Genomic DNA, 63,713 nt, shown 5'->3' with positions numbered 1-63,713 from the left:
ACTCCGGCTATCCCAAAGCTTAGAAAATGAAGTATTATGCAGCGCAGTCACTTTAATGTAGGAAATGTAACAGCCAATTTGCATTCAGCAAGTTCCACAAAAAAGAAACAAGATGACCATGACCAGATCACCTGTTGTTAGCAATGTTGGTTAAGGAGTAAATATCAGCCAAGACACCAGGGAGAACTCCCCTGCTCCTCTTGGAAATAGTGTCATGGGATATTCTATGTCCAAATGGGAGGGGCAAACAGGGTTTAATACCTCGTCGAAAAGATGGCACCTCTGACTGTGCAGCACTCCGGCACCAAGAGCTGAGATTCTTATGCTCAAGACCCCAGAGCGGGATTTCAACCCACAACCTCCTGACTCGGATAACAACTGAGCCACAGCTGGCACAAAAAAATGAGTGTGTCGCTGCAATAATTCAGCACAACAAAAGGCTGCAGGAAATGAATAGCGCTCTATATTTGTCATGTGGGCAATGTGCAATGCTTGTCTGCAGCATTACAGTGCAACACAGCCAAACAAAGCCAGCAAAGTTTATACAGTGCATGCTGCTTGCATTAGGCTGAGTGTCAGGCAGCTTGGGACTTGGGTCCATGTGCCCACGAGATTGGCCTCCTTGAACACTCTGTACTTCTGACTTTCACGATTTTTTTTAAACGTGATGGACAGTTAACAAAAACATGAACATATTTCATCTGTAGAGCACTTTAAATATAGTGAAAATGTCCCAAAGGGTTTCCCAGGAGCGTTATCAATCAGAATTTGACACTGAGCCATAAGGAGATATTAAGACAGGTAACCAAAAGCTCAGTGAAAGGAGTACGTTTTCAGGAGCATCTTAAAGGGGAGAAAAAGGTGGAAAGGCCTAGGGAGGGAACTCCACGGTTGGGGCCCAGGTAGCTGAAAGCACGGCTGCCAATGGTGAAGTGATTTTTAAAAAATTCATTCATGGGATGTGGGCTTCGCTGGCTGGGCCAGCATTTATTGCCCATCCCTAATTGCCCTTGAGAAGGTGGTGGTGAGCTGCCTTCTTGAACCGCTGCAGTCCATGTGGTGTAGCTACACCCAAGGTGCTGTTAGGGAGGGAGTTCCAGGATTTTGACCCAGTGACAGTGAAGGAACGGTGATATATTTCCAAGTCAGGATGGTGAGTGACTTGGAGATAGAGTTCCTATCTATCTGTTGCCCTTGTCCTTCTAGATGGTAGTGGTCGTGGGTTTGGAAGGTGCTGTCTAAGCAGCCTTGGTGAATTCCTGCAGTGCATCTTGTAGATGGTACACACTGCTGCTACCGTGCGTCAGGGTGGAGGGAGTGGATGTTTGTGGACGTATTGCCAACCAAGTGGGCTGCTTTGTCCTGGATGGTGTTGAGCTTCTTGAGTGTTGTGGGAGCTGCACTCACCCAGGCATGTGGAGTATTCCATCACACTCCTGACTCGTGCCTTGTAGATGGTGGACAGGCTTTGGGGAGGCAGAAGGTGAGTTACTCGTCGTAGGATTCCTACCGTGAGTGTTGTCGCAGCCACAGCATTTATATGGTTAGTCCAGTTCAGTTTCTGGTTAGTGGTAACCCCCAGGATGTTGATAGTGGGGGATTCAGTGGTGGTAATGCCTCTGAATATCAAGGGGCGATGGTTGGAATCTCTCTTGTTGAAGATGGTCATTGCCTGGCACTTGTGTGGCGCGAATGTTAATTGCCACTTGTCAGCCGAAGCCTGGATATCGTCTAGGTCTTGCTGCTCTTGGACATGGACTGCTTCAGTATCTGAGGAGTCACAAATGGTGCTGAACATTGTGCAATCATCAGTGAACATCCCCACTTCTGACCTTATGATGGGAGGAAGGTCATTGATGAAGCAACTGAAGATGGTTGGGTCGAGGACACTACTCTGAGGAACTCCTGCAGTGATGTCCTGGAGCTGAGATGACTGACCTCCAACAACCACAATCTTCTTCCTTTATGCTAGGCATGACTCCAACCAACTGATTTCCCCCTGATTCCCATTGACTCCAGTTTTGTTAGGGCTCCTTGATGCCACACTCGGTCAAATGCGACCTTGATGTCAAGGGCAGTCAATCTCACCTCACCTGGGGAGTTCAGCTCTTTTGTCCATGTTTGAACCAAGGCTGTAATGAGGTCAGGAGCTGAGTGTCCCTGGTGGAACCCAAACTGGGTGCCAGTGAGCAGGTTATTGCTAAGCATTTGCTGCTTGATAGCACTGTTGATGACCCTTTCCATTCCTTTAGTGATGATCGAGAGTAGACTGATGGGGCGGTAATTGGCTGGGTTGGATGTGTCCTTCTTTGTGTACAGGACATACCTGGGCAATTTTCCACATTGCCAGGTAGATTAAAATCAGGGATGTACAAGGGGCCAGAATTGGTATTTCAGAGGGTTACAGGAGGAGCACCAAGTTTGGGATTGAGAATCATTTCCAAGGAAACATGGAAGAAACTCTTCTCTGCACCTGTCCCATGATTACTAAACTAATTGAACGCACTCCCAGATTCTTCCAATTATCACTGACTGCTGTCCTCACGACTTCCTACGTCTCACGCAGTATTTTTATTAACTTCTTTTTGTGCTCCGGGTTGTCTCTGTTTGCTGATGTTTGATTAGCATGAACAATCAATTCCTCAGTCCTTTTGTCATTCTTCTTCCCAGCCAAGCTGTACAAACACAAGCAAAGGACATCCAGTTTAATTAAGGGCCAAAAGGATTAAATTATAAAGACAGGTTGCATAGACTGAGGGCGGAATTTCAGGGCACCGTCGCGGTGGGTGGGAGGGGGGCGGGGCCATAAAATGTGGCGGGACGTTCAAAAGTCCATTGACTTTGGCGGGACCGTAAAATCCGGCCGGTGTAAAATTCCGCCCTAGGTTTGTATTCCCTTGAAGAGGCAAGATGAAAGGGTGGTCTAATGTGGAGGAGATGAAAGGATTTGATAAGATAAGTGAGATTTCCTCAGATGACAGGGTCCAGAAGCAGGGGACTGAACCTTAAAATTACAGCCAGGCTGTACACGACTGTGATGATGTGGAGAATGGCACAGAGCGAGTTGTTCATCCAGAGAGTGCAGACACAATGAGCCGAATGGCTTCCTTCTGCTCTGTAACATTTCTGTGCTACTGAGCGTGGGTTACATCAGGAAGTATTGCTTCACATGAAGGGGAATGGAAGTCTGGAACTGTCTCCCCTAAAAGGCTGTTGACGCTGGATGTGAATTCAAAATTTCAAATGGTATGTTTTTGTTCGGTTAAGGGTTACGAATCCAGGGCGGGTAGATGGAGTTCAGAGACAGATCAGCCACAATCTAACTGATCGGCAGAATAGCCTCGAGAGGGGTAAGTGACCTCCTCCTGTTCCCACGTTCCTGGTGACAGATTCTTTGGATAACCAAATCTATATGACTCGCACAGTCATTGTTGTTTTCTGGGACTTTGCCGTATACAAATTGGTTTTCCTGCCACTTGCATCCCACCACCACTCCCCCCACCCTCCTTATACAATAACTGTACTTCGAAAGCAACCGATTGATTGGCTATGGGGTGTTTTGAGAGGAGGACATGGAAAGTTGTGACATAAGTGAAAAACACCTCTTGAAACTAAAAGCAAACACAGGTAGCGGCATCCGAAGTGGAGGAGGAGTGGGCACCATTAAAAAAAAACGACGGGAAAAAGGTTTCAAGTCGCATTTCACAATTTCCTCACAAAATGATCTACAAGCATCAGTGTGGCTTTAAGGAGTGTTTCGATTTCATCGCCTGTGGGAGGGAACAGAAATGCTGATCTCACACCGACTAAGTGGACCGTGCAGTAAGAGCAGAAACTACAAGTGCAACTGAACTAAAGTACACATATTTAAAAAAAGAACAGTTTTGAAAATGATGAAGAAACAGTTTAATCGGATGTTACAGTTGGCAAACCATGCTGCTGCCAGGTAAGAATCAAGCAGGAGGTTAGTGTTAAGATTTTTCAAGTGCATTTGTCTGTTGGTTTTACAACACTCAAATTAGGAAGTAACAGGCTCACCGATATCTTTAACTCAAGTTGAGCTCTTTAGTCAGATTAAAAGAGAGGCATTGACTGCTGTCAGACCATAATAACTGCAATAATAAATTGTATGACTATGCACAGCTGGAGGGGTTGGACAATGGGACTGAGTCCTTTTGCTGTTTTTGTTTTTGTCAATACCTTAACTGTAGGAATGGGTTCATAGCTGCAGTATGTACAAACCTAACCCTCCTTCCTCCCCAACCACCCCCTGCTTTGCACCATCTTTAATAAACGGATCAGGTTAGGCTTGTATCCACTGCAGTTTAGAAGAGTGAGAGGTGACTTGATCGGAACCTTTAAGGTCCTGTGGTGTCTGGGACAGGGTGGATGTGGAGAGGATGTTTCCTCTTGTGGGAGAATCTAAAACTAGGCGTCACGGTTTAAAAATAAGACGGAGACGAGGAGAAATTTTTTCTGTCAGAGGGTCATGAGTCTTTAGAACTCTCTTCCTCAAAAGGCGGTGGGAGCAGAGTCTTTGGATATTTTTAAGGCAGAGGTAGATAGATTCTTTATTAACAAGGGAGTGAAATGTTATGGGAGGGTAGGCGGGAGGTTACAGTCAGATCAGCCATGATCTTACTGAATGGCAGAACGGGCTTGAAAGAGCCGGGTGGCCTACTCCCTGCTCATGGTTCATATGTTTGTGTGCCCCAGGGGTTGAAATAACAGTGTGGATTCAGCAAGGTTTGAGGGGAGCGGATCCGTGGTGATGAGATTGGCCGAAACGCCCATCGCAGAACTGACTGTTGAGTTAGCGCACCCAATGTTCCGGCGGTTAGGAGTTAAAAATGCCTGACTGGATCAGGGAATGCCAATCTCCGCGCCTGATTCCTTCAATCCGTGTTCCAGATTTGGGAAAGCTTCGCGCACTCGGCCTTGTTTGCCAGCACGGACACGATGGGCCGACTGGCCTCCTTCTCTGCAGTTAATCTTTCCACGTTTCTATGTGATCCTCACTTGTTCAAACTAATTTTGGCAAAGTTGTAAAACCCCCTTCTGTTTGAATAACGGGATTAGCCCTTTTATTCTTTAGCAGCTTCGTTTAAAAAAAAAACTAAGGATCTACAATGGAATGTGTTGGTGTATTTGTTCCGAATATTGTGATTCCAGTCCCTTTGGGATCCATCTTCAGAGAATGGTACAGCATATCCGTGTGTGCGATGTGATTTTTTTTTTAATATTCGAAAGGAATGTTGTATTCTTCAAGCGCTCTTGGGCCCCAAGACTGATAAGGCTTTTGCCCATCGGTCTGCGGGCTACAAGTGTCCTTTATAAAATGAAACTGGGGATGTCTCAATCCAGCCTCAAGGATGTAAAGGGGCTTAGGATGAGACCTTAAACCAAGGCCCTGTCTGCCCTCTCGCATGGATGGAAAATAGGATTGCCAGCTCCGGCTGGCCATATCGCAGGAGACTTTGGTGGAAGTGACATCACAGAATCCGGGTAATGTGTCAGAAGCGGGTGAGCCCATCCAGTGTGGGCGGGGGTGGGGGGAGCAAAATCCAAAGCCCAGGACGCTAGTGGGAGCAGTTGGGTTTCTTTGACACAAATAAATGAACAAAAGTACTTTGTATCCTTGTTTAGAATTGGCTAGCTCAGGGACTACTGCACCCAAGTGTCCACCGGAATTGCGGTCAGGTGCCCTTTAGGGCACTCGCTGCCCCCTCTGGCTCAGACTCCCATCTTTCCATTTGCCCCTCAGTCCCGAGGGCTTCTGAAGGACAGTCCCATGAGCACAAGACCCACAGCCACCTCGGGTTCTGCTGTCCGGCCAGCGGCCTGCTCCCTCCCGATGGTTACATTGGCAGACCCACCTCGCTCCAACCCCCGGGACCATGGCCTCCAGCAGGAGGTGCCGGTTTCCCCGCCAGCTCACACGGCATTCACCTCAGCAACAGCGGGAAAGAAAACAGGCAGAGCAGCTAGCAGTGATGCTCACGAGCTCGGTACACCCGCGCAGCCATGACATAACGTGCTATGTTATCACGCTGGCTGTGCCTGTGTGGGAGTGCGGCCTAGCCTGCCTGTGAAATGTGGTTCAGTGAAATAGACTCTGTGGCTGCTGAGATGTGAGTCGATTAATTAACGGGGGATCCCATCATTTTAAAACCTCCCGGACTGCTTTTAATAGCCGCTGGGAGACTGGGGCGATTCTGGGAGCCTCCTGGCTGCTCCGGGGGGTTGGAAACCTTAATGTAAAAGGCCCCACTGCCACTATTTCAAAGGAGAGCAGGGGAGTTCACCTTGTTATCCCTCAACCAATGGCCCTAAAACTGATCATCTTGTTATTTATCTCATCGCTCTTTGTGAACTCTCAGTGTGCGCTGATTGGTTGCCTCATTTCTTACATTACAACTGTAATGTAACACTTCACACAAAATATATTTACCTTATTAGCTGTTTAAACGCTGTGGGACGTCCTGTGGTTGTGGAGGACTCTATAGAAATGCGAGTTCTTCCTTTCAAAGTCTTTCACTTCTAGCTGCACCCCGTTGCTCCTTTTGCCATTGAGGAGGCCACAAGATGTTTGCTGCGCGGAGAAATAGAAAAAAGCCTCCTTGGTGCAGTGGGGGTGTTCTCTACTGCTGTTGGGGAGGCTGAACAGGTGCAATTATCCATCATTCTCTGCCTTGTGAGCGCTGCATCCTGCTGGGGACAACAGATTGCGGAATCACCCCATTGCATCTTAGTCTGGCATGGCGGGCAACTTGCACATGGTCATTCTGAGCTGGACATGCAGCGCCTGCCATATTGGTTAGAGCTCTCCCGTAGTGGTTCAGTTGTTTTCAGAGCAGAGTGCTGCACTGTTAACCTTTTAGGCAATCCGTCTGGCCTATGACGACTCCAGTGTTACCGAGGCCCTAAATTCCTCCCCCCTCCCCTCAGAATTTCCCCATCGCAAAAAGCTCCTGCTAATTTCCCTGCCATTGCTTTCAGGGGCCTTCTCCCTCACAGCCCCACTGAGCCGTCGAAATAAATTCAAAACCACCGATACCAGAGAGTCGCTCTCAAAGGCCACCTGCACCAGCAGAAGAACTCTGTACACCCACAGGCCAGCCTCCGCGCCATGGTCTGCTTCTTGGTACCCATCCCTCTCTCCACCCCCCAATGAAACTGTCCCGGCTTTGATCACCTGTTGCAACAGAGTCGGAGGATTGTGCAGTGCGAGTGACTCTCTCGATTTCAATCACAATTCGTTGACTTTGCATTGCTATTTTAGCACATGTGGTTTGTAAAGACAGAGTAAATTTTCTATTCCCTCCCGACTGGCAAATCCTGCAAAATTATTGTGCAAAACTGATGAATTGTTAAAATCAACGTTGACGTATTTCCAATTGAATACTCTCCCTCACCCCCCCTAATTCAACCACAGTGGCAAAGGAGGCCATTCAAACCATCGCACCCCTGCCAGATCTCCCTGCCCCTTTTGCAACAACTTTCATATTCTCCCTTTACAAACATCTATCCAAGACCCTGTTACAGTCACAATGCCTTGGCAAAGCACTCTGTGCGAAAAGAATTCCTTCAAATATCCGCCTTTATTCTCAGTGTTAATTCCCAATCAGGTTCCCTTAGTATCAAATTATTAAGAAATAGAATCAATCTTTCACTTTCACACTCCACGAAGAGACCATCTTCATTTTAAAAACATCTATTATCCTCTAACGTAGCTCAGCTTCAGAGCGAAAAATTTTCAACACTTTGAGCTTTTCCTGATGGCTACAATCTTCATTCCTGGCCTCATTCTGCTGAACTTTCACCTCCTCTTTTCTCTGGCTCCAATATCCTTCCTACGGAGAGGTGCCCACAACAAGCACCAAGTACAGCACTTTGATCCAGCCAATGCCTTTAACCAATTCAGCCTTAATCCCTAAGACTGAAGCCTAGAAATTGCATCATGCTGTGCTTGTTTGACAGGCGTAAAGCCAGCAATTTAGCTTCCAGTATGGGTGACATGCACAGCAGAAGTGTGCTGTGTGTCCTATTGGTTAGGGCTCCTCTGTAAGTGCAAATTATCTTATCGTTGTTTTACGCCCCTTTGCAAAAGTGGACTGGGGCCAAACCAAACGTCGTTTCAGAGGCTACTGGGAGCTGTCCCCCCCCAAAGAAAAGTAAGCTTTAAGCCTTTCACAAAGCAGGTGTGAAGCCAGGATTGCTTCATAGTAAAGCCATTGTGGTTGCCAGCCCGCACTCCGATACCTTGCTGTCTGATTGCCTCGCCTCTCATTCAGACTCCGTTGAGGCCCTTGGCCTAGTGGCAAATTTGCCATGAAACAAACCAAGTGCTGGCACGGGGGCCCCCAAATGACAGTGGGGGCCCCAAAATGCAGGAGAAATCTGACAAGTGAATTGCAACCGGTCACCGCAAAAGCAAAAATCGCCTTTGTCTGCTGCGTAATGCATGCGCAAGGGAGTGAGGGTCTAAATCAAGATGACATTTACTGGTATCCTTTGCAAAGATAGACAGTAGAATGTCAGTTGCGCATGGTCTAAGGTTGCCACTTCTTGTGTTGCAAAAAGTTTCTAGGTGCGTATTTGTGCATACGCGTGGGTCGGATCCTCCCGGGTGCAGCACGTGGTCTGGGGTTGGGGGTGGGGGAAAGAGGAGCAAGGTCATGGGGTGAGAAGGGGCACGAGTGCCCCAGACGTTGGCGTTCGCTGAGCGCGAGTGGGAAATGGTTGCCATCTGCTCCTCTCAGCTTCAGAACAACACCTTGCCACACTCGGTCATGTATCCCCTCCCCCCCGCCTACCCCCAAGACCCCGGGAACCCCCATCTCCCCAAGACCCCAGGAACCCCCTTTCCTGTCCCTCAAGGCCCCGAAACAACCTCCTCAAGGCCCCAGGAGTCTCTTCCCCGCTCAAGGCCCTGGGGCCCCACTCCCCTGAGGTCAACGTGGGCGTGGGCCAGCGCTGACAGAAAGCTCCCTGAAAGCAGAGAGCGGCCTCAGGGAGCTAAAGACCCGAAAAATCAAAAGTGAAGTTTGGAAATGCAGAAATGAAAATGTCCAAGCATCCCAATCAGGCAGGTGAAAATACACATGATGAAAATGCTGTCCACCGATTTTTATTTCATCATGGAAACCTCATCCTGCACCTTGGTTGAGGTTTCATGAAAAATGTAAAGGCCGCCCGGCCGATTCGCCCGTCCGCCAACCGTAGGGTTGGACGGGCAACGTAAAATTAAAGACGGTTGCGCCGTTAATGACCTTAATTGGCCTCTTAATTGTCGGCGGGCACGCGCAAAAGCCGGAAACGCGCCCGCCGACCGGAATATCGTGTAAGCACGGAATGACGTCAGGCACACGCCCGCCCAATCAGCCTTAAACTCTGCCCAATGTGTGTTTATTAAAAGTGTTTTTTATAAAATGCCGATGAATGGTGCGCACGGAAGTGACGGTGGGAATCCCAACAACTCAATTGTGCTTTCGGAGGGCAGCACTAGCAGGACGGGCCAAATGGCCTCCTCCAGTGCTCCGTGACCACCATTAACCAGGCAATGTCCTGGGCTTTCTGTATCTTTAGAGACAGCCCCACTATATGCAAGCAAAATGGATTGAATCTTCTTTCCCTGACGGCTCACACATGTGATATGTTAAAATATCGCAGCCCTTAGCTTCTCCTTAATGTAATGCTGAGTTATCGAGGTTAATGCACTGTAACATTTGCAAAAAATGAAAAGCGGGGCCGGAAGATAGAATGTTCTTTTTCTTGGCTGGGTCCCAAGGTGGGTGCTGGGTGGGTGCCAAAAATGAAGCTGCGCATAGGGTGCCACTAACTTTAAATCCACCACTGCTTTAGCCAGTATCTAGGATCTTGGTGCCCACCCAGCATCCTGAGCCTACATTCGCCTCCAGCCCCACACTAATATAGGTGGCTTTAAGCAGCCCTCTGAAATGCCCTAATCGACCCCGATCTGGAGTCTTGGCTCTAGCCTGCTTATGGAGTTAAAACGAGGTGAGATTCCCTGGAGGATGTTGTCTCGCATTTCTGTTTGATACCACATGGTGCCAACTCTACAATCATCAAATTATTCAGCACAGGAGAAGGCCATTTGACCCATTGTGCCTGTGCTATCTCTTTGCATGAGCTATTTAATTAGCCCCACACACCACCCCACCCCATCACCCCCAACTCTATCCCCATATAGCCCTGCAAATTTTCTCCCTTTAAGTATCTATCCAATTCCCTTTTGAAAGTTGCTATTGAGCCAGCTTCCTATGTTTTCATGCAGTGTGTTCCAGGTCACAACTCACTGCATAAAATAAAATCCTTCGTCAAGCCGATTTATTGTCAACCTGTAATTCCTTCCAATGGGCCTATGGCAGGCAGTAAGAGCGGAGGAGTTTCCTGGACAGCCTAGTATCTGCAGTGCAACAGCCTCCCCGTGTTAAAAGACTCCAGGGGCTCCGTGGCAAGTTTCCTCCTCACTTTGAGGGATTGCTGGAGAGAGAAAGAGAGAGAAAGAGAGAGAGAGAAAAAATTCCCCTACCTTTGAATAATTTGATGATTGTAGAGTTGGCACCATGTGGTATCAAACAGAAATGTGAGACAACATCCTCCAGGGAATCTCACCTTGTTTTAACTCCATAAGCAGGCTAGAGCCAAGACTCCAGATTGGGGTCGATTAGGGCATTTCAGAGGGCTGCTTAAAGCCACCTATATTAGTGTGGGGGCTGGAGGTGAATGTAGGCTCAGGATGCTGGGTGGGCACCAAGATCCTAGAGACTGGCTAAAGAAGTGGTGGATTTAGAGTTAGTGGCGCCTTTGGGCATCTTTGGGTTTTCTTGATTTTACCTGCCAATATTCCTTCATATCCTCTCTTTCTTTCCTAATTTCATTTTTCAGAAGAGGAAAATTGTAGGCAAATTTGTGAGTGCAGAAACAATAGGGCAGTAATAGTTGGGGACTTCAACTGCCCAAATATCAACTGGGACATAAATAGTGTGAAGGGTACAGAGGGCACAAAATTGTTAAACTGTATCCAAGAAACCTTTTTTAGCCAGCATGTAACAAGCCCATTGAGAGGTGGAGCAATTCTAGATTTAGTCTTAGGAAATGAAGCTGGGCAAGCGGATGAAGTAGCAGTGGGGGACCATTTTGGAGATGGTGACCATGATACGGTTAGATTTAGCATACTTATGGCAAAGGATTAAGATAGAACAGGAATAAAAGTTCTAAATTGGGGAAAGACAAATTTTACAGAGCTGAGAGGTGATGTGGCGAAAGCGGACTGGATACAGCTACTTGAAGGGAAATCAGTGACAGTGCATTGGGAGGCATTCAAAAGTGAGATTCTACGGGCACAGTGTATTCATGTCTCCACAAAGACACTGCCAAATCTAGAGTCCCCTGGTAAAGAGGGGTAAACGGGAGGATATTGAGAGGGGTAGAGGAAGTGAGAGGCCTTAGAGTGCATGTCCACAGGTCCCTGAAGGTTGCAGGACAGGTGGGTAAAGTGGTAAAAAAGTCATATGGAATACTTTCCTTTATTGGATGAGGTATTGAATACAAAAGCAGGGATGTAATGATGGAACTGTATAAAATACTGGTTAGGCCACAGCTGGATTTTTGTGTACAGTTCTGGTCACCACCTTACAGGGAGGACATAATGACTCTGGAGAGAGTACAAAGGAGATTTACAAGAATGTTGCCTGGGCTGGAAAATTGCAGCTATGAGGAGAGATTGGATGGGCTGGGATTGTTTTCCTTGGAACAGAGGAGGCTGAGGGGTGACTTGATTGAGGTGTACAAAATTGAGGGGCCTAGGTAGAGTAGACAGTGAAGAACCGTTTCCTCTAGTGGCGGGGTCGATTACCAGGTTTAAGGTGATTGGAAGAAGGATTAGAGGGGACATGAGGAGAAGCTTTTTCACCCAGAGGGTGCTGGGTGTCTGGAATTCGCTGCCCAGGTTGGTGGTTGAGGCAGAAACCCTCAACTCATTTAAAAGGTACCTGGAACTGCACCTGAAGTGCTGTAACCTGCAAGGCCACGGACCGGAAGGTGGGATTAGAATGGGCGGCTAGTTTTTTTTCCAGCTGGCGCAGACATGATGGGCTGAATGGCCTCTTTCTGTGTCATAACTTTTCTATGGTTCTTTTACCAATCACCTGGTGCCCTCTGAATGTAAATCTTCAACACCCTCTCTGAGGCCCTGACATTCTCCCTAAAGTCCAGTGCCCAGAACTGGTCACAGCTGAACTCTAGCCAGTGTTTTATAAAGGTTTGACATAACCTCCTTGATTTTGTTCTCTGTGCCCCTATTAATAAAGCCAAGAATCTGATCTGCTTTTTAACAGCCTTCTCAACTTGTCCTGCCATCTTCAAAGAGTTGTGTATGTGCACCCCTGAGTTCTCCCTATTTCTTTACCCTTCTTTAAAATTGAGGCCCTTGTTTTAAGTTGCCTTTCCTCATTCTCCCAGCAAACTGTCTTAATTCATACTTTCTCTGTGTTAAATGTCATTGTGTCTACCCATTGCACCAGTTTGTTTCCTGTCTTCCTGAAGTCTGTCACTATCCTCCTCATTGTTTACTACATTTCCAAGTTTTGTGTCAGCTGCAAACATGGTTTGTAAAGTTTAATACTTATTAAACCTGCATGAGCTGAATTTAAATAATTGGAGAGTAAAGATTCCCCTTTCCCCCGACTGTAACTGTTTGGGGGATGGGTCTCCCCAAGCTGGAAGTCAGGTTTCTCTCGGAGATGGAACTGCTAGTACTCCAGCCATGCAGCAAGAAATATCAGGGTGATGCTGCATATGTAAATATGCCATTAAATCACAATTAGTTTCATAGTTGCTGCCGGAATCCTCATCCACGCTTTGGTGACCCCCAGACTTGACTTAGTCCACTGCTCTCCCAGCCAGTCTCCCAACATCGACCCTCCGTAAACTTCAGCTCATCCAAAACATTCCTGGCTGTATCCTAACTCGCACTAAGTCTGATTCCTCCATTGCCCTGTGCTTGTCCACCTATAATGGCTCTCGGTCCATCAATATCACAAATTTAAAACCTTGTGTTCAAACCCCTCCATGGTCTAGCCACCTCCCTCTCTGGGCAGGATTTTACACACCGGCGAGTGGGGGCGGGGCCCACTCGCTGACACGTAAAATGACGTGCGGTGACTTCGGGGGGAACTCCTGACATCACCGCGCCCCATCTAAATTTTCAGGAAGGCGGGGGCGCAGCAAAATCAGCTGTGCGCCCGCCGACCTGTCAATGGCCAATTGAGGCCATTGACAGAGTCATTAAACTAATTAGTGGACCTGCCCATCCAACATTAAGGCTGGCGGGCAGGCCAGGAGCCCCAGCGGGAATTAGAAAAAACATGAAACCTCATGCACAGGGTTTTAAAAAATTTTAATAAAGGTTTTGTAAAAATTATGGACATGTCCCAACTCATGTGGCAGTGTCACATGAGGTGACATGTTGGGGAAATTTTTTTTTCTCTATTTTTAGGTTTTTTACATTTAGAGCTAATCTCCCTGAGGCTGCACTTAGCTTCAGGGAGATGAATGCGCTCTATCGTGTGCAAGTGCGAAAGAGAGCACTCTCGATTTTGGGATTCCCACCCCCCTCCGCCCGCACAGGGAGCGCATAGCGCTTCTGTGCAGACGTCACGATGGGCGGGCCTTAATTGGCCCGCCCACGTAAAATGGCACCGCGCCTCCGATCGGGGGCGCCAATCGGAAGCGCGCCTGTATGTGCCCGCCCTTCAACTTCCTCCCCAACGGGGGGAAAATTCAGCCCTCTATCTGTGCAACCTCCTGCAGCCCCATGAACCTCCAGGATCTCTATGCTCCTCCAATTCTTGCTTCTTTTGCATCTCTAGTTTTAACCACCCGCCATTGGCGGCCATGCTTTCAACTGCCCAGACCCTTAGCTCTGAAATTCCCTCTCTAAATCTCTCCAACCCTCTACCTCTCTTCTTCTTTAAGATGCTCCTTAAACCTACCTCTTTGACCAAGCTTTTGGTCACCTGTTCTTATATCTCATTGTCTAGCTGAGTGTTAAATTTTGTTTGATAACATTACTCTGAAGCACCTTAGAACCATAGAACCATAGAAAAGTTACAGCACAGAAGGAGGCCATTCAGCCCATCTTGTCCATGCCAGCCCGAGGACACCCAGGTGCCCTTTCTAATCCCACCTTCCTGCACCCGGCCCATAGCCCTGCAGCTTACAGCACTTAAGGTGCAGATCCAGGTACTTTTTAAAAGAGTTTAGAGTTTCTGCCTCTACCACCAACTTGGGCAGCGAATTCCAGACACCCACTACCCTCTGCGTAAAAAGCTCTTCCTCCTGTCCCCCCTACACCTTCTGCCACTTATCTTGAATCTATATCCCCTGGTTTTAGAATTCTCCACCAAGGGAAGCAATTTTATCCTGTCCACTCTATCTATTCCCCTCATAATTTTGTACACCTCAATCAAGTCACCTCTCAGCCTTCTTTGTTCTAAGGAAAACCCCAACCTATCCAATCTCTCCTCGTAGCTACACTTTTCTAACTCTGGCAGCATTCTTGTAAACCTCCTCTGCACTCTCTCCAGAGCTATTACGTCCTTTCTGTAATGTGGTGACCAGAACTGCACATAATACTCCAGTTGTGGTCTCACCAGTGTTTTATACAATTCCAACATTATATCCTTACTTTTATATTCTAAATCTCTGCCAATGTAGGAGAGCGTTCCATATGCCTTCTTTACAACCTTGTCTACTTGAACTGCTGCCTTCAGGGACCTGTGCACTTGTACGCCAAGATCTTTCACTTCATCTACCCCTTTTAGTATATTCCCATTTATTGTGTAATCCCTGTAACTGTTTGACTTCCCTAAATGTATGACCTCACACTTCTCTATGTTAAAATCCATCTGCCACTTTACCGCCCACTCCACCGACCCAACTGTCTTACTACATTAAAGGTGCTATATAAATGCAGGCTTTTTGCTGTCTTTAATGCTATGTGTAGGGGAGTGATAAAATGTTCTGTACAGTGGCTATTTCCTCCTCTCAGTTCTGTTTGTAGTATCTCTCAAGTCATCTCTAGACAGAGCCTCTCAGTTCTTCCAGAAACCTAACCAAAAAAAGGGACGTTTCATGATAGCGTGGGAACTGCAACGTCTAGAACTGAAACCTCACCAATGAGCATGCCACAGCAATCAGTGACTGCATTTCACTCAGTCCAAGAGGAACAGGAGGAGGCCATTCAGCCCCTCAAGTCCACTCCGCCATTCAATTCGATCATGGCTGATTTGTATTTTAATTTCATCTATTCACCTTGGCTCTATTTCCTTGACCAAAAGAAATCTTCCAATCTCAATTTTGAAGTTTCCAATTAACCCCCAGCCTTGACAACCCTTTGGGAAGGAGAGTTCCAGATTTTCACATCCCTTTATGCAAAGAAGTGCTTTCTGACATCATCCCTAATTTTAAGTTTATGCCTCCTTGATATGGACTCCCCACCAGAGGAAATAGTTTCATTCTATTTCATCTATCAAATCCTTTAAGCATGCATAGGTGATTTTACTTCTTTCTTAAGTTCAGTGACTGAGAATTACAATTGATACAACCTCATACTAAATCTAACACCTTTTTTGAGAATTTTAAACAAAACAGTTTCAATTAAATCATACAGTTACCCCTCAGGTGGTCAATCTGAGATGACTGTAGGTCGCTCTGGAGTGATCTTTGACCCAGACCCTGCTTGGTTCACTGGGACTCTTCCTGCTGATACATATCTGTCTTCCTTCTTGAGCACTGTCTGTCCATACATATCTTTTGACTTCTTTCTTGAGCGCTCCTGTGCGTGTCCCTTTTGGGGGTTTACATACAGAATACAATTCCCAAGTTGTCTTCCTTTGGCTTAGCCATATGAGGATTCTCATCTTACTGTGATTACCTGCTTGGTTTCAATCAATTTGCTTCAATTAACTGAATGTAAATTTTCCTATTCAGTGTAAAGTGCTCTCTTCATTATACAGTATTTCTGCAATTAACAAATATCAATGTAATTAGCAAGTGTTGCACCCATCCAGTTTCCACACAACAAACGCTGCTCTGAACTTGTAGCCAGTCCATTAATCCTTTCCTACACATGTGAATTGACTCATCTTTTAATCTCCTATAATTGAGGAAATTAGAATTGAAACATGAAATAGAGGTTGAAAATGTTCACTCTCAGCATGTTAACACTGGATGATTTCACACTCCAGTGTGTGGTGATGGAGGGGAAAGGAGACAGAATCGGGTCTATTGAGCTCAGTATCGAGAATGGATGCATGATAAGAGGGCTTGGGTAATACAATGGATCACATTAGAGTGAATTTGCATTTCACAACCTCAGGATGCCCTAAAGTACTTGACAACCAATGAAGTACTTTGGAAGTATAGTCACTATTATAATATAGGAAACACAAAGACAAATTGTGCACAGCAAGCTCCCACAAACAGCCATATGAAAAAAATACCAGATAATCTGTTTTCAAGATGTTGGTTGACATTGGTCAGGACACCAAGGAGAACTCGCCAGCTTTTCTTCAAAATAATGCCATAGGATCTTTAACATTTAGGGCAGGTGGGGTTTAACATCTCATCCAAAAGATGGCATCTTTGACAATGCAGCACTCCCTCAGTACTGCATTGGGAGTGTCAGTCTTGATTATGTGCTCAAGTCTCTGGAGTGGGAACAATTATTGAGCCAAAGTTGACACATGTAATAACATATTCATGTTTTCGGCTGAAGCTCACTTTTATTGTATCTAAGCTCCTTTCCAAACACCCACCTAGTTCCTTATAGTGATTTTAAACCAAGGTGTTTCATTTATGGAACATTGGTTTAAATCCGGTCCAGGTAAATAGGCCTGAAAGTTTTCTCAGTCTGCTGTGTGTTAGGGTGTTATATCAAATGAGTCTGGAGGGTCCCAAAGGAAGATCTGAGCAACCATGAGGCCAAAGGATGGCTGGTTTGGGATAATGTTATTCTTGGGCAGCAGGGCTGGTCTCCTGATGTTGGGGTTAAGGAAAATCCAAATTGTGGGATACAGTTTAGATGGCAATAGATGGAATGGACATGGTACGAGTGAATGTTCTTGGAAACCCTTCCAATGCCTGGAGGCGCTTATCCAAATATTTATCACTCTTTCTGGATTAAAGCTGCAAAAATATAAAGCCAGCATCTAACTCACTGTGACCTCCAAGGGCCTGTTTCGGTGTTCATTTCTGACATTAGGCTAACGCCTTGACTCTATTTACGTTCACTTCCATCTTTGAACAGGATAGTGCCTAGGTCCGCACAAAGGAATGTAGAGGAGATTTAATGGGCATTTAATGGTGGCTCGGGGTGGTGACTCTTGTCCAATGGGAGCAGCTCCTGTAATGTTGGGCACCTGCTTCCCTCAGTGAAAAATGCATGACCTGCACCCAAAATTTGCCAATGGGCAAGATTACAATATGTTCCAAATATAAGAGTCCTGTGACAAGATGAGAATTCAATGTACCTGATTCCTTGCAATCTCAGAAATTTTGGAGGGCGGTTAATCCCAGTGCTGATCTTGTGTTTTTTCTTCTTTTCTTCCAGAAGTGAGAATTCGGAACTTCTCAGTGAAGATCTCATCCAGGTACAGCCAAAGTGGGGAGCTCCCAGTTTAATCAGCCCCATAATGAAATGTTATTGAGACTCTCTGGAAAATGAGCAGATTTACCAGGAAATCAGTGAGGGATGGAGGCAGCTTAGCCAAGCGAGAATTTGTTTCTCCAGCCTTCCTTTTCAGCACTCCGCCCAGAAAAAAAAAGCATATCGTTATAATTTTGAGATTTCGAATCCTTTCTCCATCATGACTATCAACTCTCAATTGACTGAACTTCTGTTCATCTGAGTCACTGAATGGGGTGTGGGGTAAAATATACTGCAAACAAGGCATTACTCTCATGCATCTCATAAACTGCAGTCATGTCACACTGCATCACAGCTAGTAGCATTTGTTCCTCTGAACTAGAAATACTGATGAGGGAGTACTGATATTCCAATGTAGTACTCAGGCAGCACTGATATTCCAGTGTAGTACTGAGGGAGCACTGACACTCCGGTGTAGTACTGAGGTAATACTACCACTCCAATGTAGCACTAAGGGCGCACTGGCACTCCAGTGTAGTACTGAGGGAATACTGCCACTCCAGTGTAGTTTTGAGAGGGCACTGGCACTCCAGTGTAGCACTGAGGGTGCACTGGCATTCCAGTGTAGCACTGAGGGTGCACTGGCACTCCAGTGTAGTACTGTGAGAGCACTGGTGCTCCAGTGAGATACTGAGAGAGCACTGATACTCCAGTGTAGTACGGGGGGATTGCTGACACTCCAGTGTAGTATTGAGGGAGCACTGATACCCCAGTGTAGCGCTGATGTCCTAATACAGCACTGAGGAAGTTCTATATTGAATGAGATGCTATCCTTTTGGTGAGTCTTTAAGCTGAAGTTATGTCCCTCCTAAGGTGACGTTGTGCAGGGTAGGCTTGGTTTTCCAGAAGGATGAGATCCAGTGGGCCAAAGGCCTTTTCTCATTTGGACTTTGACCTTTACCTGTTTCTATGGCTACCTTCCCATTAATTAAGCGAGTTGACCTTTCACTCCTTTTGTCTCTACTTTGTTCAGTTTGAAAACCGGATTGAACCCACCAGACGAGCGACCTCCACCACACACAAGAGGCTATTGTCCTGTCTTCAGAGTCAACCAGGGTCCGATTTTGAGAAGCGTCTGGTGAGTAAGGAAACTCATTGAAGTCAAGTGGTCATGATTGGTGGATAAACATCTCTTTGTGAGTATATTCAAGACAGAGATCAATAGAGTTTGAGCACTAAGGGATATGGGGATCAGCCGGAAAAGTGGAATTGAGTTAGAAGATCTTAGTGAATGGTGAAACCGGCTTGAGGGGCCGAATGGCCTACTCTTGCTCCTGTTTCTTACGTTCTTATATTACTTGGTACCTACCTCTTGTATTATGTGAGATACCTACCCTTTCCCCCATCCCCCAAGCTCCCTACATCCGATGTATCTTGTAAAGATACATAGTGAATCAGCACAAGTTATACCATGACATTAGAAATTAAATGAGGCTTTAGTCACCCCCACTGTTCTTCGGTATGGAGGGTTCTACTTGAGTAATGTGAATGGGAAGGGGTGCTAAGATAGTTAATAATTTAGTAACATGGGAAAATAGGAATAGAAATAGGCCATTCAGGCCCTCGGGCACATCCTGTCATTCAATCCAACAGGGAATCAGGAGAAAAATCTTGAAAATTCCATAGAATGTGAAACTCACTGCCGCAAGGGGGGAAATAGCAAAGATTCTTTCAAGGGGAAGCTAGATAAATACATGAGGGAGAAAGGAATAGAAAGATATGGGGCCGAATGGCCTCTTTCTGTGCCGTAGATACCGGGCGGAATTTTCTAGCCTCACCACGGTGGGGGTAAATGTGGCGAGGCATTCGAAAGTCCATTGACCTCAGCAGAACCAGAAAATCCCACCGGTGGAAGGGGCCGGAAAATTCCATTCACTGTCTAATGCTATATAAGCTGGAAATTTGTTCCATGGTGTTGTAGGGTGGCTGAGTTGTGCTATTAATGATAGAGTTGATCTGCAGGCAATTCTTGGGGTGGAAACTTTAAGTTTATTTACAATATACTCAGCAGCAACTACACGTGTGCTTTCAACTCCAACTCTATCTCTCCACTGACTGCTGAGCTACTCTCCTATTGGTTACTACAGATCATGTGATCTTGCCTAACAAGCATTATTCTTAAAGATACATTGCACACTAAATAAAACCATAATTACTACAGATGGTCTCCTATACGTCAGGTTAAATAAGACTACCTGACTTAATTTTGCTTTGTGTAATTTATTGGATTGGCAGCAGATTCTCCCCAGGCTCTCTAATTAAAATAATTTGTCAGCACGCACACAATCTAGTCAGTTCATTATTTTATAGACGTCCATCAAACTGCTATTGGACTTCTCTTTAGTATACGGACCCAGAAGTTTAAGCCTATTTGGGTAGCTAAGATATTTTAAATCCATGGCTCTCCTTTCAATATCACCCAGCATGTGAGAGGGACCAGTATTCAAATGCCTGAGCAGGACATTATTTAATTCCTGCTATCTCTTGCTATAGAGGGAGCACAGCGAAGGTTTACCAGACTGATTCCTGGGATGGTGGGACTGACATATGAGGAGAGATTGAGTCGGTTAGGATTATATTCACTGGAGTTCAAAAGAATGAGGGGGGATCTCATAGAAACCGATAAAATTCTAACAGGACTAGACAGGGTAGATGCAGGAAGGATGTTCCCGATGGTGGGGGAGTCCATAACCAGGGGTCACAGTCTGAGGATACGGGGTAGACCATTTAGGACTGAGATGAGGAGAAATTTCTTCACCCAGAGATTGATGAGCCTGTGGAATTTGCTACCACAGAAAGTAGTTGAGGCCAAAACATTGTATGTTTTCAAGAAGGAGTTAGATATAGCTCTTGGGGCAAAAGGGATCAAAGGATATGGGGAGAAAGTGGGAGCAGGCTATTGAGTTGGATGATCAGCCATGATCACAATGAATGGCGGAGCAGGCTCGAAGGGCCGAATGGCCTACTCCTGCTCCTATTTTCTATGTATGTTTCTCAACTATTTCTCCCTTTCCACTCACTGTCTGACTCGTGCGCACACTCCCAGGTCCCATGTGACCCAGGTTGGCTCACACTCTCTTCCTTTGGCCTCACACTGGGCATGGACTCAATCAAAATCCTATTTTGAAGGCAAGGCTACCCACATCTTTCCTGCTGCCTGCTCATCATGCCCTCGTCCCCACACTCCCACATCCAATGGCAACCTCCATCTTAATTGTTTCTTCTTTGTTTCACAGAAAAAGATGGCCCTAATGTCCCTGTCACAGAGCATGTTGGAGAGCTGCAGAGAACTGGATGGTGAATCCCCCATTAGGTGGGTAAGAAGCCATTGATTAGCATTGCAGGCCAAGACAAGACCAGAATGATGGTCAATGTGTAAAGATGTCGCACAAGTGTGCACAGGGATGAGGAAAAGAGGTACAAAAAAAATCACGAGGCTCCATTTATTTGAATTGTAGACAATCCCAAATTCAACCTGTCAGAGCTGATGCTGAAATTTAAGGGCCACATCAACGAGACCAACTTTGACCCAGGAAGTAAATTCCCTGCCTGTGTGCAACTGAGCCACACAAGACCATAAGCATCCATCACTGGGCAGTTACCTTACTCCCCTAAGTGAGGGATAGGGAAGCAAGCCAGTCTTGCTCCTGACTAAGTTCCAGTGATCCCTTGCCAGGACCTCTGTGTGCATACAGATGCCAGGCGATGCCCCCTGTGGTGAAATATCCTGATAATATCTGTTATGTAGGTTTACGTGACATTGCTCAAAGTTAGGCTGGGCTTTGAGAAACAGTTTGGACAGTTCGCTTCTTGATTGACCTGTCCCTCTAAGGCCACTGTTGCCTATCAGATGGATTAACTAGAGCCTAATTGCTCAGGAAGAGGGGAGGTTCTGTAGAATTGCAGACGACAGTAAATTCATGGTTCTACTCTTTGCAAAGAGGCCATATTCTAAAAATACTTATACTTTCAAAACTCTGAGGAATGAGAGCTAGGGGGTCAGTAAGCTCAATTGGCTAGATGGCTAGAATGTGGCGCAGTATAATGCTTACAGCGTGGGTTCAATTGCTGTACTGCCTGAGGTAATTCTCGGGGCCTACCTCCTCACCTTGCCCCTGTAGTGATGTCACCATGATTAGCAACCTTTGGACAGCACGAATGCAGTATGAGAGACATACTTTGGGTCAAGACCTTTCTTTCTATGGGGAGAGAGACTTGGATCCATAATTCAGAGTTGATTCTCTACGCAGAAAGTTCAGGTCTACAAAGGAGTTGATGGGAGTTTGAACCCGAGAATCAAAAGACGAGGCAGAAGGTGGACTGACTGGGGAATGCTGACTTAGGTGAGGACATGCACAGAGTTGCAGGCTATACCTGGGGACTGAAACAAAATATTAGATGGTCCTCTTAAAGCCAGCATTGGCCAACTTCAAAATTTTTGCATTAGGGGTGTTCTTGACCTCCCCTGATCCACCCCATTGATTCTATACACTGCACCCTGGAGATTTTGACAGCACCATTTTACAGAAGGGCATAGGAGTATAAAAAACTTACTGAGTTGTCGATGAAGGAAGTTTCTCGACCATAAGAGGCGATATCTATCTCCACAAGTGAGATTGACTGGATAGCTCAACAGAGAAGGAAGTTGCAGTCAGGCTGAGGGGGTGAATGTTTGGAGCAAAGGAGGTAAGAGGGCGAACACTCTCTGACCTTTGAGTCAAGAAGTTGTGGTTTCAAGCCCCACTCCAGAGATTTGAGTGCATAATCCAGGTTTGTGGTTTGTTCTCCCTGGTGTCCTGGGGCCAATATTTATTCCTCAACCAATATCACGAGAAAAACAAATTATCTGGTCATTATCACATTGCTGTTTGTGGGAGCTAGCTGTGCTGTGTTTCCTACATTACAGCAATGACCACATTTCAAAAGCACTTCATTGGCTACAGAGCGCTTTGGGATGTCCTGAAGTCACGAAAGGCACTATATAAATAAAAGTCTTTCTTCTTCTTGGCATCTTTATACCTTTCCTATCTCTGATACTCCTAGCTAAATACAAATCTGACAGGTGGAGGCCATTCATCCCCTTGAGTATCCTGCACCATTCAATTGGCTCACAGCTGACCTGTACCTCAACTCCACTTACTGACCATTACCCCAGATCCCTCGACTCTCTTACCCTCCAAAATCTATCAGTCTCAGTCCTGAAAGCCCAAAACACCCACAACCTTTTGGGGGAGAGCGTTCTGGATTATTCTTTGTGTGAAGAAGTGCCCCCTGAACAGCCTAGCTCAACGTTTAAGATTCTGTCCTCTTTCTTTTCCCCCACCAGAGAAGATTGTTTCTTTCTCCCTAACCTATCGAATTGAACACCTCAATTTGATTAACCTTCTAAACTCAAGGGAATGCAAGCCAAGTTTATGCAACCTGACCTGATGATGTAACCCTGAGTCCAGTGTTTAATCCATTTACCACCCAGCGACCCCTCTTCAGAAAAAGGCACATAACATTTCAGTTTGGGGAATCAAGTTTCAAAGTTGAAATGCCCTTGTGTGGCCCAATGTGTCACTCAGTCTCCCCTTCTGATGGAGTCAAGTCTTGTTTATCATATCTTAAACATTCCTCCCACAGGAAAATCATGGAACTTTGCTCTTCGGTCGAAAATAGTTTAGCAAAAGCCTTAGTTGAACATGAACTTCAATTGGAGAAGGAAGTCCTGGACCCGCTCTTCAAACTATCTGAGGTGAGGAAAGAGGCGGAAGTACATATAAAGGCTCTGTGTACACAGCAAGAGTCCATTCTAAACCAGCAGGCAATTTGCACAGAAGGACAGTTCCTGCATGATTTAGCGTTTGACACAGGCTTCTATTTATATCAGGTCTGCTTGCAGTCACATTCTGGAACTATTTTAATTCCCCTTCCTGTTTATAAAGCTGTACATTGTGCAGTCTGAAGCTAAAGAGGGAGAGGTTGTATGTGCTGTGGAATCATACCCTACTTCTTCCAAACCTCAATTGGCCTGAGGCTGTAACGATAAATCTCAGATCAGCTCCCTGGTCATTATGAAGGCAATTGTATGGTGTGTGGTCACTCCATGCCAAGTTGGGTGGGGGGTGGGGATTGCAGCCAGTCCATGCCAAGTGTGGTGGTGGGGGTGGCGGGGAAGGTGGTGGTGGAGGTGGGGGGGGACATTGTGGTCGCTCCATGCCACAAACGAGTTGGCTATTCATGCCAGAGATCACGGCAGGAACCCACCATGCATACCAAACATGGAAGGCAGGACATGGTGGGGGGTATGAATGGGACATGCTCATGGTGAGAAAGGTCAGAGTTTCCATGCATGTGGCTCCCTCTTAAATGGAACTGGAGGCAAGGCAGCTTCCTGCTCAGATAGAAACGAAGCTGTAGTCCTCAGGCCTCAGTGACTCGCAGGAGTGTAATGGTGTCTTAAATAGGCCTTGAGTAGGTTGATTTGGTTGTGTGAGTATGTGGTTAGGCAGTGTGGGTGTAATACGAGACTGAGCTGCAGAATTGACTGTGCACTGGCACCCAGACAACAACTTCCATTAATATTGCACCTTTAATATAGTCAAACTACCTAAGGCGGTTCACAAGAGGTGATAAAAATTGACTCTGAGACACTAAAGGAGATATTTGAACAATTGGCTAAAAACTTGGTCCAAGAGATAGGTTTTAAGGAGGGTTTTTAAGGAGGAGAGAGAGGTAGAGAGATTTAGGGATGGCATTCCAGAGCTTAGGACCCAGGCAACTGAAGGCATGGCCGCCATTGGCAGAGCAGAAGTTCTAACATGTAGTCAGCAAGATCGGGTTTGACCATCACACCCTCTCCAGGCAAAGGCCTGTGAACGTTCAGCAGTGAGTTCCTGCTAGGAACCTCCCATGGACCCACATATGACACCTTCCAGATCCTTCCGATGCTCAATCTCTAGCGGATACAATAAGGAGAGCCCCTGCGGAAGTTCCTCTCCTCGTGGTCTAAATTCATGTGGGAGGACGCCTGTCTGATTGAGGTACCAGAGACTGGCACTGACCCGGTGACCAGGTCGCTGGTGAGGGTTGCCATTATCACTGAGGCAGAGGAACCAACGCAATAGGCCACTTCCTGTAAATATCCAGAACTGAAGTAACAGTTTTTTTTTTATTCTTTATGAACAGGAGGAACTGCCAAATACTCTCAAACACAAGAAGCAGTTGGCCAAACTGACACTGGACTGGACAGCTGCCAAGAATCGGTATAAGTACAACGGTTACCAACTCGTTACATATTTAGTCAGCCCACATACACGGACTGAGAGCCAGAGGTTAACTATAGTGACATTCCACACACTTACACACACACACATACACACATTGAAACACAGAAGGAAAAGGGAGCAGTTATTGTCGAATCCCTGGTTTGAAGCTTTATTCATGTTCAGATGTAACTGAGCACCGACAAGGGGCTCTGTGCTCTCTCAGACTGAGGCCCAAGCCTGAAGGTTGTCTTCTCGCACTGGCTCACTGTCACGTCTTCTCTTCTAGACTAAGCCAAGCAACAAAGTCAGGCAATACAGGAGCTGCCGTTCAATCTGCGACAGCTAAAGTGGACCTTCTCAAGGACGAGGTGGACGAGATCTGGAGGAGAGTAGAACAGTCCAAGGTACACGGGGAAGGTAGTGCGGGTCAAGGGTTTTGAGTGAACAATGTTCTTTTAGAGTTAGCTCACACAAAGACCAGATTTTCCACCTCAATCAGATCAACCTTCAAAGTTTAATATCAAAGGAATACAAACCAAGTATAAGTCCCCTTACCTCTTAATTTAATCCTTATAGCCCTGGTACCAAAATGTGAATGTGCGCTACGCCCCTTCAAGGCCAATAAATCCCTCCTAAGTTGTGGAGCCAACAATTAAATGGAATACGCCAAGCCTCTGTACAACTGAAGGATCACTTCCTCCTCTTTGTATTCCAATCTCCCCATGATAAAGGATATCAGATTTTTAAAAAATTATCTTTTGCACCCAAATCCCTTTGCTTCTCACTAGCTCCTGGTCTCTCACCGCTAAGGAAACATTCTGATCTTTCTGAGATCCAAAATGGCTGACCTCACACTTCCCCACATTGAACTTAATTAGTCTGTCTAAAACTGGGACTTGCCCCTGATGCCTACACATTCCATCAGACAAGGGCAAAAATAAAAGAAAATGAAACAGGGACTCAATTTTCTTTAGAATTCATGGTTTTATTGAGGAAGAACAGAGCACCTAACGGCTGTTCATCTTATTACAGGATGAATATGCTGCTGACCTTTACCACTTTGCCAGCAAAGAAGAGGAATACTCTAATTACTTCTGCTCAGTAAGTAATTAAACCTCATAGACAAGACAGGCGAATCTTCACCTTTTCACCTTGAGAGGAAGAAGCTGAAAGGAAGGTTGCCAATAGAATAATATAAAACCGTCAATGATAAACCTGGAACATGATTACAAGGTGAACTGTGACTGCAGGACAAGCAAGGGTCAAGCTGGGGAGAAGGAAATTTAGGACCAATGTTAGGAAAACCTTCACATAAAGAGAGACCCATTCATGGAGGCGACTCGGGATCGAGTGGTAAAGTTGAAGAGCTTAGAATCACCAGTTGGATGGTTTGTCTGGAAGGACTTGGATCTGAATGGTGAAGCCAAGATGGACCAAATGGCATTAACCTCATGGCTAGAAATGTAGTGTTTTTACACGATAATCTTGGATCAATTATATTTTGTGTATCCAGAGTATTTGGAGACACAATCAGCTGGTGTCACTCAGTCACTCTCAGCCACGATTTGAGCAAGTCCTTTTTATGAGATCTCCCCTCAGAGATGGTAAACCAAAGAGTGACAGGCTGCGCTCTGTGCTCTAGTTAAACTTCTAACAGCCATTTGGTGAAAGAAAAGACCGGAAGTCGATCTTTACTCAGTTTAGATTTATTCACAAAGTGAAACATTAAAAGTATATAGCTCCTAACCCTATTCACCACCCCAGTGTCAATAAGTGTCTCTTTATAGGTGCTCAAATAATGAATGCCCTCCACCTGTTTATCTATATCCTCCATTTGTACAATTAATGCTGGTTAGACCGCACCTTGAGTACAGTATTCATTTTTGGTCACCAAGGCACCAGGGAGGTTTACAAGCACTGGAGTTAGCACAGACTTGAGGCTGATTGCCTGTTTCAATGGTCTAAGTTTTGAGGAGGCACTTGGGCTTTTGAGCTTTAAGAGGGGGTGTTTGAGAAGTGATCTTCCAGAGTTAAGGAAGAGTCATTCTAGAAGTCAGAGATCTTGTGGCACAATGAGTCATGTCCCTACCTCTGAGCCAGAAGCTCTGTGTTCAAGTGCCACCCTAGACAGGACTTGATGGAAGGTGTGTTCATAATAATGTTAAACAGGTTGAATATCAACCTGTAAATCCTTCCAATACATCTACGGCAGATAAGAGGTTCCTGGTCAGACAGAGCCTGTAGAAGGCAACACCAGTGCAGTACCTTGTCAAACATAACCATGGACCAACACATGGAAGCCCATGGTCACCAATGCTGTCATAGGGCATGATGCCTGAAGAGGGAGAGAAGTCTAGAAGATGGGGTAGAAATTGGGCCTGTTTGCTAGCTTGCAAGCCAATTTCAAGGAACAACATCTTTAGATTAGAGCTGTGCCTTCAACTGCCTTGGCCCTAAGCTCTGGAATTCTCTCCTTAAAACTCTCTGGCGCTCTCTCTCCTCCTTTAAGATGCCCCTTAAAACCTATCTCTTTGACCAAGCTTTTGGTTGTGTGTTCTGATATCTCTTTACGTGTCTTGGTGTCAACTTTTGTCTAATAATTCTCCTGTGAAGGCGCCTTGGAATATTTTAACTAGGTTAAAGACACTATGTAAATGTAAGTTGTTATCATGTTCCAGAGAAAATGAATGGTGCATCCAGAAGTATAAAATACTTTAGATGTAATTTCATTTTCTTTGTTTTCGAAGTTATTGGAAGCACAGGCTGATTATCACAGAAAATCACTCGATGCGTTAGATGCCTTACTGCCTGTACTGAAGAGCAGCAACAACACATCAGGTGAGCATCTGAACTGGGAGCAGAATGTTGTCTCTCTGTACAATCTGCTTACCAACCCAGCTCAAACTGAGAAACATAGACATTTTCCTTTTTCATCTTCACTCTTTCTCTCACATACACACGTACGTACGTACACACACACACACACACACACATGCACACACACATACACGCATGCACACAAACACATACATTCATACCCATGCGCACACACGCGCACACACGAACACACACGCACAAACACATGCACTCACATATATACACACACACGCATTCACACCCATGCACACACATGAACACACACGCACAAACACATGCACTCACATATATACACACACACGCATTCACACCCATGCACACACATGAACACACACGCACAAACACATGCTTTCACATACATACACACACACGAACACACACGCACAAACACATGCATTCACATACATACACACATACACATTTACACACTCACATGCACGCACACACACACATGCACACACATTCACACACACGCAACCACACATGGCAAAGCCACCCACATAACCTCACTCACACACCTTCACCCACACATCGTAACCTCGCTCATTATTATTCTGAGTTTTATGGTGGTTTTAATTACCTGAGTTCTTGGTTACCTGTTTGCCTTTCACTGGTTTATATTGGTCCCTCCCACTCTCCCTTGTCGTTCACGCTCTGTCCATTCTCTGTATGGAAAGGTGACAACACAGGGAATCCTGCCTTTGGACAGCCACTGGAGGAGCACCTGAAAACCTATGGACGGGAAATTGCTCTTCCCATCGAGGCGTGCGTCATGATGTTGCTGGAAAAAGGAATGACGGAAGAGGTAAGGTCTATGTGTGAACTGAGAGAGAGTGTGAGAAAGGGGAGAGTGAGAGAGGGGATAGCAGGAACCTCCTCACATCTCCAAGGGGTCAGCGGGGCGAAAAGCTCCACCTGATATGCCCCTGAACTGTACACACTGAGACGCTGTGGGGTTTGATCCCAGTTCAGAGCTGAATTAGTGTATTATCAGCTTGGGCAGAAGTTGGGGACAGGACACTGGCTTCCCACATGAGGGAAGGAACTAACTGCATTCCTCCCCTTAATCATGATAAAGTGACGAATGCTGGAAAGTTTGTTGTGTGTGGATCAAAGTGGGGACATAGACCAGCCCAACTGGAACAGGAAATACCATAGTCATTTGTATGAGGTGTTTCCTTTCAGGTTGATTTTATTAGGAGAGTATCTAGAGAGATTTACTCTGCATCAAACCCTGTGCTGTCCCTGCCCTGGGAGTGTTTGATGGGGACAGTGTAGAGGGAGCTTTACTCTGTATCTAACCCCATGCTGTACCTGTCCTGGGAGTGTTTGATGGGGACAGTGTAGAGAGAGCTTTACTCTGTATCTAACCCTGTGTTGAACCAGACCTGGGAGTGTTTGATGGGGATAGTGTAGAAGGAGATTAACTCTGTATCTAACCCCGTGCCGTACCTGTCCTGGGAGTGTTTGATGGGGACAGTGTAGAGGGAGCTTTACTCTGTATCTAACTCCATACTGTACTTGTTCTAGGATTGTTTGATTGGACAGTGTAGAGGGAGCTTTACTCTGTATCTAGCCCTGTGCTGTCCCTACACTGGGAGTGTTTGATGGGACAGTGTAGGTGGTGTTTTACCCTGTATCGAACCCTGTGCTTTGCCTGTCCTGGGACAGTGGAGAGGTTAGGGTTAGAGTAGAGTTGTGACTCCCTCATCATATCTAGCTGTTTCTCCTGGTAGGAGGCTGTGAATTAAGTAATGTCCTGGCAACCTAAAATGGCCTTCAATATACAAGCAACCCAGAGCTTGATCTGCTAGATGTAAAGCAGGGAAAGGAATTGGTTCCTTTGAGTGTTTGCAATGGAGGGGAAGAAATATAACTATCTGTTTCAAGTGCAGGATTTCTTCAGGGTAGTGTCCTAGGCCCAACCAACTTCAGCTACCTCATTAATGACCATCCCTCCATCATAAGGGCAGAAGTGGGATGTTTCTAGATGATTACAGCACTTTCAATACCATTTGCAACTTCTCAGATATCAAAGCAATCTGTGCCCACATGCAGCAAGGCCTGGACAACATTAAGTTTGGGGCTGCTAAATCATATAACATTTGTGCCACACAAGTGCCAGGCAATGGCCATCTCCAACAAGAGAGAGTTTTACCACCTCCCCTTAATATTCAACAGCAATACCATTGCAGAAACTCCCACCATTGGGAACTTGGCATCATCATTAACCAAAAACTGAACTGGGTCAGCCATATAAATACTGTGGCTACAAGAGTGGGTCAGAGGCTGGGAATTCTGCAGAGAGTAACTCACCTCTTGACTCTGTCCACCATCTACAAGGAACAAGTCAGGAGTGTGATGGAATACTCTCCACTTGCCTGGATGAGTGCAGTCCCAACAATGCTCAAGAAGGTTGACACCATCAAAGATAAAGTAGCCGCTTGATTGGCACCACATCCACCACCTTAAACATTCACTCCCACCACCACCGACGGACAGTAGCAGCAGTGTGTACCATTTACAAGATGCACTGCAGGAACTCACCAAAGCTCCTTCGACAGCACCTTCCAAACCTGCGACCCCTAACACCTAGAAGGACAGGGGCAGCAGATGCATGGGAACACCACCAATTGCAAGTTCCCCTCCTAGTCACACGCCATCCTGACTTGGAACAATATCGCCGTTCCTTCACTGTCACTGGGTCAAAATCCTGGAACTCCCTCCCTAACAGTGCTGTGTGTACACCTTTGGACAGCAGATGTTTAAAACAATAACTCACCGGCACTCTCAATTAGGCAGAGCTAGCAAAATACTGGCCTTGCCAGTGACACCCACATCCCATGAATGATTTAAAAAAGAGCCCTAGATCATTTCTGGGAAGGTGACACAGCCAGTAATTTAAATCATACTGCTCGGGCAATAGGTCTTCCTAGGGAAAGGTCACATTTGCATGTGGTACTCCCTATAAGCAATGCATATGAGAACAGGAAATCCCACGCAGTTTATACTACAACATCTGAAGACTTTGTTAAAATAATCAATTTGCCACCTCTCTCAGGGACTGTTCAGATTAGCAGCTGCTGCTTCAGTACTGAAACGGTTAAAATCTGCTCTGGATAGCGGCTCCTTTGACCCTATGGAGTTCAACTTAGACTCACACGCTGTGGCAGGTAAGATTTTTCAGCAAAGATGGTACAAGTCACATTATTAACACATACAGAATAAGTAACTGGTTAATAATTGTATTGAAGCACCTCAGAGTGCAACATGATGTATGTCAATAACTCCAATCCCATTGCACTGTCTGACTGTAATGACCATATTGAAATGACTGTAATATTCATTGATTGTATTGAAGCACCTCGTGATCCATGTGTAAACGTTGAATATGATTACCCCTTTTGTGATGGCCATTTAGGAATGTTTTGTAATGTTCTTTCAGATATTTTATGAATAAAGTATATATATTTTTAAAATAAGTAACTGGTTAATGTCTCGTGCTATATCTGCTCTGGGAGTGTTTGATGGGGACAGTGTAGAGGGAGCTTTACTCTGTATCTAACCCCGTGCTGTACCTGCCCTGGGAGTGTTTGATGGGGACAGTGTAGAGGGAGCTTTACTCTGTATCTAACCCCGTGCTGTACCTGTCCTGGGTGTGTTTGATGGGGACAGTGTAGAGGGAGCTTTACTCTGTATCTAACCCCGTGCTGTACCTGTCCTGGGAGTGTTTGATGGGGACAGTGTAGAGGGAGCTTTACTCTGTATCTAACCCCATGCTGTACCTGTCCTGGGAGTGTTTGATGGGGACAGTGGAGAGGGAGCTTTACTCTGTATCTAACCCCGTGCTGTACCTGTCCTGGGAGTGTTTGATGGGGACAGTGTAGAGGGAGCTTTACTCTGTATCTAACCCCGTGCTGTACCTGTCCTGGGAGTGTTTGATGGGAACAGTGAAGAGGGAGCTTTACTCTGTATCTAACCCCGTGCTGTACCTGCCCTGGGAGTGTTTGATGGGGACGGTGTAGAGGGAGCTTTACTCTGTATCTAACCCCGTACTGTACCTGTCCTGGGAGTGTTTGATGGGGACGGTGTAGAGGGAGCTTTACTCTGTATCTAACCCCGTGCTGTACCTGTCCTGGGAGTGTTTGATGGGGACGGTGTAGAGGGAGCTATACTCTGTATCTAACCCCGTGCTGTACCTGCCCTGGGAGTGTTTGATGGGGACAGTGTAGAGGGAGCTTTACTCTGTATCTAACCCCGTGCTGTACCTGCCCTGGGAGTGTTTGATGGGGACAGTGTAGAGGGAGCTTTACTCTGTATCTAACCCCGTGCTGTACCTGTCCTGGGAGTGTTTGATGGGGACAGTGTAGAGGGAGCTTTACTCTGTATCTAACCCCGTGCTATATCTGCTCTGGGAGTGTTTGATGGGGACAGTGTAGAGGGAGCTTTACTCTGTATCTAACCCTGTGCTGTACCTGTCCTGGGAGTGTTTGATGGGGACAGTGTAGAGGGAGCTTTACTCTGTAACTAACCCCGTGCTGTACCTGTCCTGGGAGTGTTTGATGGGGACAGTGTAGAGGGAGCTTTACTTGTATCTAACCCCGTGCTATATCTGCTCTGGGAGTGTTTGATGGGGATGGTGTAGAGGGAGCTTTACTCTGCATCTAACCCCGTGCTGTATCTGTCCTGGGAGTGTTTGATGGGGACAGTGTAGAGCGAGCTTTACTCTGTATCTAACCCCATGCTGTACCTGTCCTGGGAGTGTTTAATGGGGACAGTGTAGAGGAAGCTTTACTCTGTATCTAACCCCGTGCTGTACCTGCCCTGGGAGTGTTTGATGGGGACAGTGTAGAGGGAGCTTTACTCTGTATCTAACCCCGTGCTGTACCTGTCCTGGGAGTGTTTGATGGGGACAGTGTAGAGGGAGATTTACTCTGTATCTAACCCCGTGCTGTACCTGTCCTGGGAGTGTTTGATGGGGACAGTGTAGAGGGAGCTTTACTCTGTATCTAACCCCGTGCTGTACCTGCCCTGGGAGTGTTTGATGGGGACAGTGTAGAGGGAGCTATACTCTGTATCTAACCCCGTGCTGTACCTGCCCTGGGAGTGTTTGATGGGGACAGTGTAGAGGGAGCTTTACTCTGTATCTAACCCCGTGCTGTACCTGTCCTGGGAGTGTTTGATGCTGACACCTCCTTTGTCCTGATAACTTTTTAAAATTCATTTACGGGATGTGGGTGTCGCTGGCTAGGCCAGCATTTATTGCCCATCTCCAACTGCCCTTGTTCCCAGGGTATTTAAGAGTCAACCACATTGCTGTGCGTCTGGAGTCACATGTAGGCCAGACCAGGTAAGGACAGCAGGTTTCCTTCCCTAAAGGACATTAGTGCAGCGAGATTATTGGTTAAATTCAGATGCTCACCCCTGATACTCTTTGCATTCTGCTGGGACAAATATTAATGCAATAAACTTTTTTTTAAATCTTGATTATCGTCACAAGTAGTGAGAAAATAAATAAATACAAAATAGTGCCTTCATTTCATCAGAATATCACGTGTCCAGTCACATCTTTTTAACACAGTTGAAAAGTTGCATCATCAGCATGATGTGAACAGTCCTCTCGAGCAGCCTTGAGAGTTAGCTAATTGTGGGAGTGGACCTTGCCAGTGACATATTCAAACCAAGAATTCATTCCAAAAGTTAAGACAATATATCTGGTTAAAAAAAAAAATCTTGCTCAGGATTTTTCAATGAGGAAGTTGTCTCTTTAATTCCGGAATGAGTTGGTTGTTGTTTAAGGTGGCATGAACTACTGCAGAAATAATCTTCCCCGTTCTCTCTCTGTGATAGGTGCACTGAAGTCCTACCTTCGTGAATTACCACAGCCCCTCATGACATTTGACCTTTACGATGAGTGGTTCCAAGCTGCCAGGTACGTGATTGGCACGTTTGTTCATCTTGTCCTTTGTGACACAGTATCTCTGGAGTTATTTTCACTCCCTTCCCTGGTCCTCTTGTCCCACACCAAGTTCCCCAGGCCTGGCGGTGAGACCAGTGCCCTGCAGCCTCCCCTGTTATCAGCTTTAGGAGGTAGTCGAGGGTGGGTGCTGGGTAGCACAGCCTCCGCTTAGCTCTCTTGACCCATCAGTGATTTGCCCCGTGTTCTACTTACAGATGACCCACGAGGGCGAGGCTAAGACTTCTCACCTCAGAACCCAACCTAACAAGAAGCTGGGAGACCCCCCCCACTGCAGGCTGCAGTCGCTCCCTTAGCATTACATAGATTTACAGCACAAAAACAGGCCATTCTGCCCATCTAGTCTAAGCCAGTGTTTACGCTCCATCAAACCTCCTCCCAACCAGAATGCCAGCTGTGATGTCAGGCCAGCATCCCCACGGGAGAGATGAGCACTGCCAAGGCCGATGACCGAGCCCAGGGGCACCTCAGCATGGTTGCCTGCATAGAAATCATCAGATAAAGCGGCCTTAAACCAATAGCAAGGTGACCAACTCCTGCAGAGAAAATTAAGGGACATTCTGTCATGGGGGGTCCATTAAAGCGGGGTGTGGGGCGGCGGGCGCTATAGCGGAGGTGCTGCTGCCAGGGTTGCGAGAGCGGGGCGAGGGAGGGAGGAGGGGGGTTCCTGTCAAATCTCCGGGGAAGTGGTGGGGGGGGCATGCTGCCAGAGCTTTAGAAGTGAGAGCTGGTGGGGGAGGTGGGGCTGTTGGTACCAGAGTTGTGATAGTGGGTGGGGTACGTATTAGAGGTTAAGAGCAAGCAGGGGTTGCTGTTAGAGCTGTGAGAGTTTGTGGGGGTTGAGAGGGGACCTGATAGAGGTGTATAAGACTATGTGGGTAGGAAGGCACTTTTTCCATTAGTAGAGGGGTCAATAACCAGGGGGCATCGATTTAAGATGAGAGGTAGAAGGCTAAGAAAGGAGTTGAGGAGAAATTTGTGCTGTCAGAGCTGGGAGAGTGGATTAGGGTGGCTGTCAGAGGTTATGAGTGGGTGGGTGCTGTCAGAGCTGTGAGAGTAGCTGTCAAAGATGAAGAGCGGGTGGGTGGGGAGTGCTATAAAGCTGTGAGTGGGCACTAACAGGAGCAGAGCAGAGACTTGCTCTTGTGTGAGATTTAAAGGTCCGAATTATGAGAAAAACAAACTTCCAGATGCATGCGACCCAGGACACGGGACGATGGGCTCAATTATGGGGCAATCCCGTAAAATAAGGGATGGTTGGTCACCCTGGCCAATAGGGCCATCAGGATGAGTAGTGATGGACATGTTTGCGGCCTTTCACTGGAGTATAGAGCCTCTGACTCCAATGGACACCCCAACTGTCACCTTGAGCGCATCTCAATTGTGCTGGTGGCCTCCGAACATGGTGGGATTCCAATCTGATGGCGGGAAAATACTCACTGTCACAAAATGGCTGCCTGCCTCTGTGGACCAGGCAGCTGGCCCAGTATCTCTTAAGTGATAGGTATCGTCCTGGTATCATCTTTGTAAATCTTTTTTGCACATTTTCAAGTGTCTCTATATATTTTTTGTTATAATATGGCAGCCAGAATTTTACACAGTACTCCAGGTGTGGTCTAACCAAGGTTCACTACCTATGAGGAAAGATTGGACAGGCTGGGATTGTTTTCCTTGGAGCAGCGAAGGTTTGAGAGGGGACCTGATAGAGGTGTATAAGACTTTGAGGGGCATAGATAGGGTGGATAGGAAGGCACTATTTCCATTAGTAGAGGGGTCAATAACCAGGGGGCATAGATTTAAGGTGAGAGGTAGAAGGCTAAGAGAGGAGTTGAGGAGAAATTTGTTTTCACCCAGAGGGTGCTGGGAGTCTGGAACTCACTGCCTGAAAGGGTGGTTGAGTCAGAAACTCTCGTAATACTTAAGACGCATTTAGATATTCACTTGTATTGCCAAAGCCTCCAGGGCTATGGGCCAAGCGCTGGAAAATGGGATTAGTGTAGTGAGATCTTTGTTGACTGGCGTGGACACGATGGGCTGAATGGCCTCCTTCTATGCTGTAAACGTCTATGAGTCCATGAGCTCAATGCAAGTTTAGCATAACTTCTTCAATTCTATCCATGTAGAAATGAACATTAGCGCTTGGTTTGCTTTTTTATGGCTATATTAATTTGGAGAATGTGTCAAATGTCACTCAGGTTCCCAAGGAATATATTACCATTATTTAAATAGAGACCAGGAGATCAGCCAATAGACATTGGGGGTGGGGGGGCAGGTCCCTCAGAATGTACCATTATTCAAAGGGGGGAATCATTTCTTTTCAGGGGGGAAGAGTGTAGAACTGTTTGGAAAACCCCATTCCCAGGTCCCGAAACTCATTGTTGACTATGTTTCTTTGTGCAGTGAGAAGGATCTTCCCAAGAAGGTGGAAAGTCTGCGGGAAGTTTGTGCTAAACTACCTCCAGAATCCTACAATAACTTACGGTAATGTCACACACAGAGACAGAGGTAGGGGTAGGGGAGAGGTTCCGATGGCTCCTATTATAACTCCTGTCTGTACGGATAATGCTATGTCTCCAACATAAACCTTGGCTTATGCACAAAGTGTGCAACAACTTACATTTATATAGCAGCTTTAATGTAGTAAACATCCCAAGTCACTTCGCCAGAGTATTATCAAACATATATTTGACACTAAGCTGTTGTATGCTTGATTTTCCTCAGAGCAATGCAGAGATGACACTAGTTTGTAAGTGTGCAGGAACTTTCTTTACAGAGTCTTATATAATGCTTTAAAATTTTTGTACCATGCTTCTAGCTCAGCTTCCAGTAGCTTGTGTGAGTCTGTTTACTTTTCTCTGAGTCAACACCCAGGCTTAACCAATCAAGCACAGTGAGCATAGATCAGTTACCAGACTCTCATAATCGAACACATAACAATTGAACCATTGAACATTACACTGAGATATGAGGACTGATGACCAAAAGCTTGGTCAAAGATGGAGGTTTTAAGGAGTGCCTTAAGGTAGAAAGGGCAACTTATTCTAGCGGGATGGATGAATTTCTTGGGATAATCCCAAAATTCTAGTAGACATATCCCCTTGATGTTGGAGGGTGCGGAGGGGGATGGAGGTGTGGGCAGGAGAATCAACCCCCCACTCCCCCCACCCTACCCCCACCACCAGCAGAATTTAAAGGAGCGCTGTAAAAGGTGTGGAACCTGGCCTATGCTAGGACTCTCACTCTACACCGCTGTGTAGGGGTCAGCACCAGTAGTGGGTAGTGATGCCCTGAGTGGCTACATAACATGACAATGCTCACTGTCAAGGTTCACACATAAAGAGTGGTCAATTGCAGGGGTGACATTCTGGGGAAAATTTCAACTGAAAAAAAAAAGGAAAATAAACCTTTTGTTTTTTTTTTAAACTAGCTATCTCATTAAGTTCTTGGCAAAGTTGGCAGAGTATCAGGAAGTGAACAAAATGAGTCCTAGTAACATCGCCATCGTGCTGGGGCCAAACCTCCTCTGGCCCAGGTATGAAGGGTAAGTCATAGGTCAAGTACAAGGTCACTGAACATCTTTGCATTTGGCCAATTATTGCAGGAAGCCCAATAGAGAGGCAGCCAATTTGTCCTCCTTCCTCAGACCTGTAATCAGGAAGTCATTCCACACACTTGAAAGTGGGAAAGATGCTCTTCCAATCATTTCAAAAATAATTTGGAATATTGTTTATCACAGGAAATGCTCCCTAGAATTTTCCACCAAAGGGAAACGTGCAAGTGACAGCACAACCCTTGACCTGTCCGATTTCAGAGCTGTTTTGGTGCCAGGCTAGAAGAGCTCCACTTCTTCACTGGCTGAGCCATAATATCCTGCCCACATCCTTGTTTCGTGTTCATGCAACAATAGGTGTGAGACCCAGAGCGGCTCCAACAGAAATATAATGCCACCCATGAATTGTTGGTAGCACCCTCGCCTCTGAATCACAGGTTCATGAGTTTGCATCCCACCCTAGGGATCTGAGCATAAAATCCCAGATAAGACTCCCAGAGGAGCACTGAGGGAGTGAGATGCTATCGTTCGACAGGGATGTAAAAGTGTTTTCCCTCTCAGCTGGCTTTAAAAGAGCCTGTGCTATTTTGAGAAGGAACTGAAGAGTTCTCCCTTGTGTCCTTGGGCCAATGTTTACCCCTCAACCAGTTTTGCTAAAAAATAACAGCTTACTTGGTCATTATCAAATTTCTCTATATGGGACCTTATTCAGCACAAACTGGCTGCTGCATTTCCCACATTACACAGTGACGACACTTTCCCGTGACTGGCTGTGTTGGGATGTCATGAAAAGTGCCTTCCCTTCTTGTAGGAAGCATGCGTGCACTTCTGTTCTTTAAAAAAAATGCCCAAGTGTGCAAATGGTTCCGTGCATGATGGGTGCATGCTTCAAGTCTTCAGCTTCCAAATGGTGAGCCCTTGCTTTCTTGTCCTGTTATAGAAAAGTATCACTGATGGACATGGCGTCAGCGTCTTCTGTCCAAGTTGTGTCGGTTATGGAGCCCATCATTCAAAACGCAGACAGCATCTTCCCAGAAGGTAGGGCCTCTCCCTTAATCCCTCTGAGTTTGCCTTCTGATTTACCCCCATATGCCACAGCCGCAACCCCCCCTCCCCAAACCACAACATGTTATTTCCTCTCCGTACCCTTCCCTCCACCCCACCCCACCTCCCACCCACCCTCAGTGAAAATGTTTCACCCTCATGTGCGATTCATGAACAACAAGTGTCAAGCAAGCCAGTTATCACTGGGGGAATCCAGGAAATGCCAAGTGAAAGAAACTGTTCGCATTCCGATGGCTATGGGGAGGGTTGAAGATAGACCTGTGGTATTCTGAGGAGGTAGGTCACGTGATAGAACCTCCAGGAACAAGATCCAGTGCTGGCCTGCGGTCCGATCATTATCAGGCGTCTGCCAATGGTAATCAGAAGTAGCAACCTCAGCTGGTTTTTGTGTTCCAAATCCTGGTCAAAGGACAGAAGAGAGGATTGTTTGATGGGGACAGTGGAGAGGGAGCTTTACTCTGTATCTAACCCCGTGCTGTACCTGTCCTGGGATTGTTTGATGGGGACAGTGGAGAGTGAGCTTTACTCTGTATCTAACCCCGTGCTGTACCTGTCCTGGGATTGTTTGATGGGGACAGTGTAGAGGGAGCTTTACTCTGTATCTAACCCCGTGCTGTACCTGTCCTGGGAGTGTTTGATGGGGACAGTGTAGAGGGAGCTTTACTCTGTATCTAACACCGTGCTATACCTGTCCTGGGAGTGTTTGATGGGGACAGTGGAGAGGGAGCTTTACTCTGTATCTAACCCCGTGCTGTACCTGTCCTGGGATTGTTTGATGGGGACAGTGGAGAGTGAGCTTTACTCTGTATCTAACCCCGTGCTGTACCTGTCCTGGGATTGTTTGATGGAGACAGTGTAGAGGGAGCTTTACTCTGTATCTAACCCCGTGCTGTACCTGTCCTGGGAGTGTTTGATGGGGACAGTGTAGATGGAGCTTTACTCTGTATCTAACACCGTGCTATACCTGTCCTGGGAGTGTTTGATGGGGACAGTGGAGAGGGAGCTTTACTCTGTATCTAACCCCGTGCTGTACCTGTCCTGGAAGTGTTTGATGGGGACAGTGTAGAAGGAACTTTACTCTGTATCTAACCCCGTGTTGTAGCTGCTCTGGGAGTGTTTGATGGGGTCAGTGTAGAAGGAGCTTTACTCTGTATCTAACCCCGTGTTGTAGCTGCTCTGGGAGTGTTTGATGGGGATGGTGTAGAGGGAGCTTCACTCTGTATGTAACCCCGTGCTGTACCTGTCCTGGGAATGTTTGATGGGGACAGTGTAGAGGGAGCTTTACTCTGTATCTAACCCCGTGCTGTACCTGTCCTGGGAATGTTTGATGGGGACAGTGTAGAAGGAGCTTTACTCTGTATCTAACCCCGTGTTGTAGCTCTTCTGGGGATGTTTGATGGGGACAGTGTGAAACACCTACAACATCCGCATAGATTCTCTGACCTTTGCCGTTTATTTGGTGGACACTCCGGAAAAACATCGAGAGATTATGAGATTCCTGTATCAGTCAACCCGAGATTCCATTGGTCCAGCCTGAATCCAAATTTAGATTTCCCTGCAGTGATCGAGAATGTTGTAATTCTATCCCACATTGCCACCTATTGACTGGTCACAATCCAACTTCAGTGACAGTCACTGGAGTTTCGAGTTTCTTGTTCATGTGTTGGATAGTAATTCTGTTGCGCTGAGAAGCACCCGCTCATAACAGAATCCGATGGAATGCAAAACAGGCCTGTTCTATTCTGGGCGGCTGGTGCACTCAGCCAGATTGCTGCCCAGGCACTGAAGATGTAATACTATCCCAGTGTGTTATGTAGACACAGATGGCCAATTTACTTTCACCCTTGATGCACTCCCTTCTCTCTATTCCACTCCTGAAAAAGTGACTGTGTCACTGTTTACCCACAAACCCCGGGGAGTATGTCAGTATTTACAGGGTGTCCCCGGGGTGTGTGTCAGGATTTGCAGGGAATCCCTGGGGAGTGTGTCAGGATTTGCAGGGGGCTCCCCGGGGAGCATGTCAGTATTTACAGGGGGCCCTGGGGAGTGTGTCAGTATTTACAGGGGGTCCCCAGGAGTGTGTCAATATTTACAGGGGGTCCCCGGAAAGTGTGTCAGGAATTGCAGGGGGGTCCCCGGGGAGCATGTCAGTATATACAGGGGGCCCTGGGGAGTGTGTCAGTATTTACAGGGGGGCCCCGGGGAGTGTGTCAGTATTTACAGGGGGGCCCCGGGGAGTGTGTCAGTATTTACAGGGGGGCCCCGGGGAGTATATCAGTATTTACAGGGGGTCCCCAGGAGTGTGTCAGTATTTACAGAGGGTCCCCGGGAGTGTGTCGGTATTTACAGGGATCCCCGGGGAGCATGTCAGTATTTACACGGGGGTTCCCGAGGAGTGTGTCGGTATTTACAGGGGGTCCCCAGGAGTGTGTCAGTATTTACAGGGGGTCCCCGGGGAGTGTGTCAGTATTTACAGGGGGTCCCCGGGGAGTGTGTCGGTATTTACAGGGGGTCCCCAGGAGTGTGTCAGTATTTACAGGGGGTCCCCGGGAGTGTGTCAGTATTTACAGGGGGTCCCTGTGAGTGTGTCAGTGTGTCAGTATTTACAGGGATCCCCAGGAGTGTGTCAGTATTTACAGGGGGTACCAGCGAGTGTGTCAGTATTTACAGAGGGTCCTCGGGGAGCGTGTCGATATTTACAGGGGATCCCCAGGGAATGTGTCAGTATTTACAGGGGCTTCCCGGGGAGTGTGTCAGTATTTACATGGGGTCCCTGTGAGTTTGTTAGTATTTACAGGGGGTCCCTGGGAGTTTGTTAGTATTTACATGGGGTCCCTGGGAGTTTGTTAGTATTTACAGGGGGTCCCTGGGAGTTTGTTAATATTTACAGGAGGGTCCTAAGAGTACGTCAGTATTTACAGGGGGGTCCCTGGGGAGTGTGTCAGTAATGTCAGTGTTTACAGGGGGCGGGTGCTTCCCATGAGTTTGTCAGTATTTATGGGGATGGGGGGGTTGCTCCCTGAGAGTGTGTCAGTATTTACAGCGGGGTCCCTGGGGAGTGTGTCGGTATTTACAGGGGGTCCCTGTGAGTGTGTCAGTATTTACAGGGGGTCCCTGGGGAGTGTGTCAGTATTTACAGGGGGTCCATGGGGAGTGTGTCAGTATTTACAGGGGGTCCCTGGGGAGTGTGTCAGTATTTACAGGGGGTCCCTGTGATTGTGTCAGTATTTACAGGGGGGTCCCTGAGGAGTGTGTCAGTATTTACAGGGGGTCCCTGGGGAATGTGTCAGTATTTACAGGGGGTCCTGGGGAGTGTGTCAGTATTTACAGGAGGTCCTGGGGAGTGTGTCAGTATTTACAGGGGGTCCCCGGGGAGTGTGTCAGTATTTACAGGGGGTCCCTGGGGAGTGTGTCAGTATTTACAGGGGTCCCTGGGGAGTGTGTCCGTATTTACAGAGGCTCTCTGGGGGTGTGTTAATATTTTCATGGTGACCCCAACGCAGAAAAGTTTGCAAACCACTGGTGTAAGGACTTTCTCGACATTGAATAACATTCAGCTCCTGCCTCTAATAATTGTTTAAATACTGCTTATCTTTACTCAGATTTAGATTTCAGCGTGTCAGGAATGTTCGGGCCGAGTACTCTGTACTCAAACTGCACGTCACCGAAAAAAGAGAGCAGCTCAACGGAACAGGCGCAGACCTTACCTCCCCCAGTTAAACCCATCGCTGTCCAGAAGGAAGAGTACGTTCACTTTTTTTTCCCCCCCAAGTTAATTTAACTTGTGCATCCTTGGTTTTCACCGCTCCGTCTTTGGTGGCCGTGCCTTCAGCTGTCTAGGCCCCAAGCTTTGGAATTGTCTCCTCCAGCCTCTCTGCTTCTTTCCTACCTCAAGACGTTCCTTTACATCTGCCTCTGCGATGATGTTTTTTGGTCACCTGTCCTGACATCTCCTCCTTGGTCTTGGTGTCAGCCGTTGTCTCACGGACTCTCCTGATGTTGGAGCTTGGAACCTCCGGTAAAGGTTCTATGTATATGCGCAAGTTGTTGTTGCAGTTGGGCGGGGGAGGGGGATAGAGCCAAGCGAAGGGGAAGCTGTGGAAATAGCAAAGGTGGTGACTGAGTAAAACCAAGTTAAAAGGGTTTGACAGTCAATCACGTCACCCTGTGTGTAACCGTGATCTGTGCGCCTTGCGATGCCTGTTACCGCGGCAACAACCGACCTTTCGATCTGAATGAGCAGAAACTTTCCCGACAGGTTAATTCTCATCCTCTCTGCTCCCTTTCCCAGATGTGTAAACGACGAGAGCCCCTCAATCCCCCCACCGTCATCGCCTGATTCCACCTCCGGCAATGAGCCAAGCAAAACGGAGGCTCAAGCTGTTGAGACCGTATCCAACCTGACTCTCACCATCATTGACCAGACTTTCAACCTCTCTGTGAGAAAAGGTAAGATGGGAAGGAACCGGAACCTCAATTTAGCAAAATAATTTGCTCAGTCTGAGCCGGGGAAGGGCAGGCAGGAGGGGGAAATCTTTTTTTCCAAGGAGATGGATTCCATTTCTGGAGAAAACTCTTGGGGATGTAGTGTGAGCCCTCAGCTGAGGGGGATTGTGTGGCAGGAAAACAAGGAATAGTAGTTTTATTAAATCTGCATCATGTTTTGACCAGAACAAATATGATAATGTGCTGAAGGGAGAAGGTTACAGGGCTTTGGGGAAAGAACGACGCACAGTGAGGTTAACTGGATAGCTTCAAAGCCAAATGGTCTCAAGCTGTGCAGTATGATTCTATGACTGTGTGTGTGTGTGTGTGTGTGTGTGTGTGTGTGAGCAGGTGTGTGTGGCGGTGTGGAGGAGGCGGTGGGGAGGGCTGTGTCAGGTAATCAGAATGATTGTGATTATGCACCCTGTTCAGTTGTAGAGTGTGTGTGTGTGGAGTGGTGTGTGTTCAGTTTGTGCGTGTGTGAAGACTCTGTGTGTATGTGTATTCATTGCATGTACGTGTGTGAAGTATTGCGTGTGTGTTCACTGCATGTGTGTGTGTGTGAAGCATGTACATCTGTGTTTTCAGTGCATATGTGTGTATGAAGTATTGCATGTATGTTCATTGTGTGTGTGTGTGTGTGTGTGTGTGAAACCTCTGTGTATTCAGTGTGTGTGTGTGTGTGAAGCATTGTGCGCATGTGGTGTTTGTGTGTGTGTGTGTGTGTCTGTGTGAAGCATTGTGTGTGTGTGCATGTGTATGAAGAGTGATGTGCATGTGTGTACTGTGGGGACAGAGTCTGGAGAACTCCACGCCAGTGAGAGCCAACATCTCCAGGAGAGGAGGCCACAATTAAAATGAATCGTGTTTTTTTTTTCTGTTTCAGTAAAGAAACCGGCTCCGACAAGACCAACCTTCCCTCCGCCTCAGCAACCAAAAGCCAGCCTGCCCTGGACATCTAACCCAGTGTGTGCTTCATTAACCCTCCCAGCAGATGAAAAGACCATGATCACTCGCAGGGTTAGTGCTGGTCCCATGCGGGAGTTGTCCATAAACCCTCCTCCTGCTTCCCTCACCCCCCCAGCAGACGAAAAGGGCATAATCACTCGAAGAGCCACTGCAGGTGCCATTCGGGCACCAGCCATGCCCCCTCCCCCTGTTCCTGCCCCTCACCTGCACCAACGAACTGTCAGCTTGGATTCACCCTATTCCGAAGCGGTTTCCCTGCAGGAAAATCTCGAGGCCGCAGCCGGGAACCAGCAGAGTCCCATCCCAGAAATGATGCCCGCCCTGCCTCGCTGCTGCCAAGTTGGGTGGAACAAGCAGCCACAGCCACTGCCTAGAAGTAGGGTTTTTTCTGCCAGTCAAGCAGTGCGTTTGAGCATGAATTCGGAACTGCATGGATCTTCCTCTGTGGAACAGCGTGGTACGTAAAGAAACTCATAAGTGTTCACGTCTTGTCAAATTACATTGTTAAAGTTTGTCAATTACATTGTTACAGATTGCTAATGTCAATTACATTGTTACAGTTGAGAGAAACAGGTGATGAGTATTAATTGTCTTCGAGCACGTATAAATCGGGGATAACTGGGGCACTGGGTTGAGTGGGAGGAGAGCTATGAGACTGAACAAGTCAATAAACTCTCTCAATAAAGAAAAGCCCTGTGTCTTGGTTTTTGCTTCACCAATCGGCTTAGATCCTGTTAACAATCAGGAACAGTGTGGGGGGAGGGCTGGGGAGGCAAGATGGGCGGAGTGGGAGGGAGGCCTTCCATAATCTGTTGCCAATTTAACTCTGCATTCCTTTGACCAGGAACCCGAAATTTATAACATTATCCCAATGTGCAACTTATCCTGGTCAAACAGCAATTAACCTCTGGAATTCCTTCCCTAAACCTCTCCGCTACTCTTTCATCCTTTAAGACTGCTCCTAAAACTTAACTCTTTCACCACACTTTTAAACATCTGTCATAATGTCTCCTTCTTTGAATTTGTGTCAATTTTGCCTGATAGTGCTGCTGTCGAGCACCTTGCGGGATGTTTATCTACATTAAAGCCACCATATAAATGCATGTTGTTGTTGACATTACATTGATATTACACAGGGTTACATAATTTAATACAGAGACAGGTCATTTGGTCAATGCCAGTGTTTATGCTCCACACGAGTCTCCTCCCACCCTCCTTCATCTCACCCCCGCCGACATAGCCTTCTATTCCTTTCTCCCTCGTGTATTTATCCAGCATCCTCTTAAATCCATCACTGCTATTCACCTCAACCACTCCCTGCAATAGTGAGTTCCACATTCTCACCATTCAAGTTTCTCCTGAATTCCCGACTGGACTTATTAGTAACTATCACCTTTAAGATATAGTTCTGATTTCCCCACAATTGGAAACACCTTCTCCTCATCTAACCTCTCGAACCACTTCATAATTTTAAAGACCCCACAAGCTCTCCCTTTACTAGAGAAAAGAGCTCCAGCCTGTTCAATCTTTGCTGATCATTATACCCCCTCAGTTCTGGTATCCTCAATGTAAACATTTCTGGCATCTTCTCCAGTGCCTCCATGTGAAATATGGTGACCAGAACTGTTTGCAATACTCCGAATGTGTTCTGAGAAAGGTTCTGTACAAGTTGCTCTGTATATACACATTTCTTATACGAAAACTTGCAATGACTTGTAGAGGGTTAAGTTATGAGCACCAGTTGCATTTATTCTAATGGAGTAAAGAAACGTTAAGGGGTGATCTAATCAAAGGGATTAAGATGATTAAAGGAGTTAAAAGATAGATAGTGAGAAACTATTTCCCCTCATGGCAGGAGTCCAGAACAAACTGATATATCCTTAAGATTAGAGTTAGGCCGTTCACATGTGATGTCAAGGAACTCTTCCTTACATAAAGCGTAGTGGAAATCTGGAGCTCGCTCCCGCAAAAAGCCATTGAGGGTCAATTGAAAACCTCAAAACTGAGGTTGATAGATTTTTTTTGGTAGTAAGGGTATTAACAGTTATGGAACCATGGGAGGCAGATGGGGTTAAGCTGGACATCCACCATGATCTAATTGAATGGCGGAACAGGCTGGAGGGGCTGAATGGCCTCCCCCATTCCTATTTTGCTAAAAGGGAAGTAAAATATTTCTTTGGTTTCCCCGTAGGACCCCAGGAGCAGTTACCACCAGCGATCACAGAGGGCGCGAAGGAGCAATCATGATTCTATAAACTGAGTGTGGGACTGGTCAGCACCCAAGGCCAAGTCCCAGACATTTCATCGGTCAGCCCTTTGCCCAACAACCGTCAACGAGAGGATTTCAAATTTTGGATCTGCCCTTTTGATTGGCCGGTTCACTTCCCAGAAGCATCCAATCCGAGAGAGGCGGATTCTGCTGGTGCCGGCAATAGAGTGGGGGGGGAAAAAAAAAGTGCGATCATTGAGGATAACAGCTGGGGAGGTTGGCGTGATGTACAGATCCAACGATATCTATGCCAGGTGTGAGCTGGAAAATTGTCACAGTGGGCAAGAGGTGAACATTCCAGGCCCAGACTGGCGCTCAATCCAACTGAAAACGATCCCCGCCTTGGTACCAAATGATGCAGACCCGGTGGAATTCCCAGATGCGATTCCGGGATCTGTGATGTTAGCTGATCTCATTCAGAGGGAACCAGAAAAGAAAGGGCTTTCTGCAGCTCCTCTCACAGCCTCAGGACATTCCCCCAAATGCCTCACAACCAATGGTGTACTTTTTGAAGTCACTGTTGCAATGTGGGAAATGCGGCAGTCAAATTGTGCACAGCAAGATCCCACAAGCAGCAAGGAGATCATCTGTTTTTGTGGTGTTGGTTGAGGGATAAATATTGTCCAGGGCACCAGGGAGAACTCCTGCCACTCTTCTTTGAAATAGTGGCATGGAATCTTGGGCAGTGGGCTGGATAGTGCCAAAGGGCCTCAGCTTAAGGTCTCACCTGAAAGACAGCGCCTCCAACAGTGCAGCACTCCCTCACTGGGAGTGTCAGCCTGGATTATGTGCTTAAATCTGTAGAGTGGGGTCTTGAAGCAACCATCTGAGGTCAGAGTGCTACCCACTGAGCCACATCTGACGCCATGTTGGACACTACAGTTGGCGATAGCATCCTGGTGAGCGGAGCGGAAAACCTGCCACAATTCCTGGTCTGGATCGCTATCCCGCGCCCTTTGCTGGAAAGCGAATGGGCTTCTGGTGAGAATTGGACCAGGATCTCCCTTGACAACCCCCCCATTCAAACATTAATCTTATTCATCACTTCAGACACTGCCGTGTATTGCCACCACTCTCCTCCTGGATGTCAAATTACAGAGAACCCTTTCCCCATCACCTTTAGTTTTGTACAGGCTCCCCATCTTATCCCTGTGTAAATATTATTTGAAGAGTATTTGAGTGTAAGTTAAGTATTCCTAATGCTCCAATAAAAGAAAAGAACTCCCCCAAAAGCAAACTTTTCTGACTGACAGCTTGTTTTGTGTGTGTTTTGTATGTGTATTGTGTGTTCACATTGGCGTTACTCGAATTTTGTAGGTGTGGCTCATGGAAGGAGCAACAGAACAGCATCAGGGGTGATGAAAAAAGAACAGACTGTGCCGGAAAAACTCAGCCGGTCTGGTAGCATCTGTGACTAGAGAAACAGTTAACATTTCAAGTCCAATATGACTTCTTCGGAACTGAAGAGAAGTAGGGATTTGATGGGTTTTATGTGGTTTTCTTTCATCATCCTGGGGGTTACGATTAACCAGAAAATGAACTGGACCAGCCATATAAATACTGTGGCTACAAGAGCAGGTCAGAGGCTCGAAATTCTGCGGGGAGTAACTCACCTCCTGACTGCCCAAAAAACTTGCGTTCCTGTAGCATCTTTTACAGCTTCAGGATGTCCCAAAGCATTTTTGCAGCGACTGTTGTAATGTAGGAAATGTAGCAGCCAATTTACTCAAAGCAAGATCAGAAATGTGATAATGGCCAGATGATCAGTTTTAGTGATGTTGACTGAGGGATAAATATTTGACAGGGTTCCGGGAAGAACTCCCCATCTCTTCACCCTTCAGTGGAAGAAGAAGGTCAGTGTGCACCAAGTGAACAATGAATCTCAATAGACCAGGTCGGGAATTCTCAGCTGGAGTTTTACATTTCAGCGGCAGCAATGTAACGGGTCTCATAGTAGGAGGTTTGTTGGTGGATTAGTTTTTCTTGCCTTGCTCTCTTATCTTGAGCAAGTACTTCCTACTTGGGGGACTGTTTGGTGCTGTTTCAGAGTAACTTTTAAGTAGTCATTATATCTCTGCTACAGACCCACACAAAAATTGCTTCCCAGTTGTTAATGTTTTATAAAAGATGTTCTTCAGGATTTGTTTACCAATCCCGCCGCATGACCTGACCGTGATGGCCGTGCTTTCATGATCAGAGCCAAGGACTGGGAACGGTAGCAATGTGGTCATGCTACTCGACTCATGGCTACGGGGAAAGGGTGGGGAGTGAGACCAGATGAGTTGCTCTTGCATGGAGCCAGCACAGACATGATGGACTGAATGGCCTCCTTCTGTGCTGTAACTGTGCTATCATTCCAGTAATCCAAACGCCGAGACTAATGCTCTGGAGTTTATAATCCCACCAGAGAGGCTGGGGAGTTTAAATTCAATTAATCAAGTAAATAAAATGAATAAAAAGCTAGTCTCAAGAAACAATGAGATGGCTGTAAAAACTTATCTCAGCAGGTCTGGCAGCATCGGCGGAGAAGAAAAGAGTTGACGTTTCGAGTCCTCATGACCCTTCAGCAGAACTCAGTTCTGTTGAAGGGTCATGAGGACTCGAAACGCCAACTCTTTTCTTCTCCGCCGATGCTGCCAGACCTGCTGAGTTTTTCCAGGTAATTCTGTTTTTGTTTTTGTTTTGGATTTCCAGCATCCGCAGTAGTTTTTTGTAAAAACTTATCTGGTTAATTAAACTGCCGTCCTTATTTGGTCTTGGCCACATAAGTCACAGCAATGCTGTTGACTGTTAACTGCCCTCTAAAATGGCCTAGCAAGCCACTCAGTTGTATCAAATCGTCTCAGGAAAATCAGATCGCTGTGGGTGCACCTACACCATTTTATTATTTATCGTCATTTTTTACAACCACCACACGGACTGCAGCGCTTCAAGAAGTTAGCTCACCACCTCCTTCTCAAGGTCAGTTAGGAATATTAGTTAAATGGAGAAAGATTGCAGGACACTGAAGTACTGAGGGATCTGGGTGACCTGGTACATGATTCAGGAAAGGTTTGTAGGCAGGTAGAGCAGGTGATTCGGAAGGCAAATGGAATGCTATCATTTATTGCAAGGGGAATGGAATATAAAAGTAGGGATGTTTTGCTACAGGGCGTTGGTGAGACCACATCTGGAGTACTGTATACAGTTTTGGTCTTATTCAAGAAAGGATATAAATGCGTTAGAAGCAATTCAGAGAAGATTCACTCGACATGTACCTGGGATGACCAGGTTATCTTATGAGGAAAGGCTGGACAGGTTGGGCCTGTATCCACTGGAGTTTGGAAGAATGAGAGGTGATCTTATTGAAACATATAAGATTCTGAGGGGAGTTGACAGGGTGGATGCTGAAAGGATGTTTCCCCTTGTGGGAGAGACTAGAGCTGGGGGACACTGTTTAAAAATAAAGGATCTCCCATTTAAGATCGAGAGGAGAAGAACTTTTTTCTCTCAGAGGGTCATGAATCTGTGGAACTCTCTTCATCGGAGAGCAGTGGAGGCAGAGTCGATGAATATTTTTAAGGCAGAGGTAGATAGATTCTTGAATAACAAGGGAGTCAAAGGTTATTGGGGGGTAGGCAGGATGTGGGCGTTGAGGCCACAATCAGATCAGCCATGATCTTATTGAATAGCGGAGCAAGCTCAAGGGCCAAATGGCCTACTCCTGATTCCAATTCATATGTTTGTATGAAACTCACCAAGGCTCCTTGGACAGCACCTTCAAAACCCATGACCGCTACCTTCTAGAAGGACAAGGGCAGCAGACACACGGGAACACCACCACCTGGAAGTTCCCCTCCAAGTCACTCACCATCCTGACTTGCAAATATATTGCCGTTCCCTCACTGTCGCTGGGTCACAATCCTGGAGCTCCCTCCCTAACAGCACTGTGGGTGTACCTGCACCACATGGACTGCAGCGGTTCAGAAAGGCAGCTCACCACCACCTTCTCAAGGGCAATTGGAGATGGGCAATAAATGCTGGGCCCAGTCAGCGATGTCCACGTCCCGTAAATGAATGAAAAAAGATGTATGTATGAATGGCCAATAAATGTGGCCTCGCCAACAATGCCCACATTCCATTAATGAATGAAACTTTGTGCTTGGCATGTCAGCTTTTTATTCAAGTACTTTAACACTGATTTGCTGAAATGGTGCACCCAGGATATTGGTGGCTGTAACAGAGATGCAGTTGGGCTGTCTCTCCTACCCACCAAGTCACCCCCCCCCCCACCTCCACCCGACCCGCAATCATTCTGAGGGAAGTCAAGAGGCTTTGGAGGGAAGATCTCGGGAGGAAACGAGGTCCTGGAAACAAAAGTTTGATGTTTGGTGGTGGGGTCATGGTCCAGGGGGAGGTAGGAAGAAGTGTCTGAGAGTTGGCGCTCAGCCTTTGTGAGGTAGAGGTCAGGATGCCAGAACAGCACCACCCTTGTCAGCAGGTTTGATAACAAAGTCAGGGTTGGACCTGAGAGAACAGAGTGCAGCAAGTTCAGAAGGAGACAGGTTGGAGTGGATGAGAGGAGCAGAGGAATTAAGATGGCTGATTTCAAACCAACAATTCTCAATGAAAAGAGCAAGAGGAGGTAAGAAACCAGAAGGAAGGTCCCAGGTAGAGGGAGAACACCTGAGGCAGGTGAAAGGATCGTTGAACAGTGGTGGGGGGGGAGGATTTCTGCCCAAAGAAGTGAGCGCGGAGATGCAAGCAACAGAAGAAGAGGTCAGCATCGTGCCGAGCCCGAAATTCATTGAGGTGAGGGCGCAAGAGGGTGAAACGAAGTCACAGAACATTCAGCATCAGAAAACAGAAGGTCAAAGGGTATAGTGAATACACGGCACGAGCTGGGACTTGAAGAGGGGATGGAGTCAGAGGGACGGGAAGGGATGGAAAGTCCTGGATGGGCGTTGGTACCAATAAGGTGTTGGAGCTTGTGTTCCTTAATACCTGAAAGGAAGAGAAAAAGTTTATTGTTAACGTGTCGGATGAGATGAAACATGAAATGGAACTTGGGACAAGGGCAGCTTTGATATAGGGTGAGTCAGTGCTGCTGGAGAGAGAGGATGAGTGTGTACATACGGTGGCACATGGCACTGAGTCTGGACCTCAGGATGCAGCAAGAACAGCAGTCCGAGGAACGTTGTATGTCCCGGAGATACCTGTAATCCTGGGTGGATTTGAAACATAAGGAGTGGAACTTCAGTTGGAATCCACGTGGGGTAAGTTGAAGACGGAGACAGTCGCTGAAAAAAGAAATATGGCTTTGGTAAACACCTTATCAAACACCAGGAGGGAAATGAAAGGCAATGAAGGTGAACAGGACAAAAGAGACAAATGGAAATCCCAACGAAGAGAGGAGCAGAACTTCTTCAAGATTACATTCCTGGAAGAGAAGTGGCAGTGAATTAAATACTAAAATAAAGGCAAAACACTGTGGATGCTGGAAATCTGAAATAAAAACAGAAAATTCAGAAAAAATTCAGCAGGTCTGGCAGTATCTGTGGAGAGGGAAACAGGATTAACGTTTCAAGTCTGTATGACCCTTCTTCAGAGGTAGAAATGTGATGGGTTTTATATGTTGAAGAGGGGATGAAGCAGGTGGAGTAAATAGGTCAGGGATAGGTGGGAGCTCAAGAGAGATTTGACAAAGATGTCATGGACACAAGAGGAAGGGAGTGTCAATGGTAGTGTTAAAAACTAAGGGAGGTGCTAATAGTGGAATAAAAGTCAGATAGCAGAATGCGTCAACCGCAGAATAAGGGACAGCACTCTCTGAAAGCAAAACAAGACCTGCTGAGTTTTTCCCTCAGAAGGATAAAAACGGTTCGGACCAATACTCTTATTTCCCGCTTTTTACTGGTGTTCCGTTTTAAGGTATTCAAGGCCAGTTCGCACCAGTATTCTTATTTCCCAGCTTTTACTGGGTTTTTTTTCTCCCCTTCGTCAGTTTTTATTTTACATTTAATCACCGTTGGCAACCCTGGGGGTTGGGCTGTCTCTTCCCCACCCCATACCCGGCCTGCACCCCCCACCCCCACACTGCCCCCTGCAATCATTGAGAGTGGTCAAGGAGGGTTTGTTGGATTTTGCTCTGAGGAACCTCAGTTGCCCGTCTTGGGGAAGACTCCCAGCTCTGGGTGGTTCCCTGTGGGTCCTTCGCAATGGGCATTGGGACCCTTTGTGCCAAATTGGCTGAATCTTGAGGGTGTCGCCCCCCCAAAAAACAAATTGGCTAAGTCTTGACCTCTTACCCAAATGGGTCAAAGGTTGAGGTCAACCCTCCCCTCACTGGCCAATCACAGCCCAGCCCTGCTGACCAACGTCATCCGCCTTCCATTATTTTTTTATCAATGAGACGTGGCGTCAGGTACCATGACGATCTCTCAGGCGATTGGCTGAAGCCGCCTGTCAATCAGTTGACGACCCGCGAGGGGGTGAGGCGGGGATCTCGGCTCTCTGATTGGATGAGCCGCGGGATGAGGTAACCCGGACGCCGATTGGTGGCACGGGCTGTCAGTCGGCGCTGCGGGCGGAAGTTGCCTCAACTTCCGGCGGATTGTGAGGGGGGAGAGAGAGGGAGAGTGTGAGTGTCGCTGATCCCGCCGAGTGAGAGGGAGAGCGCGCAGCTGACCGGCCTTCGCTTCATTGACTCGAGTCGCTGCCGCCGCGATGCCGCGGGGAGGTGAGAGCGGCGCCGGGGGCTTCGGAAACACACCGCCTTTCCCATCGGGGAGCAGGGGCGGGTTTAACCCGGAGGCCGAGGCCCGGGAGGTGGGGGAGCCCATAGCAACCCCGCGGGGGGGGGAGGGAGAGGGGAGGGAAAGGCGGAAAGGCCCATAGCAACTGGGGGGGGGGAAGGGAGGTGTAAAGGCCCATAGCAACTGGGTGGGGGGGGGTGGAAAGGCCCATAGCAACTGGGTGGGGGGGGGTGGAAAGGCCCATAGCAACTGGGTGGGGGGTGGGGGCGGGGGTGGAAAGGCCCATAGCAACTGGGTGGGGGGGTGTGGAAAGGCCCATAGCAACTGGGGAGGGGGGTGGGAGGTGGAAAGGCCCATAGCAACTGGGGGGGGCGGGGGGGTGGAAAGGCCCATAACAACTGGGTGGGGGGGTGTGGAAAGGCCCATAGCAACTGGGGAGGAGGGGGGGGAGGTGGAAAGGCCCATAGCAACTGGGGTGGGGGCGGGGAGGTGGAAAGGCCCATAGCAACTGGGGGGGGGGAGGAGGTGGAAAGGCCCATAGCAACTGGGGGGGGGGGGGAGAGGTGGAAAGGCCCATAGCAACTCGGTGGGGGTGGGGGGGTGGGGTGGAAGGGGCCATTGCAACCCCATGGGGGGTGGGGTGGAAAGGGCCATAGCAACCCTGCGGGGGGAATGTTGGGGGAGTGTCCCCATAGCACTCCTGGGCATGGGGTGGGGATGGGATCTGTAGTGACCTGGGGGAAAGTGCCCATTCAGCCCAAGGAGAGCAGTCCCATGGTGCCCTCGGAGGTGACCAGCAGCTGAAGTTGGCGCAGTGGCAGTAGTCTGAGGTGACATGGTAACCGTGTGGAGTGGGGGCAACTGGGTGGGTTTGAGGTTTTGCTCGTGTGTCAAGGGCCTCACTGGAAGTGGAGGCAATTGGGGAGAGGGGGGGTCAGAGTTATCATGAATTAAAAGCAATTACTGTTGACTATCTGATTGGAAATCTCTAACACTTGAATTTAAAAGTTTTTAAGCTTAGGGGTACTGGTGAGCTTTGGAGTGACAATATTGATGGTCAATTTCTTCCTTTACCCTCCCCATCCTCTGCACTGATTCAGGAGTACAGCCATATGTGGTTGCTTCCACTGCTTTCCTCCTTATCTGGTACATGTGCTTAACATAAATTAGTCTTGTGGTCTCTGTCTTGTCTTCTACTCTCCACCCACCCACTACAAAATTTATATACTTTGGAAATGAACCTTAATGTTTAAGGAGTGAAATTTCTACCAGAAGATGGCTGTGGTGTGTCTGAGTTTTGTGCCCTGAGGGAGCTGAAGGTTCCTTAACATACAACCCATCTCTAAGATTTAAAATGAGACACTCAAGGCTATGGTCTGTGTGAGTCAGCAGTTGGAAGGGTGGCAGTAAGATGGAGCTGTACTCTATGTAACTGGCCTCCCCTCGTGTTTGTGAGCTACCAGTCTCTTCTTCCATTGGAACATTTCACTTTATTGAGTCATTTTGTGGCCAGCCTTTTTCAAAACTATTTTAACATCAGAATTTAAAAAAATAAATCTCAACTTCAGAGTTATTTGTGGACAGGTTTGATGGCAGAATTATTATTGAAGGTTTTATCAGAATTGGACCCTGAAGTGGCAGTGATATTAAATAAACAAATAATGCTTAGCTTATCTGAAAATGCTTTTTTTGGTGTTGTATTGAAGGCATAATCCCATTTCTTTTAGCATTTGTTAAAACTGTACAAATTTGCAGGCAAACTTGTTAAGCTTTGTGTGCTAGCTAACATTCCACAGTGTGATTTCAGGGTCTTGGGAACTAAGCATTTTAATTGGTGCCTAATCAGAGCTAGAAGATAGATTTGTGGTTTTTGTAACTAATTTAACCAGTGCCCCATCAAAACGTGAATCTGTACTTAGTGTGGAAAGTTTGCCTGCCAGAGTGCTGCCTCCTGTTGAGCCCATTTACCGGTGTCTTAAGCATTACTAAAGTCCACATTGATTCTCTTACCTGGAGCTGGAAAAATGTATAAATTTTGCTTCCAGTTTCCACCCCTCCATCACTTTTAGATGGTCCATCTCTGACACTTCCCTTCCTTGACCCCTCTGTCTCAATTTCTGGTGATAGACTGTCCACCAATATTCATTACAAGTCCACCGACTCCCACAGCTACCTCAACTATAGCTCCTCACACCCTGACTCCTATAAGGACTCCATCCCATTCTCTCAGTTCCTTCGCCTCCGTCGCATCTGTTCTGATGATGCCACTTTCCAAAACAGTTCCTCTGACTGTTCCTTCCTTCTTCCTTAACTGAGGTTTCTCACCCATGGTGGCTGACAGGGCCCTCAACCATGTCCGACTCATCTCCCTCCTAGAACCATGATAAAGGTCCACCTTGTCCTCACTTTTCACCCCACCAGCCTCCGCATTCAAAGGATCATCCTCCACCATTTCCGCCAACTCCAGCATGATGCCACCACTAAATGTATCTTCCCTTCCACCCAGGGGCCCAAACACTCCTTTTAGGTGAAGCAGCACGCCCCTTGCACTTTGGTCTACTGCATTCGCTGCTCCCAATGCAGTTTCCTCTACGTTGGAGAGACCAAACGCAGACCGGGTGACCGCTTTGCGGAACACCTTCGGTCTGTCCGCAAGCATGACCCAGACCTCCCTGCCACTCGCCATTTCAACCCTCCACCCTGCTCTCATGCCCACATGTCCGTCCTTGGCCTGCTGCATTGTTCCAGTGAAGCTCAATGCAAACTGGAGGAACAGCACCTCATCTTCCGACTAGGCACTTTACAGCCTTCCAGACTTAACACTGAGTTCAACAACTTCAGACTATGGACTCTCTCCTCCATCCCCACCCCCCCCCTTTTTCATCCCCCTTTTTTCCATATTCATTTTTATTGTTTTAATTTTTATTAATTTTTTCCCACTTATTTTCATTACTATTATTTTTTAAATTTATTTCCATTTTCATTCATTGTTTTATCCCCAGCTTTTAACCTATTTTTGATATTTCTTCCCACCACCGTCCCCTCCCCCTACTCCACCCCCGCTAGTGCCACCTGTCACTTTCCAGAGCGCTTACCCTGGTCCGGCCATTATCACATTTTGCTTTCTTCGTGTCACCATTAGCACGTCCTTTAGCCAGTACCACCATCATTAACAACTCTTTGACCTTTTGTTTATGACCTCTTTTGCCATCTCTCCTTTGCCTCCACCTATCGCTGGCCTTCTATCCAGCTTCACCGTTTCCATCCCCCCTTAATCAGTGTATATTTCACCACATTTCTACCTCCCTTTAGATCTGAAGAGTCATATGGACTTGAAACGTTAATTCTGTCTCTCTCTCCACAGATGCTGTCAGACCTGCTGAGTTTTTCCAGCATTTTTTGTTTCCGTTTCAGATTTCCAGCATCTGCAGTATTTTACCTTTACTTGATTATAAATCATATTTCTTCATTTTTGATACAGTGAAACAGCTGTTTCTGTCAAGGCCTTGTTTCACCAACTAGTGAAACTTATGTTTGGACATCAGGACTAGGCTCTTCCTTAGCCACACCACATCTCCCCCCCCACTCTCCTGGGAGAGGTAGAAAAACCCCGAATCAAGGTCTGGGAAATTCGGAATATTCCTCTTCAGCCCCCTCAAGTGATTAGAACCTCCAGGCGATTACATTGCCCAAGCAAGCGCTAATGGTTAATCTACTTCGCTTTCATTCAGTGTGATCTCAGTCCAGCAAGGAACTGGCCCAGCTCTCTCTCTGAAAGCCTCACCCTTTCTTATTTTAATTTGTGTCAGCTTGGCTTGGTTAGTGGCTCCCTCACCTCTGAGTTAGAAGGTGATGGGTTCAAGGACTGTAGCTCGTGTGGTGATGCTCCCGTGTAGCACCGAGGGAGTGCGGTACTGTCAAATACCACCTTTTGGATAAGATATCAAATTGAAGCCCCATCTATTCCTTTCAGGTAAACCTTAGGGCTCCATGGCAGTATTAGAAAACCTGGAACAATGTGTGTCCTGGCCAACATGTTTCCCTAACCAACACTAGGGGAAAAATTGGATGAGCCATGCATTAATCTCACTTAGTTGTGGAATCTTGCTGAGCAGCAAGTGGCTGCCAAGTGATTCATTGGCTTGGACGCCATAAGGATTTTCTTTCTCCCCCATCTGCTGAAGTACCAGCAGGAAAAAGATGAAGGAAAAATTCTGCTGGGTGAGAGCAGGAGACCTATAAATAAGCATAGATGGGCCCGTAGAATGATGCTTGTGACAGCTGCTTATTTTGTTTGTCATCCAATTGGCCTGTGGCTACGGCATGGTATACAGCAGAACCCACTCAATCACAACAGCTCGGAACAATCATGCAAATAACAATGAAATGGGGATTTCTACAAAGGGTGAAGTAACAAATGACAGCTGGACTTGTACATGGCCCACCTTTGTTTAAATTTAGTACAAGATGTGTCAATACAGTGTAACATCTGTTAACTGCAACGTCTGAAAGGTGAATAGAGAATGACAGCTTCAAACTTGAAGTGTCTCCTCACTTTATTTTGCTGCTGAGAATTGATTATTTTTTTTGGAGACCAAAATTCATCAGCTTCCAGTGTCCCCAGCAGTGAATAAAATTCATTGAGCGTTTCACTAACTGTTGACTCAACAAATCTACCTCTTTCTAACTTCAGGCATTTGCAGCTCCTGCGGACCTTCACCGAAATCCTCTGGCTCTGAGTCGGAGAAGACATTATTCCGGCACTGGACCTCTTTCCACACAAAATTCTTGGCTTTCTCTTTCAATAAGCAGCCATCAAGCTAGACTTCCTGAGCTCTTCCATGATTAAAGCAACTTCGTGTGCACTGACAGATTGGCTCTTTCACTTCCGGTTCCCGTTCTTTTCCAGCCCTACAAGATATGTTTTTCTTTTCAGAATTCTGTAAATCGGAGACCCAGGAATGCCAAGCTTGTGTGTGACCAGCTTTCCTGATCCTCAAATGAAAGCGAAATACTGCGGTTGCTAGAAATACTCAGCAGGTTTGGCAGCATCTGTGGAGAGAGAAACACTTGACGTTTTGACTAGAATAATCTTAAGAACTGCAGCTCTGAAGAAGTCATATGCAACTCGATCTGTTAACTCTGTCTCTCGCTCTCTCCCCACAGATGTTACCAGATCTGCTGAGTTTTTCCAGCACTTACTGTTTTTAGTTTCCAGAACACCCACTTGTCTGTGAAGCGACACATTTCCCACTTTATTTTGTGTTGCCCCATCTGGAAATTTGTTTTGCCTTTCTCCCTCCCCCACACGGATGGAACACACTTCAACCCAGTTATTGACCACACTGACCAATGAGCCTGATCAGATTAAGACAAAAGTCCCTGCTTCAAAGGCAACTGGTTTCCATTAAAGCGAGATTCCTGTGCATCGTGTGCATACATAACTGGGAACTGCAATAAATTAAACATCAGTAAAACCAACTTTTCACAGTCAGAAGTATGAAGGTGGTGGGGATTTCAAGGCTTTAAGGTTGTGTTAAAGGGAATCCCTATTAAGTGATTTATAAATAAACAGATAAAGCTATACAGTGTAGATAACCCAACGTGTATGAAAAGAGCTGTAGGATTTGTGGAAGAATAGGATTGGATGATTATTAAAAATGCCTATGTGACAATTAAATCCTCATGAAGCACTGTGATTCAAATTGTGTCGAAATTGTTGGATTATTTGTGGATTACATTTAAATGACAATCTAGAGTTTGATGTCATGGATGATTTGCCATCAGGGAGTGATTTCAAGGTTCAAGTTGCTTCATGCAGGCATAATGAGGTCATGATCAATATGGCTTTTGAATTCACTGTCTCCAGAGTTTGCCTGGCAAACATGTGGCTGCATCATATCATCAAGGGGTGGAACCTCTGGTCATTCCTATTGCTGAAACGGTGGGAACAAAGTAAAAGAGAATAAATATGGGGTAACAGCAAAGTAGCAAGCAACGTTAGAGGTGACAGATTAAAGGGGAAGGAAAACAGAAGAGTGCTTTTTAAGCACTCTGCATTTTCTATACATAACTATTGCACATACAGTTCTAAATCAAAAACATGGTAACTGTAAGATTGCAAGAATACTTGCCCTAAAAAAGCCATGGTAACGTCATTAACTTGTACACTGTCTTCTCTTCACCCCTGCCGCACCCCCGACAGAGGCAGCTCCAGGTGCTGGGCTCATTTAACCAGGGTCTTTAAAGATTGTTGTCTTTAACATCCATAGTGAACAAAGTGATAACTTCAGAAAGTGGATCTTGTTGGTTTTCTTTGCGATTCAGTTATAAGGGGATTGTACAGAATGCAGTATCTATCTTCTCCTCTCAAGGATCCGACTGTGGCAATATGTGTTACAGAATCTCTACAAGCCCACATCAATAGCATAATCAGTTCCTCCTGCTGAATATAATTTAAAATGTATGAAGGCCACAATAAAATTTCTGTTTTTATTCATCCACGGGATGTGGGCATCACTGGCTAGGCCAGCATTTATTGCCCATCCCTAAGTGAGTTGCTGCCTTGAACCGCTGCAGTCCGTGTGGTGTAGGTACACCCACAGTGCTGTTAGGGAGGGAGTTCCAGGATTTTGACCCAGTGACAGTGAAGTGACAGTGATATATTTCCAGATCAGGATAGTGTACGACTTGGAGGGGAACTTGCAGGTGGTGGTGTTCCCATGCATCTGCTGCCCTCGCCCTTCTAGGTGGTAGGGGTCAAGGGTTTGGCAGGTGCTGTCAAAGGAGTCTTGGTGAGTTGTTTTGTAGTTGTTGCAAAGTGTCCTAGTAGGTTAGCATTCCTATTAATTACATTGGGATGAAATTGTCCTGAAGCTATGTTTTGCACATTAATTCCTGGCATCCCCAATTGGTTGAGTTTTGTCAACTTTATGCCAGTGAATTAAGAAAGTATCAGAGAAATTAGCGAAGAAAGAGCTTGCATTTACATAGCATCTTTCAGACCTCAGGGTGTCCCAGAGCTCTTTACAGCCAGATAAATACTGAAGGAGAGTCATACGGACTCAAAACGTTAACTCTGTTTCTCTCCACAGATGCTGTCAGACCTGTTAAATTTTTCCAGCAATTTCTGTTTTTATTTCAGATTTCCAGCATCCGCAGTATTTTGCTTTAAATACTTTTTGACGTGACTGTTGTAACTTAAGAATTGCAGCAGCCAATTTGCGCGCTGAAAAGCCCCATGAGCTCCTATGTGATAATGGCTAGGCCTCTGTGTTCCAGGTGTTTGTTGAGGGATAAATATTGGCCAAACACCAGGAGAGCTCCCCTGCCCTTCTTTGAATGGTGGTCATGGGACCTTTTACATCTACCTGAGAGGGAAGATAAGCCCTCAGTTTAGTGTCTCATCTGAAAGATAGCACTTCAGGCAGTGCAGCCCTCCCTTAGCCCTGAAGCTGGGAGTGTTGGCATGAATTTTGTGCTCAAGCTTCCAGAGTGGGAGATAGCTTCTGACTTGCAGGCGAGCGTACTGCAGAGGTCGTGAAAGTAAGAACTGAGGACAAGAATCACGGAATCTTACCGGCTCGGCAGGAGCCCATTTGGTCCATCATGCCTGCACTGGTTCTCCAAATGAGCTGGCTCGCAGTTTATCTCTGCTTTAAATTGATACTAAACCTGCAATATAAATTAACGAAGGAAGACCTGCTGGAGTTTCCATAGTTTTTTTTAAACCCTGCATAAAATGCAAAGCAGGAAATCTGATAGCTCTTTGGCCTTGCTTTCAATATTTACAAGGAAGAGGATTCTTACCCTTCCCTGTTTAAATTTCGAACTCTGGAGGCAGCCCTACACACATCTGTAACCAGGCACTTGCATTGGTATCTCTGGAGCAGGATGGTTAAACCCAACGTAATTTCTATAAATACATTTCTAACTTGCATTGCTGTACCATTACATTATATGACCACTTTCCAGCCAATTTTGATGTATCATTGTAGGTGGAGGATGAATACACACAATTATCATTTAAAAATAACATTTTTAAAAATTATCTTGCAATTATGGCAAAAATCTGTTTCCACAGTTACAAGACTAGGAAATCTGCTTTATTTAAGAGCGTAACTAAATATTGAGCAATTCTCTCCCAGTTGGAAATTGCTGACAGCAAGCCCTGATCACACTGAACTTGCACAGATTTCAGACCTTGCCCATATGCTGTCCCATCTGCCTGTTTGCTGCTTCTAATGGGAATATTTTTTTCTTCAATCCCTTCAGGTAAACGAGGCCACAAGGGGAGGGCGAAGCAGTTTACAAACCCAGACGAGATTGATGCTCAAATGAAAGCGGAGAAAGAAAAGGCAAGTTTCTGGCAGCTGTAACTGAGTTGGTAAACCACACGTGGACACCTGCACACGTTACATGTCGGGCACACTGAGCCATTGAGGCTCCAACAGCTTGCATTTATTCGGCGCCTCTAATGTAGTAAAGCACCCCCTAGGCATTTCCCAACACAGGAGCGTTAGCAAATAATTTGACACCAAGCCACGTATGATATTAGGTCAGTGACTGACAGAGGTAGATTTTAAGGAACAGCTTAAAAGAGGCAAGAATAGCGGAGAGGTTTCGCTGGGTTAAGGAGCTTTCCAAAAGCTTCCTGCAACTCGAGGCCTTTTGTGATGGAACACACCTGAACCTTTCCTGTTGTTTGGACTCAATATACCTTCCACATTGAAATTTGAATTCAAATTGAGCTGGAGGGAGTCAAAGAGGATGAAGAGACTGGGTAGTGCAATAGGATATGGAGGCATTGGCCTTTCACTTCCTGAAGCCTGAATTCAAAGCCAGTCTAAATTGTTAGAATGTGAACTCCTCTCCATCTGACCGTTGTGAAGTAAGTTGGGGGCAGTCTTGACGCCCTGAGCACGAGTCCAGCTGGCACTGAAATGTTGGGATAGAAGGAGTTTTACTCTGCATCGATGTTATACCTAACCCAGGAGTGCTTTGCCTAAAATGCATTCTTCTGCTCAAACGTTTTTTGTTTCAAAAGATATAATTTTGCAATATGTTAGCACTTTTCTTTGGGACAGTATTCAGCCCAATTCTTTGCGGGTGCTGCAAAATTGGTCTTAACCAGCAACTAAACTCAAAGGAGAATGCTAAATTGGCCCACTAGGAGTGTTGGTGTTGGTTTTAAGGATGTTTTACAACTAACATGGTACAGACATTGGAACAAGTGGAGATTTTTCTACTCCACTCTCTGATGCCCCTCACCTCCCTCCCTCTTCTGGATTATGGAATTCACTGGTTGAATCCATCTGTTGCCGTCAAGCTAATGAGTTCTGTTTTTAAACGTATAGACAAAAGACCTGCCAGAAAATGCAAGTGACCCTGATTCTGACAGCAGTGAAGATGACTCCGAGGTGAGTGCCCTAAAAGGGGTAGTTTTGTCCTTTTTGCTTTTTCTACCCAGGTTCTGCTACCCCCCGCACCCACCCCCATCCGCAGCGACTAAGTGTTGGAGGCTTCACTTGGGTCAGTTAGTACCTAATCCCTTCACATGATACTAACTTGTTTCCGAATGGTTTAGTTGCGTTTTCTACCATCAATTTTTGTCCCCTTTCCCCGACCATGCCTCCACCCCACTGCTCACTCCCAGACTGGATCTTATTGTAGTGCAGTTCTTCCGCCTTCCTCTGGTAGCTGACTTGTGCAGCTCCATTCTTCATTTCTGAGCCCGAACAGTGGCTGGCTGATGGGATGGAGGGTGTGATGTTCTGAGATGGGTCTCTGTTTGTAGAACTAAACGGTTTGAGCTGGTATTGCTGGTTGTGAAGCCCACACTCCTGGCTAGAGTATTGGTCAAAGACTACCTGCCAACATTTCTCTCCAGAATGATGGACTTGGGCCTGTGCCTCCGATTTCCTTGCGCAGTGAATTCTTCAGTTATCAATTGGGGGCCAGGTCCTCTCCTGTCCCCACCCGAAGGAATATTTGCCCTATCCTGTAATCTCTGAAGGGCCACTGTCAACCTCATAGAGGCAGAAGAGCTGAAATAGCCAATCATTGCTCGTTGCAATATTACCTGCGGGCATCAGTATCCAAATAAAAGGACAGATTAATGTTTTGGATGCAGGCAGTATTTTTTTTAAAGTGGACTGTGGGTATATGTTAGATTTCTTTTCCCCCTTGTTTGGAGTGGAGAAATAATTCTTGGGCTGTTTGAAGTGGGTTTGATGAAGGAATTATGGTGAGATCTGAATCTTTTTTTTTCCTCTGATCCCAGCCCAAGAAGAAAGGAGTTGAAGGTTTAATAGAAATCGAGAACCCCAACCGAATAGTACAGAAAAACAAGAAAATAACTGCTTTGGATCTCAATCCCCCTAACCGTGAGCTGAGCAGGCGAGAAAGGTAAGAAGATGATTCAGCCTCATGTCACATTTGAAACACATTATATTTAATGATTTCTCTCAGCCAACTGGCAATGTAACCTATTCTCTGTTAGCAAATGTCATATAGAACACGTCCACCACAAACTGGGATCCGTCATCACCTCTCCACCCTTCTCCTGGCCCAATCTCTTGGGATGAATCAGTTTACAGCCTTGGCGTTCTGTTGGATCTCTTGCTGGGTTTGTCTCTATTCTGAAGGCATTGCCCATCTCCACCCTCCACTTTAGCCCATCTGTCAGTGAAGCACTCCTTTGCAGCACTTTTGAGTCTGGAAGTGACACTGCTCTCCTGACCAGCCTCTTATCATCTACTCTCCCTAAACTTCAGCTCATCCAAAACTGTCCGTATCCCATCA

At 46.5% G+C, this 63,713-nt stretch overlaps 2 protein-coding genes across 3 annotated transcripts in view; both read left to right on the top strand.

The window, feature by feature from the left end:
• Positions 1-3,674: 3,674 nt before the first annotated feature.
• On the top strand, positions 3,675-47,408 carry LOC144669425 (SH3 domain-binding protein 1-like). 2 transcript variants are annotated; one of them, XM_078531843.1, is made up of 19 exons: positions 3,675-3,946; positions 17,639-17,678; positions 18,708-18,812; positions 20,971-21,047; positions 23,360-23,471; positions 24,905-24,981; positions 25,271-25,388; positions 26,017-26,085; positions 27,732-27,822; positions 28,539-28,666; positions 30,923-31,034; positions 33,712-33,793; positions 36,239-36,319; positions 37,266-37,379; positions 38,329-38,426; positions 42,056-42,197; positions 42,745-42,902; positions 43,825-44,364; positions 46,099-47,408. In XM_078531843.1, exons 1-19 carry the CDS (start codon positions 3,891-3,893, stop codon positions 46,152-46,154), a joined length of 2,256 nt encoding a protein of 751 aa, XP_078387969.1. In that variant the 5' UTR covers positions 3,675-3,890; the 3' UTR covers positions 46,155-47,408. The 2 variants fall into 2 exon arrangements, with proteins under 2 accessions (XP_078387969.1, XP_078387968.1); XM_078531842.1 differs by having other exon boundaries at positions 42,712-42,902.
• A 5,331-nt stretch (positions 47,409-52,739) lies between these two features.
• Positions 52,740-63,713, top strand: part of pdap1a (pdgfa associated protein 1a) — a 13,932-nt gene continuing 2,958 nt past the window's right edge. Inside the window, exons 1-4 of the mRNA XM_078531867.1 lie at positions 52,740-52,894; positions 61,185-61,267; positions 62,267-62,329; positions 63,193-63,317. Coding sequence (XP_078387993.1) covers positions 52,882-52,894; positions 61,185-61,267; positions 62,267-62,329; positions 63,193-63,317 — 284 coding nt within the window. The 5' untranslated portion in view covers positions 52,740-52,881. The remainder of the gene's footprint in view (positions 52,895-61,184; positions 61,268-62,266; positions 62,330-63,192; positions 63,318-63,713) is intronic.

This window comes from Cetorhinus maximus, chromosome 29 (genome assembly GCF_964194155.1).
Source record: "Cetorhinus maximus chromosome 29, sCetMax3.hap1.1, whole genome shotgun sequence".
Lineage (NCBI taxonomy): Eukaryota > Metazoa > Chordata > Chondrichthyes > Lamniformes > Cetorhinidae > Cetorhinus > Cetorhinus maximus.
This window is presented reverse-complemented; position numbering and strand designations above follow the sequence as displayed.

Excerpts from the sequence above, each read along its gene's own strand:
- LOC144669425 (XM_078531842.1), top strand. The coding sequence starts at position 3,891 with ATGATGAAGAAACAGTTTAATCGGATGTTACAGTTGGCAAACCATGCT. Across the intron at positions 36,320-37,265 it reads GAATCCTACAATAACTTACG|CTATCTCATTAAGTTCTTGG; the intron begins GTAATGTCACAC and ends TTTTTAAACTAG. Across the intron at positions 42,903-43,824 it reads CAACCTCTCTGTGAGAAAAG|TAAAGAAACCGGCTCCGACA; the intron begins GTAAGATGGGAA and ends TTTCTGTTTCAG.